The 68,126-nt window shown below is 39.3% G+C and overlaps 2 protein-coding genes across 2 annotated transcripts; both read left to right on the top strand.

Annotated features, from left to right (window-relative positions):
* Positions 1 to 11,957: 11,957 nt before the first annotated feature.
* On the top strand, positions 11,958 to 48,962 carry LOC137265885 (uncharacterized). The gene is made up of 23 exons (XM_067801345.1): positions 11,958 to 12,007; positions 16,004 to 16,244; positions 16,472 to 17,127; positions 17,846 to 17,960; positions 18,603 to 18,739; positions 19,210 to 19,368; positions 19,778 to 19,861; positions 20,280 to 20,441; positions 22,310 to 23,945; positions 24,704 to 24,845; positions 30,495 to 31,956; positions 36,001 to 36,142; positions 36,269 to 36,360; positions 38,890 to 39,095; positions 39,722 to 39,832; positions 40,079 to 40,223; positions 40,725 to 40,880; positions 41,923 to 41,949; positions 44,173 to 44,388; positions 44,811 to 44,914; positions 45,491 to 45,812; positions 46,088 to 46,245; positions 46,764 to 48,962. Exons 2-23 carry the CDS (start codon positions 16,025 to 16,027, stop codon positions 46,996 to 46,998), a joined length of 6,687 nt encoding a protein of 2,228 aa, XP_067657446.1. The 5' UTR covers positions 11,958 to 12,007; positions 16,004 to 16,024; the 3' UTR covers positions 46,999 to 48,962.
* Positions 48,963 to 55,629: 6,667 nt separating this feature from the next.
* Positions 55,630 to 58,138, top strand: LOC137266034 (uncharacterized). Its single transcript, XM_067801533.1, has one exon. The coding sequence runs from the start codon at positions 56,481 to 56,483 to the stop codon at positions 57,732 to 57,734; it is 1,254 nt and encodes a 417-aa protein (XP_067657634.1). The 5' UTR covers positions 55,630 to 56,480; the 3' UTR covers positions 57,735 to 58,138.
* The last annotated feature ends 9,988 nt before the right edge of the window (positions 58,139 to 68,126 follow it).

The raw sequence follows: 68,126 nt of genomic DNA, 5'->3' as shown, positions 1-68,126 counted from the left end.
TTTAATACAATATTTAAGCACTGGGGACTGGCCAAATTTAAGACATTGTTAATTTGCAAGCTGTATATCACATTTGGGAGCTGTTTTTTAGCTAGAGCTACAAAACCGTATATTGTTTGATTAAAATCATGAACTTAAATATTTTTGTAGCAATGTATTTATTGTGACAGATAGTTCTTTTCTTTTCTTTCAAAATTTTACTTTTAACTTGGATTGAGATATGTTGGGAATGGCCGATTCCCTACATGAACTAATCATCATCACAAATATTCCTTTATGAGTAGACAGATGAGTATAAAAACATTTGAAATAAAACAAAACAGAGCATCAGTTAAAAAACTGAAACAATGATAAATGTGTACATGCCAAAAAAGTATTTTGTTTAAAAAGTTTAAATGAGAATTTCATGTGAGAATAGGGCCCGATATACAGGTTCAACAGTGTTAACATTGTCAGACTGTGTCTGTCTGTGCCTCCCATCAGTAAAAGGCTATATAGGTCTATACTATAAGACTGCGGTGTATATTCCACTTGAGGTATCTGATTGATATGGCCCACACAAATGTACACAGTCTAACAGAGCAGAACTGTTTCTTTATCTTCGTGAAACTGTCCTTATTGTCCAACCATCACTCCAGGCAGTTCTGAGCCTTTGATCATTGGATCAATCGTGTGATCAAATTACCTGAATTCTTGTCATTATCCTGAAGGTTTTTCCAATAAAATGCTGATCAATATGTCCGGCATAGCCAGAGTTTAGCCAGATTCTCTTCTCTATTCAGTGCTTAGACTGGATGACAGCCTCAAACAAATAAATAACTTGTTATAAAATCTGGGTTGTAGAAAAGACCGTGGGAGCTGATCAGGCTTAGAGTGTTTCTTTATTGCATTTGTGCTTATTCTGGAAATCAGTGGAAGGAGTGAACCTAACTTAATGCTGTATCATGACATGCCACAACAATTTTAGAAGTAACAGGTTCTCTTTTATCTTTGATTTAATTTTTTTTCAAAAATTGATGCCTGCATGTCATTTGAGTCCCCTTTCTACCTGTGATGAGTTCTTGATACCATGTTTTACAAAGTCTTGAACATTCCTTGAGTGAGGGTCATATTTATCCCGCCCTCTGTTGACCTGTGTCACTCAGCATTCATTCCCATCCATGGTCCTGACAGACGAGGAGTGGTGATGTAGACTTGTGGTTAAATCAGTATCTCATCATTCCAAGCACCAGGCTCAAACACCTGCGTGGGTACAAAGCATCGAGCCTGTTTTTGGTGGAAGATTGTGAAGGGCAGTGTGAAATATTACTCCATCACTCCTTGTGTACTCATAAAGATGTGGCTTAGAATTGATCTTCAACAATTCACGCTTAGCGACTAAAAAGATTGGATCAAATGGTAACTTGTCATGTCTTCTAACTTGTCACATATCATCACATCCCCCTTGCATTGATCGATGCAAAGACCACCACTACACAGCTGGAATATTGCAGAGTTCAGCATGAAACAACAACCAACCTCTCCTTAGGTTGGGTAGCCTGGTGGTTAAAGTGTTCGCTTGTCATGCTTAAGACCCAGGTTCGATTCCCCAGATAGATACAATGTGTGAAGCCCATTTCTGGTGTCCCCCACCATAACATTTCATAAATATCACAAAAAGTGGTGTAAAACTAAACTCAGTCATTCACCTTAGCGAGGAACTCGTACTGGGAGATAACTCTGTGTTAATTAAAAATCTGTTACAAAATCATTAAAATAAATCCACTACAGATGGTTATTGTCACTCATGTGCTATGAAGGAAGGAAATTTACCACATTGATACAACTTAAATATCCATAAACATATTGACAGATCAATGTTGGGCACCTTCCATAGCAATATGGACAATGTGTTGGTAGGTATGGCATCTAACATACCCTGAAGTGCAGCCCCGTTCAACAATTGATCTCTTCAGTAGATATATTTGCATAGTCAGTGGCCTAGAACCTATGATGGTGATGTAGAACAACATGTTGGAACTGGCGCCATGAACGGAGGGAAAACCAGGCAATGAATTATACATTACCGTAAGTGTTAGTTCCTCAGGATAAGTTATTCATGAGGTGCTCGTTTTGTCAGCAGAATATTTATAGATAATTAGTTGTAAATGGATTGTTATGTACTATTTTTCAACCTTGACTTTGTGTTTGGTTTCAAACAATGGAGCACAGCTCAGGTGATCTCGGTGGTAGAGATGCCAGTCTATAGTATTTCCTGAGCACATCTGGGGCTAGTAGGAAGACACTTTAAGTTTGGATCAGCATGATGCTCTCAGCAACAATTGTGTAACATCGGTAAGTTGAGGCAAACAGGATCCAAGAAGAGGAACGGAAATATGAGAAGTTTATAGACATCAATTGTGGTTGGTTGGTTGGTTCACTCCAGATTCAGCCATATTCTAGTTAATATCAATTGTGAGTACCACTTTTTGCTCGTATGAAAAAAATAATTGCTTGAGCACTCATTTAATAATTATATTTTTATAATTTACCAAGTATGTTGTACTTTTATTTTCTTTGCTGATCAAAATTATTGCCTTTATAGCCAAATGGATCTGTGAAGATCTGGGTGAGAATTAGTCTTCAGCAACCGATGCTTGTCATAATTGGCAAATAGCTGAGGGGTCAACCTTGGCTGATGAATGTCATCATGTCCTAGTTACACAGATTATGGTCATGACATCAGTCACTGGATTGACTGACTCTGTTATATACGGGTCGTTATCATTTAGTTGGAATTACAGTGTAAATGTCTGATACCTGTCTTGATTACGGCCCATATCAGACTGATGGCTAGGCCATAACTCACTCACTCACTCATGAACTCACTCACTTATGAACTCACTCATGAACTCATGAACTCATGAAGATCTAGCCATGTAACCATTGTAGCATCACTTAAAGTGAGAAGACCTGATCATGTCATGTGCAATAACTGTTATATTTTGTTATAGTTCTTCTCCTCCGTTTTCTGTTTGCTCACAATAACCATTCACATGTTTGTTATCAATCATATAATCTCTGAATAATGGAGCTGTTCCTGTGAGAGCTTGCATGTGTCTGTGCCGGGCAAATATTTATGGTGCCAAGAGTACAATTTAATCTAAAACCCCACTGTCTTTAATCAGAAGAACAGAAGCACCATTCATGAACTAATTCATATATTAGTTTTCAATAGAGAAGACATTTTCTTGAAGTCACAACAAATTGTCAAAGGTGAGGGAGAACTGGAATCTAACAGTCATAATCGACGTGTAAAGACAGCCAAGGTGTCATGTTTGTTGGGAATGAGACCAGGATTGTTCAAACTGTTTGTCAAACCTTGGACAAACATTGGTGCAATTCTGAACATCAGTGTAAATAGCTGCTATACTGACAGTGATCTTGCCGGAATCAGATGACGACTGGAATATAATATCAAACAAAACAAAAGCACAGGAAAAAAATTGATTCTTGTTGGAGAGTCACATGACTTGGAATCTCAACCTACTTGGAATTTTTAAACCAGCTGTTTTGCTAATTAAATTTTTTATTGAACTTAGATTTGCGACTGTAGATCTGCTGTTTGTGTGTGCACTGATGAATGGATTTGTTCCGTCTACTGAACTAGTCATAACATGTGTATGCTCCCTATGGTGAAGAGCATGTTTGTTTGTTTGTTTGTTTGTTTGTTTGTTTGTTTGTTTGTTTGTTTGTCTGAATATATTCCAGCTGTATAATTGAAGCCAGTCAAATAATAATGGAGTTTGGACAAGACAACATGTAATTTAACAGATAATATGAAAAGTTTCCCTCGGCATCAGTTTTTCTTAATGTTGTCTGAGATTGACTAATACCTTCTTATCTCTTTAGAAACAGGTTTCTTAATTCTTTACAGGCAGTCTTGAAGTGATTTGCGAAAGGGGACAATGCAGGTCAACTTCTGAAATATGTGGAAACAATGTTTTGGAGTATTCTCTCTCCTTCATCCACTGATGTATTGTTGGAGACCAAATCTTCATCGACATGATGAAGAATGTCGATTTTGTAATTGCATCAGTCAGAAACAAAAGGAACAGTGCTGTTCACTATTTTACATCGGCTCATAGGTATCTAAGCCAAGTCTCTCACAATAAATACATATATGAAATACTATAACTTGATTTAAACTACATTGAGTCCATAGTTTTACATGGTATGTACATATTAATATAAAAAAGGGACATATAAAAGGACACAATTTTAAACTTTTAACTGACTGGACATCAGCATTTCTTAGTCATCACCAAAAAGGTAACTGACAGTGTGTAAAATCTGACCCCAAGGTGTAAAGTTCATCATTATTGTTGTGGCTAAATATCACTGTGCGAACTTTAAGTTGCCCGTTGTACAGCATAGTTCTGACATTGTCAGATATTACAGGACATTGGTTTGGATTTTGTTTTGGTCAGCCGGGTGCAAAGTGTGGGCAGTATGATCAAAAGACGAGAATGTTTGTAAATGTGTGAAATGATCACCCTTGAGTATTTACATTCAGAGGAGGAGCAAAGTTTGTGAAAGCTTCTACCAGTGTTAAGTTTGATGGTGTGGATTTGTTTAGGGTTGTCTGTTTAGACTGGAGTGTGTTCACGACTTGTGCTTCAAACACTGTCTCTAACAATACCCTCATGACAAAATTAGAGGAATTCTCAAAGGTCAAGTGCAATATAATCCTACAGGGAAGAAAGCAAGATGGTTTAGGTTGTAGAGTCATCTTTTGTTTGGATCTATTCTCATACGCATCATTGAGAGTTTTTTCTAAAGTGGGCGAGCTCCCAATTAAGACTACAGGAGAAAGAAGTGGGACTTGACAAGTCCTTTTGTACTTACCATTCACTTCAGGCCACAGCTTGTGTCACTGAGGCATATTTCTGTAAGTAGACATTCATCTTTTTTTTCAGTATAATTTATTTGTATATTTTTAGCATCTTATTTAATTATTTTCTGTAAAATATGTGGATATTATGTTGAAGTATTTATGCATATTCTACGTTGAACAGAATGTTTTCTTAACTGGTCTTACACATTGGTTTCTGAGACCAGTGAAGGAAGTGAAATGTGTATGTATATACATATTTAGGTCTTTAATTTGATGTGTTCCTTCACAATTGAAGTCAATTTATCCTTTTCATATATGTATCTGTAATATGTTATAACTATTTATAATACATTTATTCCGTTTACAGATATGTGAGTATTGTAAAACTAAATGATAAATCAAACCCACATTTCGCTTTAAATTATTTGAATTCCATGTCATCTAACAAGGCCCAATGCAAGAAATAAACATTTATTAACCAGTCTAAGAAAATTCACTGACCCATCATGTGATTGTTTCCTGACTGAAACATGAACTATATTTTCCTTCATCACAAAGTATCTGTATGTATTATTTAATGAGGCATTCCATACTTTTAATATACGACATAAATCCATTTTTCCATAACTTGCTGAACTTAATTGAGTAAACACCTGCAATAAAAAAGAGCAATTTGTGGTGACACATTTCAAAGTTGTAAGTGCCCTGTCTTCCAGCTGATTGAAGCAGCTACACTATTTTAATGTAATGTTACCCCAACTACAGATTAGTGGTGACAATAGCGGTCAACATAGCATGACTTAAAATCATTTTTAAAGTTTATTTCTAATCTTAAACTATTGTTGCTTCCTGGAGCAATCTGTATATTTGAATGTTATCTGAGTGCAATATGACTTGAGGTAAACTCCCACTGTATGTCATATCGAGGAGTTGACACAATGCTTTCTAGGTAGATATTTCTTGTAAAACACTGAGTTCAAGAAATCTTGTTCCAGTTCCAGAACATTAGTCTCCACGGAACGTGCCATTATGGCCAATATATCCTTGATGTAGTCATATCATACATGCAGTTATATATTCATAGCCAATATATCCTTGATGCAATTATATCAATCATGACACATACTTACATCCAGTATATCTTTAATGCGGTTTTATCATACATACCAACATATGGTTAAGGGCATTATAATCTTGATGTAGTTATATCTCACATCATATTTCATATTTAAAGCCAATAAATGCTTGATGCAGTTATATCTACATGATATTATATATTTAAAGCCAGTATATCCTTGATGCAGTTATATTAGTCATACCGCTATATATTTAAAGTCATTATATCCTTGATGCAGTTATATCAGTCATGACATGTATTTTAAGCATTATATCCTTGATAGAGTTACATCCATTGTGACATATCGTAGAACCAATTATAGCCTCTGTACCATTATAACCTTTATGTAGTTATGACTTTCCTGCCTTTGTATCATTTATGGGAATAAATATTTCTTTCATGAAGATATGATAAAACACAGTCGGTGTCACACTGGCCCAATGTACAGATTTGTTTCAAGTTTACACCTGTCAAAATGAAATATAACTGTGTATTGATCCTCAGAATTCTATATTGAATTTCACAATGTAGCACTTCACAATGTAGTAACCTGACCCCTTAATACACCCTAGGTTTACAATGATATAACATTATGATTGATATTGTTCTAATACGATCAGATCACCAAGCTTCAACTCAAGCTGGTTGATTGTAATGGGATCCTGTCAGCCATGCCACAAGAGCAATTCAAATCTACATTTCAAGACTTTAGTCATGTGATTATAGACCAAGTCAGAAATGTGTCCCTTGGTATGGAAAACCTCAAAATTATTCAAACTTAGAGCAGGATGATGCTGTAATTTTCCATATGCGACTGTCTTCCTAAAAACAAGTGAGAAATTTTATTGCACACCATTGCATTCATATGTTTCAATTTCTGTATTAACTCCCACTTAAGAAAAATTCAAAATATTTTAAAAAGCTTTCAAGTTTTGATCAATATCTGGAGGGATTCAACTTTGACATTGAAAGAAACATTCCATTTCCTTCATATTTTCTATGTTTTTCCCCCTTCATACCCATTTGAGTGGACATTCTTATCAAAATATGTCATATGCAATTTCGGTTTGTTTATATCTGGAATTTCATTGGAACAAAATTGTTTTTTATAAGACTTACATGTAACCCATCTCACACAGATATCATACAGTGGGTCAGTAACCTGTATCGGGGTAGGGTAGGGTACTTTGGGGTAGGGTAGAAAATTTGGACCCATCCCAGTCCTACACTCAAGACATTATGTTATTTAAAAGACTTCCATGCATTACAATAGATATCACACATTGGGACGATGTGTGTGACAGTGTTGAGACAGATATGGGATTAACAGTGACTTGTTTTCTGATCACAACGTAGTAATCCCAGCAGCTAGGGTTAGTCTGTCAGGATTTAGTGGAGATATGGACTGTTCTGGAGAGATTAAAGGTCTTATATTGGGATCTAGAGTCATTGTGTCAGCATGGTGTTGCCAGGGGTCACTGTCACTCTCAAGCTACGGTACAGGAGAACATTCAGGTCATTTGCTGGAACATGTGGAATTTATGCATTATGTTGATCGAAGGGCTCAAGCAACAGATAGATTTCTACATACAACTAATAGGGTCAGACCAGTTAGCATTCTGGTGTATTAACAATTCAGAGAATGAAATGGTTTTAATGTTGCTTTGAAATATCCAGTTAAGTGTAAACAGTAAATGAAACTTCCTGAAGACTGAAGTTCTGTGTCTGAAATAGCTTTCTGTAAACCCCACTTATTTACATGCATCATAAAACATTGCTGAACAGATTCTGATCAAATAAAATGCTAGAATTTGTGTGTTTTTGAATATTAACAGTGGCAGTATTACTAAAAGAGTATGTTCCCTTTCTTCCACCCCTCCTACCCCCCTCACCCAAATCCTGAACGCATCTATGTTTTCACTGAGAGGCCTGCATTTCTCTTACTAGCATCGAGAAAAAGGTGTGATTTAATATAAATTGCTGAAATTACAGAAAAAGGAAATAAATTATGTGAAAGAATTTTTACATGTGACTATGTAATGTTCTGGGGTGGGAGTTGGGGTTGGATGGTGTCATCTGACATGCATCATCACATGACCTGAATGCTATTCAGATGGATCTCTGAAAACTTCTATAATAATAATGGTTTGACAGCCTCAGGTTTCTTCAATGCAGAGCCAGTTTTGTGATTGACATGTCTGATCTGGGATCTAAGAAGTGACCCTGCCCGGTAGAACACTGTTTTGTGGTCAGAGATCGGTCATACATCATCAATCATATACACAACACAAACACACATACCTACTATCTGTCAGTACATAGGGACAAACCTTTCACCCAGTTTTCTGTATGTGTGACATTATCTCCTTTCTATGTGGATATACAAGCATTAAGTGGAATGTCCTACTGTCCACAATGAGAATATTATGATCTTGTATAGCTTATATAAATGTATTTATTTTCTGGATAATTCTTATACCCTAGAAATGTTTATTTTTACTATTGTTGTATTTTAGAGCTGCACATAATCAGGCAGGCTGATGTTTATATGTATGCCGGAGGTCATTTGGGGTCATGTTACTTCTGTCACTTCAAGTGAGTGAGTGAGCGATGAGTGTTTAACAAGACATTACCAAAGTTGCATGTGAAACATATTGACATTTTTGGCATTTTTCCATTTTCCAATTTTTAGATTACATGTCAGTTGATTTGAATCAACTCTTACTGCATTTAGTACTCAACTATTTATAGGGAAATTGAGATACTGTATGTCATTCTATTTACAGGCACATATTAGAAATCTTTTTAAAAAATAAAATCATCCAAATAGTCCTATCAAAAGCTAACTGTTTGAAAAGCTAGACTATTGCTCATGTGTGGACTGTTGTCAATATCTCTCACCATCGTCTTTCAAGAATAATGTTAATTCTGGAATTAGAAATTGTTGGATTTGAATTTGTCAGTCAGAGGAATCGTTAGAATAAACTCTTCCGTTTGAAACAGTCTGTTTGATGGCTTAGTCGCCACAGAAGCTAATGCCTAAAGAAAAATACTTTTCCAACATTTTTTCCAACATGTGTTAATTACATGCATGGATTGATAGCAATTCTGAAGGAGTCTTTTGTTTGTATTTTTTCACTTTTTAAGTCAGTTTATTGAGGAAGGTTTCCAAAGTCTGACCTTAATACACTTGGTTTGATTTACTCCCTGTTCGGAGTACAAAGCCATGAGTAAGATATTCAACTTAGTAAGGCACTAGTCCTTCTACGCCTCTCCGATACTGTTTGGCAATTGTCCAGCTTGAGACAAAGCACCTTACCATGAATAGACTTGTATCTGTGTAAACCGAGGAATGTAGAACTCAGAAAGCATGGAGAGATAGGACTGACGAACTATCTCCTTGTGATAGGCACCATTCACAACATTGTCCATTTGTCACCTGACTGTGGCTAATTACAGCTTATGACTTAGGTATGCCAGGTGATGGAACTGATCCCCATTGTACCTAACTATTTATACACATGACTTTGCAGCTTGCTGGAGATATATCTTTTTATTTGTTGTGGAATGTGAGTACCCTTTTCATATAGTGTGAGATTTGCATTTCAACGGTTGGTCTTTTGTGAGATTGTTTTTCACCTGGCTTTGGCAATAAATAGGTAAATAACTGGAGATTTCACGTTTATATGTTTGACTAATGTAAGTTTACTCAAATTACAAAGTTATGCCATGCAGCTAACTGCAAGTACAATGGTCACATATTTCCTACAGGTATATTGTACCTGTGTATGTTGATATTGCCAAATTACATATATAGACTTAAAATATTCATCTATTTGTCCTTCATTTTGTGTGGAAATAATTATTTTAGTGAACTTCAATTCTTAGAAATCATATTGTTAGGAACATGCTGATAAAACCCCTTATCTCACCTGCTGTGGGTTGTGATAGGTGGAGAGATACATTTTTTTCTAATCTCAAAACTGGAATTTGCATTTTCCTCACTTTTCAATATTTTTCCCAGTACTAAAAGAACATCTGTTTCATCTAAGTTTTTAAGATATGTTTAGGCTAAATAAAAAAAGTGAAATGTTTCTTGGCATTGGCACATCACTTTTATTTGTACGCATGACAATTTTTTATTGCCATTTGAAAAAAATAGTTTTGACTTTGGCCTCATCCCGATCAGCCATTTGTCCACTACAAGACTGAGTGTCTGTAAGATCGAGTGTCACTGAATCTACAACTGACTAGCACATGCTAAACTTCCCAAGCTGTATTTCTGAGAGGAAATAATAAAAATGTGTTTCTCTCGCGTCACTTTTTTTTCTATCAAAAATTTTTAAAAACCCTACTGCCCTCGTCACTTTTGAAAAAAATGTGCCTGAGAAATTTTTTTTTCTTTTTATGCAGCCTTATGCATATATTTTGATGTATGCCAGTGTATCTACAGCAAGATATTGTCATACATATAAATTGGGGCTTAATATATTATCTAGTGGATTGAACATCTGCCCAAAGAGTAGAAGGCCATAGACCTGTCCTCAGACACATTGTACTGAAATACATTACATGATAATAAATGTTGTAAAATGGAAAGCACTGGAGTTATTGAACTAAGGCTAGTCATCTTAGAGTGAGAATACCATGTGCAGTGGAAATAACCATGAGCAGAGCTGTCAAATAAATGTAACTGAAAACCTAAGTAACTAAATCTTTTGAAATTTACCTATGGCCCAAACAAGGAACCAAGGGTGACAGCTACTACAGATGAGAAAACTGGTTGATTTACAAGGAACTAAAAGTGATTCTCTTACAGTGAATAAAATTAACTGTGAAAAGAAACCGCTAAATACTACTAAGTGTCTAATGTCTCAACACTACAGCATTCTTATATAAATTCACCAATATGATGCTCAAAATCCACTGATCTAATACCACAACTGCAAGTCAAATACCTGAAAAACAAATCAGTCCTACAATTCTAATACCTAGGAGTGAATAGTATGAAAAATGGGCTGAATAAATGGACGAATAGGCTAGTATATCTGTTACCACCATCTTATATGTTCCAAACTACTTCGTATTTCACCTGCACTCAGACCCCATTTCTGGGTGTATTCATGCGATATGACCAGTATGCACTGGGTATATGTGGGCAAGCACCTTGAGTGAAAAAACAAAAATAGCTTCAGAACAACAAATCTGAAAGTCACAAAACCAGGGCCTGGATTTTAAAAGCTCTCATAACACTAAGATAGTCGTAAGTTATTGTTAATGAATGCACTTACAACTATCTTAGCACTGAGAGAGCTTTGAAAATCTAGGCCCAGCCACTAGGAATCACATAATCCATGATATTGATGATTACTATAGGTCTCTGATCCTAGGAAATGACAAACTTCTTACGTTCAACTTATCCTGATAATTTTGTAAATTTTATTTTTATGTTGACACAGATAATCTACTTTTATGTATGATAATTTAGCTTAATTATTTCCTGAGCTTTGTAAAGCTTCTAAAGTAGAGATATATGCACTGAGCACTTCTTTGTCCATGTTAAATGAAGCTTGATAACAAGGATACGGTTAAGTTGATACAGAAGAGGCACATATATACCGGTACCTTCACATTTAGAGCCACAGCATGACCATCATTGGTCAGATGATGGGGTCAGGGGTCATGACAGATGCTGAGAAAGAAGACCATGGACATGTTTAACAGCTTCTGTGCATTACCAGTGTGTGAAGTTCTGCCTCTGTATAGGTGGTGTGTGGAGTTCCTCATGCTGGGAGACCTTGTGATTGGTCCAGTGTGACAGCAGGGGTCATAGTTGACTTGTCAGGGCCGGTTTTGACCACATCAAAGATTAATAATGCTGTGATCATGAGGATTTAAGTTAGGATTTTTTTTATATATTTTATATATGTGTGTTCATATTAGTTTTATCTTTTTCAGAGCCAGATGCATTTTATGTTCCTCCGGAATATCAGCATGATGGACACACTTACAAGGTAGGGGTCAGCTGGAGTGAGTGAGTGAATGAGAGGAGAGGATGCGTTGGAAACAGTATTATTACATAGGAAGGTATGAAGTAATAGACATTCATGGTATATTCAATCTGAAGTTTTTCAGGGATATTTAGGGTACAAAAAGTGGCCAGTATAGAGTGAAATGACATGGAACCCTTGTGCTGACATTTGTGTGTTAGTATGGCTCTTATGACACTTTCTGCAGTATTTCTGCAGTGTCGTGGTTGGGGACGTAAAGAATGGGCTTCATACAATATAGCCATATGGGGATTCAAACTTAGGGGTATAGCATGTTGATGCTTTAACGATTAAACTACCAGACAACATCCAGTGTGAAGGATTCAAGTCAGGGGGTGTGAGGTAAAGGATCCAATGGGACTCCAGGCTATTTCGTACCTGTGTTCCCCAATGCACTAAAGACATGGGTCCATTGTCCATATGGGTATAATGTGTGAAGTCCATTTCCTATCTGATACTAAAGTTATATTGCTGGGATGGTGCTAAACAGGGCATTAACTCATCTATGCTCATCTATTTATTTAGGATGTAAATGTTGTCTACATCAGATGAAATGCCTGACAATGCTTACCTGTGACAGGTGTAATCCTATGTACACGTTAGGCTTTACCTTCATTGTCAGGACTTAAACACCTCTTTGATGTAATGTTAAGTACTCGTTACAGTAGTAGACATGCTGTGCAGGAGGATCTCAGAATGTACAAATAAGTTAGGACAACATTACCATCATTTACGTAGTGCAATATTTGTGTTTAGTTCCTGTCGTCATCCATGTCATGACTTCAGGGAACACTGGCATCTTAAGCCAGGGGATTGTTTCCCAAGACAAGCAGAATTATGCTTTGACAAACAACTAACAACACTGCATTCTCGTAACACGTGCACAGTCCTTTCATATTACTCATAACACACACATTGGCTTACATTTATCTCATTCTTACTCATGTTTTCATCTCAAGCAGCATGTAATTACATTTAACAACAGTTAAACCAGTTTTTACTCTGTGGAAGTGAATTTAATCTAAATATAACTAAATTTCTGTTGAGAGTAGTGATGCTACCTAGCTTTTTTAAATCTTTACGTTTACATTACATTACAGAGTGAATCATTGGAACAGACCAGCTTTTGTGTCTGTTACTATAGTATAAGTTATGATACATCCCTGCCCATGCTACCTGTGACGGTACGTGGTAGAATAGGCCTTCAGCAACCCATGTTTACCATAAAAGGCGACTGTGCTTGTCCATTCTAAGTAAACTTAGTCTCAGTACTTTTCGTTACACTCCACTACTGAGTCTAACAAAACCTTATGGGAGGTCACATCAGATAACCTTTAAAACTGACCAATCAGAACACAGCTTACCAAATCATGAAAGTGGACATTCACACATACATTTTGAACTTTTTATCTCAAAAAGGTTTGAACCTGAATGATTCCAAATGCTATGTAGCGTACAGTCTCTCCTGGGTGATGCACACAGCGCACGTTACCACCATTGCAACAGTGAGTAAACAGTCGCTGCAAATAGTGTTTTGGGCAGTATTCAAGGATGTCATCTTGTGGAAATATTACCTAATGGTAACCATGTCAACAAAAACCCAAAAGCATATGTGCTGCATGTCAAATAATTGTGTTATATGCAGATTTTTTTTGTGGAGAGATCTGTGTCAGTAACCTGAATATTTTGCAAGTCCCGCCGATCCCTATGTGTCTGATTGGTTAAATCTATTTAAAGGTCTCACTATTGATTGGACGGTCATGGGTCGCTCAAAGGTTACCTGACGCGACCTTTTACTAGGGTTTGTTAGACTCAGTGGTGGAGTGTAAGGAATAACACTGATACTAAGTTTACTTAGACTGGTGCTTGTCTTAAGAGGTGACTAACAGGATCACTTGGTCAGACTCACTGACTTGGTAGACACATGTCATCAGTTCCTAAGATCGATGCTCATGCTGTTGATCACTGGATTTTCTGGTCCAGGCTTAATTATTTACAAACTGACGCCATATAGCTTACTCACCCTGCCCATGCTTGTTGATTTTGGGCCTGTGGGATAGCCTACTAGTTAAAGCATTAGCTCATCATGTTGAAGATCTGGCCGCTGGATTCAATTCCCAACATGGGCCCATATGTGTAAGGCCCATTTCTAGTGTCCGCTATCATTATATTTCTTGAACATTGCTAAAATCTTTAAAAATTCAAACTCACTTACTCACTCACCCTATGCTTGTTGATTTCTCAATGTGGTGAACATGCTCAAAGTGCAACATCTCAGCTTTCATGTAATATAACTTAGACTTCATGAGCAGCTAAATGAACTGTTGATCCTTCAGTCAGCTGATACCAAACGTCAGTCCTAGACTGTCTTCAACACACACAGGGTGTAGCGGGTGGGCTTAAATACCTCTCCTTGCTCTTCAAAGTACATTGTTAATGACCCAAGTATTTAGTTGTTGTGTGGTATATGAATCATGTAAACAAGCACCTGCATCAGCCATGTTTGTCTTGTGAGATCAATGAGGGGAGAACCTCTTCAGTGATATCAGTGTATGGCCATCCATAACCCGTTTAGTGATTACAATCAGTTGCATGTCTTTTGAAGTATGGTCTATGTCCTCTCACTCTTCAGGAACATGTAGACAAATATGGATCACTAACAGCAAGTTGTTCAGTTTGGTTACGATTCCATAATTTTGATGTGTTAATGTATGGGATATTGTTTAGAAAAAAGACTAGCATGGGTGGCTTAACCTATTTCAGAAAATGGCAAACTTTGTAAATGATTAGGGGTTGCTCATATTCTTATATATCAATCAAAGGTTTCAAATTCCAATAACCACCCATGAAATCAGGTACTGTGATGATCAAATAGGAGCAAAATATCATATTGTAAGTGGTGTCAGGGCATATACAGTATCACACTTTGTTTAAAGGGTAATATCTGTGTTTCCACTCAAACATTATGTTCAACCCAGAGCACTGAATATAGTTCCTGACACTTATTAGTGATGCATTCAATTTTCAAGAATGATGTTTAGCATACCATTGTTATATAAATTTGCAATTGAAGTGAAATCCTTTAATTTAGAACTCATTTAGCTTCATGTTTCTATTTTTTTTTATCCATAAAAACAACACAGAAATACCCCTACTGTCATAAATAATCAAGTCTGGACCAGACAGTCACATATTTGCTATCATGAGCATTGATCTATTAATCTACCCTACTGGGATATGAAGATATGCATCAATTAAGTCACCAGCCTGACGATTCAGTCCTGCTTGTCACCGCTTGTGATAATCATAGGTAACTGTGGTCCAGTTTTAACCTGTATCGTTTGAGAGTGTATAACTTACTGGCTCGGTCAGAATCATGATTGACTCTTCTGTGTAATGTAGCTTGCATTAAACTGTCAATCTATCTTCTGTTGACTTCACGACAGTGGGTTAACCCGAAATTACATGTGTAAACACATACATGCAGGAATGTGACTAGCTCTCATGAATGGTTCCCATGAATAGTTTTCATGGCAGTATGAATTTTCTAATTGCCTGAGCAACTTTTAAGTTTCAGTGGTATATTGACAGTCTCTGAATCGCAGGATGCACTCCAGTGGACCAGAACATTTTGGTTGTTTAAGATATTTCAGTCGTTTTCATTGATTTGTAAATACAAGACTTGTACTGACTAGATTTCTTAGTGCTACTAAAGGACATATATGTTTGCCTTAACTTCTGTTTCATGGTATCAGGTCTTTGCATGATATTTAGAAATGGTACATTGTAATGGATGCCAGCTTCTTAAGTATGAAGAACACAGCGAATGAATGGCATGATTCAGAGAGCACATATGTGTGCATGAAAGAACAACAAAGTAGTTTACATAACAAAAAACTCTCCTCCCTATTTCATGGTAGTTTAGACAAGAAACAGAAAATACATTTTTCTCTTTTTCAGTCCCAGCTGTTTTCGCTGGGGATGACAATGCTATATGCCGTCGAACACCATGATGAACAGAAGCCAGAGTTGAGTCAGAAGTTGACCGATCTCCTCAGTCGACTAACAGCAGATGACCAGAATCAGAGACCCGAGCTGGACACTGTGATATCACACTGTGAAGAAGAGCTTGATGGACAGTCTTCCCAGGATATATGTCTCATCTTGTCCACAGTCACTCCCTCAAATAGTTCTCAAGAAGGTAGTATATCCATCTCTGTCTACTCATACCCTTATCCAGTTCTCAGGAAAATAGTTTGTCTGTTTCTGACTGGTAATGCACTCAACTAGTTCTCTGGAACTCACTGTTTTTCAGGAAGATACTATATCTCTGATTCTGCTCTCACCAACTTCTGTGGAAGATTGTATATATCAGTCAAAACTTCCAACAACACTAGTGGTTAGCTAACTGCTTTTGTTTCATTTCAGCCAATGGCAGCAGTATTCTTGATCTAACAAGTGGCCTTACTCAGTATCTCCAATCTCAGTCAACCTTTGTCACCCAGTCACCTCTTCCGTTTTCTCCACCAACTGAATCCAATAACTCACCACACCTAAACATGGATCATCAGCATATACTAAGGACTGAACAGCATTCTTCAGGGAAGCATCATCATCATAGGGAAACTCCATATTTAGATGATAATCAAAATGTGACTAGTGTTGGAAGTAAACACTTTGTGTCTGATGTACAAAAACGTAACAGTAACCAATCACATGAGCAGAGTAAACAGACTATAGAATACTCATCGTCTGTAGATGGAAAAGGATATTACGCTGAGGATCATGTGACTTCCAAGATGGCCAGTAGCGCACATAGTCCTGGCATCCAGGAATCTAGTGTGGATGGTGTCACCAGACACAGTGTGAGGACAGCTGGCTCCTTCCATACAAACCATCATAATCAAAGGACAGGTCCCAGAATGCCACAGCAGGTGGGTCCTGGTGGTGAATATTCCACTGAGAAGACGGAATATATTCACAATGGACAGCTTTCCTTGCCAGAGAACACCTCAACGCCAACATCCTCAGGTGTAGAGGACAATCAGTCTTCACCTTCACCTGCTAAGGAAAGGAGGAAACAGGCAAGAGTTGTCTTTTCTTGTATCACATTCAGAATCATTTGTTTTTGTGTCATTGTTCCTCAGTTAGGTCAAAAGTTTCACAGTTTATCAGTGCTGGATATGTAAGGCTATCCATATTTTTCTGTGTCTCCAATCTCCCACCAGCTTTTATTTCACTTTCCACCAGTTTTCGCTGGATGAGATAAAAAATATTCTTTTGTTTGCACATTCAAAAAGAAAGCAACAAGTCAGCTTGATCAATTCATTATGAACAATTATCAAAAAAATATTTCTGCAGGACAGCGACTTGATTTTGATGTAATAAAGTCTATTTCAAGTTTATTACCAAATGATCCGTGAAGATCCTTGTCGTCAGAGGCAGCAAATGGGATGGTCAGCCTTGCTGCCTTGGTTGACACATGTCATTGTATTCCAATGATCGATACTCATGCCGTTGATCACTGGATTGTCTAGTTCAGACTCACCTGTTTATAGACTGCTCCCATACAGCTGGAGTATTGCGGCATAAACTAAAACACTCACCATTACTAAGTGATCTAGCTGGTACAAAGATGGTTGTCTGCTGAAAGTTCTGTGCACAGATTGGTTATTGAATCATTAATAACTCAGAGACCAAAATGGCCCACAAAGTGTTATGTGTGTGCAGGCACATGTAAATTACACAGAGTCTGCTTAAAAGTGATGTCACAGTCTGATGTCTATCTCAAAATGTTGACAGGGAATGACAGTTGGGGATATTCTTGATTGGATCAACCGCTACCTAAATGAGCAAGAACTATGGGCCATGTGTCGAGAGGGAGTTCTTGCCCTTCAGAGGAAAAAGAAGCATCTGCGTAAGTACACAAATCATGTGACTCACAGGAAAAGGAATCCATAGCTAGTGTAGCATTTGATTGGCTTACCAAACAATTATTTCACACCTTCAAGTCGTATGCTGCTCCCTGATTGGCTCGTAATAGAGAGAGAGAGATAGGCCTGAGTATCGTTGAGTTGTTGAACGTGCTGAATGATGTTGCTGTTTTTATATTGTGTGATTATGAAGCTATAATTAATACGCTATTATCATTCACATATTTATCATAAGAATTGATTTCAATATCTTTTTTCATTTATTGAGGTATTAACTTTTGTCATGTGAGTAAACTGTTCAGAGAACAGCACTCTGTTTATTTTCATACACACAAAATTGAAGTCATTCATTCCAGAGTCAAACAGGTTTTAGATTTTATTCTACTTTTGATGTCAAATGCAGAATGAAAGTACAAGCACTTGTCGCTGCTGGCTTGTGCTAAGATTCTCCCTTGCAGGTAAAATAAAAGCATTAGATAGAAGCAAATAAAATAATTCATAATATTCATTATTTTCACATCAAGCTGTCTTCATTTTTAGTCACTGGCATGCCAAGAAGACAAAAACCCAGATAATTCCTGTTTGTAATTAGTATTTACAGTACATGTGCTGTGCTTATTTTACAGCAGCTTACATCTCCCCCGACACACTGGTAGTGCGTGGAGATGGCAGTGTGACCTTCAAGGCAATCCCAGAAGACAAACCTCTAGAGGTCATCTTTATGGCACCAGAACTTCAACAGAAAGGAGTCCTGTCTGAGAAGGTAACAGTGGCTCTGGCACAATACCACAGATACACATCAAAAGGAATCTCTTCAATTTGCATCTAATTCAGCTTATTACTTAATTATTGTAATAGATCAAGGAATATTAGTGTACAAGGAAAAACAGTTCCTACATATGTAGAAGGGTATTGATTGCCTAGTTATCTCAGGCACTGTGGATACTATTGCAGAATTGCTTCCCTTGGACTGCTTGAGACTTATGATCAGTTTTGAATCCTGATTTTCCACGATGATGTTTCTAGGTTTATTAGCACCATAAGGCTCAAGATCTTCAGCAAAGTGGTAAAAACCCGAGAATTTCAAAATTTAAGATTTTCCTCCCACTTTTAATTGATGTCACATGAATTAACTGGCACAGTGGTTGAAGTGTTGTTAAACCTACCTCACTCACTCACTGATGCTAAACTGATCATTGGCAGAAAGGGTAAGTCATCTGTTTCCAATTGCAGACTTGCCTCTATGGTTTGGGCATCACCCTGCGCTGTGTCGCTGGCCAGAAGTACTCCACCTCCCTGTCTCTCAGGGTCAGCCAGAACTTTGAACAGCTTCTGCTGGGCCTGCTCCAGCCAACCCCCGAAAGCAGACCCTCCCTACAGACCTGTCTCCAGGTAACATACACTATCTGTGCAGACTTAGTTAATGCAGACCCTCCCTACAGACCTCTCCTCAGTTAATATAGATCTTCCCTACAGACCTGTCTTCAGGCAATATAGACCCCTACAGACCTGTCTCCAGGTAATACAGATCCTCCCTACTGACCTGTCTCCAGGTAAGACAGACCCTCCTTACTAACCTGTCTCCAGGTTTTACAGATCCTCCCTACTGACCTGTCTCCAGGTAATACAGAGCCTCCCTACTGACCCATCTTCAGGTAATACAGATCCTCCCTACTGACCTGTCTCCAGGTAATACAGACCCTCCCTACAGAACTTTTTCCAGGAAATACAGTACCTCCATACAGACCTGTCTCTAGGTAATATAGATTCTCCCTTGTCACCCTGAACTTGTTTGTTCTAGATGTGTGACAACCATGAAGCAGAGGGCAACCCACCCTCCAAGCTGTCTTGCCAGGAACTGTATGACACAGCTGTCAACACCTCTGTGAGTGGCTGGATATCATACACCGATATCGTTTATTGACCCCAGTTATAAAAATATAATGAAGTCACAAACTGAAACCATTGATGAAAATTGACATCAAATACTGATACCTCTCACTGATAAATATTTATATCACACACTGAAACAATTATTTGATAAATATTGATATCACACAGTGAAAACGTTGTTAAATATTGTTAAAACACCAAAGCCATTTGCTGAAACCATTCATTTTCATGCATTGATCTTATGTATTGAAACCGTTCAATAATATGTTTGATATATATTGAATTCATATGTTAATAATGGTATATGTTTCCATTTATAGTTTGTATTTGCTTTAGAAAGTCAACATAATGATATTAAGATTATTTTCTTCAACAAGCAGGAGGTAACATGTCTTGATGTATTCCACCAGAAACAACCACGCCCACCCCAGCAGCCCCAGGAGCCCCAACAGACACTGCCACCACCCATCCCACCTCCCCCACAGGATGACGATGTGGTTTCTGAGGAAGAGCTGAACCTAGAATATGTTGTGGAGGAGGAACAGGATCTGGGCTATGATCACATCCAGGGGGTCAGTACTTGTGTCAGAGATCACATCCAGGTGGTCAGTACCTGACTGGGATCACATCCAGGGGTCTGTACTTGTGAGGGAGATCACATCCAGGGGGTCAGTACTTGTGTCAGAGATCACATCCAGGGGTCAGTACTTGTGTCAGAGATCACATCCAGGGGGGGAGTACTTGTGTCAGAGATCACATCCAGGCGGTCAGTACTTGTTTGGGTGATCACAGCCAGTGGGTCAGTATCTGTGTGGGTGATCACATCCAGGGGGTCAGTGCCTGATTGGGATCACATCCAGGGGTCTGTACTTGTGAGGGAGATCACATCCACGGGGTCAGTACTTGTGAGGGAGATCACATCCACGGGGTCAGTACTTGTGTAGGTGATCATATACAGGGAGTCAGTTCTTGTGTGGATGATAACCTCCACGGGGTGAGTACTTGCGTTGGAGATCACTTCCAGGGTGGTCAGTACTTGTGTGGATGATGACCTCCAGGGGCCAGTACTTGTGAGGGAGATCACATCCAGGGGCAATACTTGTGTGGGAGATCACATCCAGGGGCCAGTACTTGGGTGGGAGATCACATCCAGGGGCAAGTACTTGTGTGGGAGATCACATCCAGGGTGGCCAGTACTTGTGTGGGAGATCACATCCAGGGGCAATACTTTTGTGGGAGATCACATCCAGGGGCCAGTACTTGTGTGGGAGATCACATCCAGGGGCAATACTTGTGTGGGAGATCACATCCAGAGGCCAGTACTTGGGTGGGAGATCACATCCAGGGGTCAGTACTTGTGTCAGAGATCACATCCAGGGGGGGAGTACTTGTGTCAGAGATCACATCCAGGCGGTCAGTACTTGTTTGGGTGATCACAGCCAGTGGGTCAGTGTCTGTGTGGGTGATCACATCCAGGGGGTCAGTGCCTGATTGGGATCACATCCAGGGGTCTGTACTTGTGAGGGAGATCACATCCACGGGGTCAGTACTTGTGAGGGAGATCACATCCACGGGGTCAGTACTTGTGTAGGTGATCATATACAGGGAGTCAGTTCTTGTGTGGATGATAACCTCCACGGGGTGAGTACTTGCGTTGGAGATCACTTCCAGGGTGGTCAGTACTTGTGTGGATGATGACCTCCAGGGACCAGTACTTGTGAGGGAGATCACATCCAGGGGCAATACTTGTGTGGGAGATCACATCCAGGGGCCAGTACTTGGGTGGGAGATCACATCCAGGGGCAATACTTGTGTGGGAGATCACATCCAGGGTGGCCAGTACTTGTGAGGGAGATCACATCCAGGGGCAATACTTTTGTGGGAGATCACATCCAGGGGCCAGTACTTGTGTGGGAGATCACATCCAGGGGCAATACTTGTGTGGGAGATCACATCCAGGGGCCAGTACTTGGGTGGGAGATCACATCCAGGGGCAATACTTGTGTGGGAGATCACATCCAGGGTGGCCAGTACTAGTGTGGGAGATCACATCCAGGGGCAATACTTTTGTGGGAGATCACATCCAGGGGCCAGTACTTGTGTGGGAGATCACATCCAGGGGCAATACTTGTGTGGGAGATCACATCCAGAGGCCAGTACTTGGGTGGGAGATCACATCCAGGGGCAATACTTGTGTGGGAGATCACATCCAGGGTGGCCAGTACTTGGGTGGGAGATCACATCCAGGGGCAGTACTTGTGTGGGAGATCACATCCAGGGGCCAGTACTTGGGTGGGAGATCACATCCAGGGTGGCCAGTACTTGTGTACCTTACAGTACACACCTATACAGCTGAAACACAGCTGTCTCATGGAAAACAACACACCTACACAGAACTATTTGGTTTACAAAGAATCATAATTATTTTATCTTTATGCAGCACTCTTCAACGGATGGGAATGCTTTGGATGATGGAGAAGAGTTCTGTGTGGATGAGCCAGCTGAGTTTGAGGTACCTTCCCCTCCCCCAGGTTTCAAGTCAGTCAAGGAGAGCCTGCCTGAGCAGTCAATCGGGGGATCTGCTTTCAAGCCAGTAGCACTGAAGTCTGTCCCAGCTGTAAATGGAGAACAGCGTGTGCCTAGTGCCTTCTCTTCCCCTGCCACTCATTTCAAACCAATAGTGCTTCATGATGCTTCCGCTGATGCCACTGTGCAGGAGGATACTAAAACTACAGACTTTGATTTCAAGGAAAAGGAAACTGAAGTTATGAAAAAACTTCGAGAGTTAAAAAGTGATTTATCTAAACCAAGAAAGCTTTTTGCGAAAGAGTTTGAAAGTAGTGACGAAAGTCGAACCAACAGTAGCAATAGTGGAAAGGAACCTTCTCAAGCCAGCTCCCTGGAGTCTCTTCTAAAGCAGCTCCAAGTTCAAGGCCAGATGCCCAACACCCAGAGTCTTGCATCAGCCATTGCCCAGCACCTAAAAGGTCAAGTTGCAACCGAGAACTCCCATCATGCAGCTGAAATGATTAACCCACAACAGGTTCCTCACAGGATGACAAGCGGACCTCCTCTTTCACCAGGCATGACCTCCAGTGTTGTGCAGCAACAAATGCTATCTCCAGCACACTACCCAACCATGATAAGCCAAGGGGCATCTTATCCTCTTCCAGTTCCTACTCAGATGGACAGAGCTGTTACATTCCCGATGCAGTACAGCGGGTACCCAGGGTTACCTCCCCTTCAGATGCAGTTACAGCAGGACCCAAGGACAGGGATGGTGAGCTGGGTTCCTGTCATGCCCTTCTCCCAACCAGCCCTTGGTTCCTCCCTCCCAATGAGCCAGTCCCCAGAGTTCTACAGGAACACCTCCAGCATTGCCAGTCAGCCATTGTCTGGATACTCCAGCGATGCTCAGTCCAATCACCACAAGTCAGAGATGAATAACTCCATCCAAGATGAGGAGCTGAATTCATCTCCACATCGGAGCCGGGGTCCGTCTTCTGCTTCCAGTACAAAGAGTGGAAGGGAATATGTATCGCCACAAAGAGGAACTGTATCCCAAACATCCCCAGATGGCTACACATCTGAAGCTAATGTCCTCAGCAGACAACAGTCAGAGCAGTTTCACAATTCAAGTCCAGTTTCAAGTCAGGGAAAACAAAATGTGCATAATCCACCCCAGCATGACTTTCATGGCCGGCTGATGAAGGAATCCAGGTCTAGTCCTCATTATAAGCATTTCCAAAGTTCTATGAAATCTATGTCAGTGCCAGATCACCAACCAGAATCTCCAGGTGCTACAAGTCCTCAAAGATTAGCCAGTCAAAATGTGGCCAATCATCATCCCAATGACTCCCAAACCTCCTCTCCATCCCCCTCAAAAGACAGTGGTGTGAGTGGAGTCCAAGTTGCCACTAAGGCCTACAACAGTACAGATGCCAGTCTCATTGATAGGCTTCTCAGTCCAGAAAGCCTTCACAGACAACAAGTTCAAGGTCGTGTTCTTCAGCTTGTAAGAGAAGGGCAGGGATTTGATATGCTTTTTGAGCAGAATTCAGAAGACTGTGCAATGGGTAAGAACATGTCAGGACATTTTGTGATCAGAATATTATATTAGTATTTCAGCAGTATAACATGGCACTCGAAGTCACAAAACTGCTTCACATATTTTGTGCCATGTGGGTAATTGAACCCAGGTTATCTGTCTAAAATACATACGCAAAAAAACAATCATACCTTATGTTACTAACAAGTGATATTTCTTTGTATTCATTCCAGAATACTTTAAGGGTATGTGATGCTCTCTTGTGTTATTGTTCATAGCAGACAGTAAACTATTTGATGTATTGTTATATATTGGATGATTCTGCAAAATGGGCGGATCTTTTGTGTACTCAAAAGTTTATGTGACTTTTTGTTAAAAACTAAATGTTTTTGTTATCATTAATCATTGAAGTGTTCATACAGGGATGAGGAAGTGAGTGGTCGTTGGAGAGCCGGAGATGTTGGTAGTGTTGTTATTTTCTGACACTCCAGCCCACACAACCTCAACCCATCTCAGTATCACGAGACACTAATAAATTCATTAATGCCCTAGTCCTTGTATCATCTTAACAATTAAAACTCTTTTCTTATTTGAAAAATAGTATCTGTCATTTAGGAACCTACTTACATAGTATTGAGGTAACAGGTGTTCTGGATGTTTAATCTTTAGATCTTTAACATAAGAATATGTTCACATGTGATGTCTTGAGGTCACATGACCTCCATTTGACAATGCAATCATCTTAGAAAATATTTCATCTTCAAATATCATTTTTTTTGGTTTCAGCTGAATACATAACATCACTAGCTAATTTGAAGTGGGAGACTTTTGCAAGTGCCATCACCGAGAAGTACAGTCAGCTGTACTGGGGGCAGGAGCTGCTTTCTAAACTGTATGACATCATCAATGCGCGTCCAGTCCAAACTAGGTACTGTCCATATTGTCTATCAGTGGACAAACATTGTATAACACTATGACGTCATCAATGCCCACCCAGTTCAATAACAACAGAGTACTGTCTGTATTGTGGACAAACACTCATCGGCACTAGTTTTATTTGTCAGGAGTGGTTTCAGTAGACAATTTAATGGATGAATATTGACAGATTTTACTTTATCGATTGTAAATTAGTAACAGAGTGAGACACTACTAAACATTTGTGACACTAAAGCATTTTAGAGTTTGGGATAGAAGTAGAGTCTGAAAATACTAAAGGCAGCTTAATATCCAAATCAAATTTACCATATACTTTCAGAAATTAATGGAAATATTCACTAAGACTATGTATCCAAATAACCTAATGAATACAAAGGGATTCATGTCAGTTGAGCACTGGCATATACATACTTCCCAGTGTTCTATATAGTATGTATACCACATCACAGAGCTCTTTGTGTGTGTCACAGTACCCATTGTTAAACACTCCTTTCCTGTGTGCAACAGTGTGGTAACAATAGCTTGTCTGTAGCTATATATGCTTACATATAACACCTATCTGTCCGCATGCTAGATTCTAATATGTTCAAAACTTTTGATATATATTTCTTTGTCTCCTTCATCTTCTCAGCCCTCTTCCCCTTCTTCCTTGACATCTGTCTTCATATTTCTCTTCTCATCATAATTTATCATCGTTTATCTCCTTGCCTTCATCTTCTTTTTCTTCTTGTCCCCTTCATCATTTCCTTCTCTTCCTCGCCATCTATTCTCCTCCTAATAGTTTTTCTCCTCTCAGTCTTTTCTCCTCCTGTGTCCTCTGTTGTCTTTTAGATTTCTCCTCCCATCCTTTTTTTCATCCCCATCATTCTCCTCCTCCTGTCTTTTTCATCCCCATCATTCTTCTCCTCCCCAATCTCCTCTTCTGCCCATTTTGTCTCCTTTTTTCTCCTTATTCCATCTTTCCTCCTTCCATCCTTTTCATCTTTCCTCATCCTCCCATCATTTCTCCTCCTCTCATCTTTCCTCCTCCTCTCATCTTTCCTCCTTCAGATCCTTCTCCCATCCTATCTCCATCAGTTTTTTCATCTCCTCCTGCCTTATATTTTCTCCTCCCATCTTTTCTCCTTCTCTCAATATTTTCTCTTTTCCTATGTTTCTACTTCCCACCTAGTCCTCCTTCCTTTCATTAAGAAAACAAGACATTTTGCAGCCAATACTATCTTTTTTAGAAATAAATGTAAACATGTACAGTTGTAATTTAGACATGTAAATATAACATGATGTAGGTGAGCTTGCATGAAAACAGTTTCTTGATTCATATACACGTGTGTTATGGTAACACATACAGGAGACAAAAAAATGGAAAAGAGCCTGTTTTCCTCTCCGTATCAAAATATCAAAACTGATAACATTTTTATGAAAGCTACCCTCCATATTCCGTGTTAGGACAAAAATGACTTCTGTCAGTTGGTGTTTGTTGGTGTTATTTAGTTCTGGGAAAGTCTTCCTCAATGTTAATTTTTATACGTGTCACAGTACATGGTAACATAAGTCAGCCGGATGCAAGCCAACAAGGAAGTACAAAATACTGCTGGTTAACAAATTATCTTGGCAGTTTTATTAACATTTTATGCAGCACAGTATTCAGTTGTGGTTTCTGAAAGGTAGGTAAGTTATGGTTCATTGCTTGTAAACTAGACATTACTACAAATGTCCTATAACAAAAACAAAACGTCATGATCAGCAATGGTAAAGTCAAATGTTTCGTACTCTAGCATAGGAAGTAACATGTACAATAAGGAATCTGAATCACAGACCACAGTTCATAGCAGGACTAAATTTATGATTCCCACACTATAAATTAACAGATGAGTTGAAATGTTGATTCATGTCTCTTAGGATCTTAGACCTGGGTGGCGCTGTACAAAGCAATCTTAGCAACGAGGTGATCGTAACTTCCATCGTACAGCTGTACAAAGCAGTCGTAGCTCTGATGTGATCATAACTTCCATGGTGCCATTGTACAAAGTGATTCTAACACCGAGGTAATCGTTGCTCCCATGGTACAGTAGTACAAAGTGATCTTAGCACTGAGGTGATCGTAACTTCCATGGTGCCATTGTACAAAGTGATTCTAACACCGAGGTAATCGTAACTCCCATGGTACAGTAGTACAAAGTGATCTTAGCACTGAGGTGATCGTAACTCCCATGGTGCCATTGTACAAAGTGATTCTAACACCGAGGTAATCGTAACTCCCATGGTACAGCTGTACAAAGTGATCTTAGCACTGAGGTGATCGTAACTCCCATGGTGCCATTGTACAAAGTAATTCTAACACTGAGGTAATCATAACTCCCATGGTTCAGTTGTACAAAGTGATCCTAGCACTGAGGTGATCGTAACTCCCATGGTGCCATTGTACAAAGTGATTCTAACACCGAGGTAATCGTAACTCCCATGGTACAGTAGTACAAAGTGATCTTAGCACTGAGGTGATCGTAACTTCCATGGTGCCATTGTACAAAGTGATTCTAACACCGAGGTAATCGTACCTCCCATGGTACAGTTGTACAAAGTGATCTTAGCACTGAGGTGATCGTAACTCCCATGGTGCCATTGTACAAAGTAATTCTAACACCGAGGTAATCGTAACTCCCATGGTTCAGTTGTACAAAGTGATCCTAGCACTGAGGTGATCGTAACTCCCATGGTGCCATTGTACAAAGTAATTCTAACACCGAGGTAATCGTAACTCCCATGGTTCAGTTGTACAAAGTGATCCTAGCACTGAGGTGATCGTAACTCCCATGGTGCCATTGTACAAAGTGATTCTAACACCGAGGTAATCGTAACTCCCATGGTACAGTAGTACAAAGTGATCTTAGCACTGAGGTGATCGTAACTCCCATGGTGCCATTGTACAAAGTAATTCTAACACCGAGGTAATCGTAACTCCCATGGTTCAGTTGTACAAAGTGATCCTAGCACTGAGGTGATCGTAACTCCCATGGTGCCATTGTACAAAGTGATTCTAACACCGAGGTAATCGTAACTCCCATGGTACAGTAGTACAAAGTGATCCTAGCACTGAGGTGATCGTAACTTCCATGGTGCCATTGTACAAAGTAATTCTAACACTGAGGTAATCGTAACTCCCATGGTACAGCTGTACAAAGCAATCTTAGTACTAAGGTGATCCCTTTCCTCAAATGAAGGCTTACGACTGTTGTAGTGCTGTCAGGTGATTAATTAAACATCAATCAACGGATGTGTTTGATGGTACAAGTATTGTGTATGACCAACTGTGTTTGCAGCATCTCACAGATATCCTGAACCATCAATATTATTCCCTCATCACTTAAACCTGCCATGTGTTTTCGATCAGCACCAAATATGAAATAGATATTTTTACTGTTAGGAGTGTTATAAAATAATTAATTTATTACAACCAATCAAACATAAAAAATAATTGGTTAGCATCATGTATCAAATTTTCATGGTTATGTTTGTTAAAGCCTAAAAATATACAACAAACACATAGCTCTTTCAAATCTTTAGCAGAATTGCATAAAATGTTTTTGCAAATTTTACATCTTTAAAGGATGGCTAGTGTCTTGGGAGCATAAAGTTCCCACAGTCTTTAAGATAAATTTAATCCTGACTTGAAAAGCGCTGGTAGTGTTTATGAAATTTAACAAAACCAACCTTGTGAAAAATATTGTTATTAAAAGCAATATTAACTGTTCCAACGCTGTTTGATTAAGAGCAAGATTGATTGCTTGGCTGTTAAGTCGTTTCAACCGATATTTATCTTGTTCAATCAACCGGACCACCATTAGGTTCTTTCCACACTGATTTACATGTTCTTTAGATCACACCATGACTATAAGTTTGTGAGAATTTATATAGTCAACTTAAGTTATTCTATTCTAATTTTTTCAGAAATATAATTTGTTTTACCATTATCCTGAAAACACATAAAATACTCTCTTTTCTTTCAAAACATAAAGATGCCAACAGAACCAGAACTACAGATAACTTTTTGGGTCAGTGAGTTCTGTACTTGCGTTTGTGCATCTCAACTAGGTATCCTAATTTACCTTTAATTAACCAAATAAACCCTACCCACCTCACTCAAACGCAATTGGATGTTTTGCCATTTTCCATTAACTGTGAAAGTATAACAAAGTTTAAATGTTGATGTATGAGTTTGTCATTATATTTAATCTGTGATATGATAAACAATGAAGTTAAACCTGAATAATTGTGTAATTTAGGCAGATAAGCAGCTTAACTGTACCTCTGTCCTACGAATGTGTCTTTAAAACAGGAAAATATCCAATGGCCTGAAACAAGCACTTGTTGAGAGTATGGGTGTAACAGCATGCCAAGGGTTTGGTTCCTCTTGCCATGTAGGAATGTAATGGTGTATAAGAATATAGATATAATGTCAGACTAACCACAGCATGTCAAAAGGTAGTGAGCCTAACTGTATTCTCAATGTCCAATGTTTATAGAATTATCATTTTATTGCGAAGGGATCATTAGCAATGCCGTATCCAACGTTTCACATATGTGGGTAATGTGGTTCACAAGATATGTGTCTAGATATTCAAGCTTTCACTGTTGACAATATCTTGGGAGCTGACACTATTGTGACCGTGCAGCATTTAGCTTGAACTCATCATGTATGAATAGTGAAAACATTAGAATCAGTTATGTCCTTATGATGAAATCATCTGGAAGATGGTGGGTAGTACAGTGGAAGCTGTCTAAACCAGCACTTATCAGGACTGACGAAACATCCTCTTTAGACAACATGCTGGATTGTAGAGCTGAAGATAAATGTACAAGCCAGGACTGAAATTTTACGCCAGTGTTGATAACTTGCTGGATTGGACAGATGCCAGTTTTGACAGCTTCCACTGTATCTCCAAAACAAGCTCTTTCAGTAAACATGAAGGAGGAGTCACTTTAACAAGCAACTGAAGTTTCAAATTGCTTTTTTATGCACTTTTATATATAAGTTTGATTTTAGCAGACTTCGACCTACCTCAAACACTCAAAATGTATCTTGCATATTTTGTTTCCTGAAGTTTAATGCAGATTTTGCATTTTTGGGGAGGTAACAATACAAAGAGTCAAACAAAATGGATTGTGATGCTGGTACATAGTAAACTAATTTGAGTGAAGTTGACAAATTATGTAGAAAAACAGACATAAAAACAGCTGCATTTATGTCATTGTTGTGGTGAGGCTGACTACCCTTGACATCACCTTGTATTATGATAGAAATGAGTGATCCTTAACATGAACATGGCATGTCAAGTACTCTGTTTGAGTTCTTAAGTCATTTTCACATTAATTATTTCAATCAGCAATAAAAAAATTACTAGCTAAAAAAGCATGGGCTTATACACGATTGTTTCTAGAAAGGTTGGTCAAGCCCTCAACAGTATCAAATTTGGAACATAAAGTTTGCAACCTACGGGCTTACAAGAAAAAATTGGCTTGCTATGTGCCTGATGAACCAAAGATCAATATTGAACTAAAATTTGTATAAGAAGAATCTGATTCAGGAAGTTTGTCTTTATTTGAATAATAAGTGCATTCCTGAAATTTCCTTGTAATGTTTCAGTGCATCAACTCGATCACCGCCCCCTCCTCCACCAACAAGATACTCATCCTACAAGGCAATAGACGGCACACGTGACCATCCTGAGACCAGAACTCAGGAATGGAAGAATCGCTTTCATCATAATCAGTTATCTGAACCAAGCAACACCTCCAGCGCACAGCTGGAAAATAAAAGCGTTGTGAAAGATTCTGTTTTTGAACAAAGGGAGAGAGGTTTTAGTGAAAAAAGCAACAGATGTGATCGATTATTGCCACATAAGTCAGAACCACTGCCAAATAAACCACAAATTGTGACTAAGAGCAACTTCAGTCCACGTGATACTCAAGAAACAAAAATTGCTATTATGAGATCGCAGTCTGCTTGTCAAGGAGCAGTGGCCTCAGGCACCATCAGTGAAACATCAGATTCCACAGACACGGAAAAGAGGGAAAAGAAGAGACGATTCAAGAAACGTTATGAGCTTGACCGAACCAAGAGTTCCTCAATGCATAATTTATCCAGTGGTGCAATGGTGTCAATGTCTGAACACAGGCGATCAGATTCCTATGTGGTGGATATACCTGTTGATGCTGGAGTTCCTAATCATGGGGAGATAACTCCCCAGAACCGAGGCACACCACAGTATCAGGACTCTCACTTAGAGTTCCATAATGACCATTTTAAAGACACTCAGTTTCGACATAGAGATTATATTGTGGACAGAACCAGTAGCCATTCTCCTGCTAAAAGTGAGATGAGATCAGGGGTCAATTTGAGGTACTCAGACATAGGTCACCGAGGGTCAATACAGGAAACTTTCATTGACCACTCCAACAGACCACCAAGCAGAAATGCTAGCTCCTTATCTGCAACACCAGTCTTCAATCTAGAGTCCTCCTCAAGAAATCCAAGTGTTAAATTCGAGAATTACAAATACAACTCTCTACCTCGTGACGCCTTTAAAAGGACGACGTCTATGCCGTCACAAAGAGCCTCTTATACTACACAGCAATACCACAAATCTCATCAGCCTGTTCTTGATAGGCAACAGGAAATATCTCAACGAGTGGGTCGAGATCCAGATCGCATAAATAATTCATTATCGAATGTTTCCGGAGGGGATATGGTTTCAAAGTCATCCTATGAATCGGATAGTGAGACCAATTTCCGTGATAATGTACGAAGAACATCGGCAAAGATCATGCAGCAAAATCTGAATGACCGCCGAATCTCGCAAGGCAGCTGGAATTCTTACCGTGGGAATGGAAGTGTAAAGGAAAAGGTTTCTCAAGCTAAGCTTAACAAATCTAGTCAGAAAAGCTCCTCAGCTTCAACATTACATAACCGACTGTCAGACTCTAACATCAAGTCTTCAGGACAACAGTTTCTACAGGTCTACTTGAAAAAGGGCCAGGTCGTATACCACTGGGCTATCATTCAACTCAGTATGTCGTCAGAGGTGGAAACATTTATGCATGAAATTGTAAGTTGGTTTATTTAGTATTTTTCCTTTATTCTTTATAACAATACAATCTGAATTGTGTAATTTACCCAGACAGTGTTTTCACACTTGTTTATCACTCTTATACGTTTCCTCATTGTTGTATCTCACTTAGACAGCATTCCTTATTGTTTTATATAACCGACACAACATTCATCATTGTTGTTTATCACCAAGACAACATACATCATTGTTGTTTATCACCAAGACAACATACATCATTGTTGTTTATCACCAAGACAACATTCATCATTGTTGTATATCACCAAGACAACATTCATCATTGTTGTATATCACCAAGACAACATTCATCATTGTTGTTTATCACCAAGACAACATTCATCATTGTTGTATATCACCAAGACAACATTCATCATTGTTGTTTATCACCAAGACAACATACATCATTGTTGTTTATCACCAAGACAACATTCATCATTGTTGTATATCACCAAGACAACATTCATCATTGTTGTTTATCACCAAGACAACATACATCATTGTTGTTTATCACCAAGACAACATACATCATTGTTGTTTATCACCAAGACAACATTCATCATTGTTGTTTATCACCAAGACAACATTCATCATTGTTGTTTATCACCAAGACAACATACATCATTGTTGTATATCACCAAGACAACATTCATCATTGTTGTTTATCACCAAGACAACATTCATCATTGTTGTTTATCACCAAGACAACATTCATCATTGTTGTTTATCACCAAGACAACATTCATCATTGTTGTTTATCACCAAGACAACATTCATCATTGTTGTTTATCACCAAGACAACATTCATCATTGTTGTTTATCACCAAGACAACATTCATCATTGTTGTTTATCACCAAGACAACATTCATCATTGTTGTATATCACCAAGACAACATTCATCATTGTTGTTTATCACCAAGACAACATACATCATTGTTGTTTATCACCAAGACAACATACATCATTGTTGTTTATCACCAAGACAACATACATCATTGTTGTATATCACCAAGACAACATTCATCATTGTTGTTTATCACCAAGACAACATACATCATTGTTGTTTATCACCAAGACAACATACATCATTGTTGTTTATCACCAAGACAACATACATCATTGTTGTTTATCACCAAGACAACATACATCATTGTTGTTTATCACCAAGACAACATTCATCATTGTTGTTTATCACCAAGACAACATTCATCATTGTTGTTTATCACCAAGACAACATACATCATTGTTGTTTATCACCAAGACAACATACATCATTGTTGTTTATCACCAAGACAACATTCATCATTGTTGTATATCACCAAGACAACATTCATCATTGTTGTTTATCACCAAGACAACATTCATCATTGTTGTATATCACCAAGACAACATTCATCATTGTTGTTTATCACCAAGACAACATACATCATTGTTGTTTATCACCAAGACAACATACATCATTGTTGTTTATCACCAAGACAACATACATCATTGTTGTTTATCACCAAGACAACATTCATCATTGTTGTTTATCACCAAGACAACATACATCATTGTTGTTTATCACCAAGACAACATACATCATTGTTGTTTATCACCAAGACAACATACATCATTGTTGTTTATCACCAAGACAACATTCATCATTGTTGTTTATCACCAAGACAACATTCATCATTGTTGTTTATCACCAAGACAACATTCATCATTGTTGTATATCACCAAGACAACATTCATCATTGTTGTTTATCACCAAGACAACATACATCATTGTTGTTTATCACCAAGACAACATACATCATTGTTGTATATCACCAAGACAACATTCATCATTGTTGTTTATCACCAAGACAACATACATCATTGTTGTTTATCACCAAGACAACATACATCATTGTTGTTTATCACCAAGACAACATACATCATTGTTGTTTATCACCAAGACAACATACATCATTGTTGTTTATCACCAAGACAACATTCATCATTGTTGTTTATCACCAAGACAACATTCATCATTGTTGTTTATCACCAAGACAACATACATCATTGTTGTTTATCACCAAGACAACATTCATCATTGTTGTATATCACCAAGACAACATTCATCATTGTTGTTTATCACCAAGACAACATACATCATTGTTGTTTATCACCAAGACAACATACATCATTGTTGTTTATCACCAAGACAACATACATCATTGTTGTTTATCACCAAGACAACATTCATCATTGTTGTATATCACCAAGACAACATTCATCATTGTTGTTTATCACCAAGACAACATACATCATTGTTGTTTATCACCAAGACAACATTCATCATTGTTGTATATCACCAAGACAACATTCATCATTGTTGTTTATCACCAAGACAACATACATCATTGTTGTTTATCACCAAGACAACATTCATCATTGTTGTATATCACCCAGACAACATTCATCATTGTTGTATATCACCCAGACAACATTCATCATTGTTGTATATCACCCAGACAACATTCATCATTGTTGTTTATCACCAAGACAACATACATCATTGTTGTTTATCACCAAGACAACATTCATCATTGTTGTTTATCACCAAGACAACATTCATCATTGTTGTTTATCACCAAGACAACATACATCATTGTTGTTTATCACCAAGACAACATTCATCATTGTTGTATATCACCCAGACAACATTCATCATTGTTGTATATCACCAAGACAACATTCATCATTGTTGTTTATCACCAAGACAACATACATCATTGTTGTTTATCACCAAGACAACATTCATCATTGTTGTTTATCACCAAGACAACATTCATCATTGTTGTTTATCACCAAGACAACATACATCATTGTTGTTTATCACCAAGACAACATTCATCATTGTTGTTTATCACCAAGACAACATACATCATTGTTGTTTATCACCAAGACAACATACATCATTGTTGTTTATCACCAAGACAACATTCATCATTGTTGTATATCACCAAGACAACATTCATCATTGTTTGTATCATGTTATTAATGATGTAGATCACAAGGAACATTTCATTGTCTCATCGTGTACATAACATTATACGTTACTCTATATCACCCAGGTAGTTATTGTTTAGTTTTTCAGTCAGATCATGTCATCCTAGGATAATTAGCTTAAATTTTCTATCACCTACACAAGAGGATATCATTTATGCATGTCGAAACACTAAAAACTGTTGTCCTTGTTATTATACAAATAATGTGTTATCACTATGCACACTATAACAACTACACACTATAACAACAAATAAACATCAAGATAACATCTTTGTTAGCTATCACTCATATGACATATTATTATTTCTTATATCATCCAAATTTGTTATATCAAAATACCAAAATTGTTATTTCTTATATCACTATGGTTGCAAGTAATTCTATATCACTGATCAAACTATAACACCAATAGAATCTTGTCATTCACCAGGGGTTTATAGGCAAGATAATATGTTATCATTGTTATATCAGCTAGGCAATTTATTATTTCATATTTCTGAACAAGAAGCTTTCAGAGATGCATTACATCTCACAAACACTGTTATCATTATCATGTATCATATTGAACGCATGTTATCATCTTCCTATATCCAGATTACATCAGTGTTGTTGATCACTAAGATGATATGTTATCATTGACCTATATCACCCAGATATGTGTTTTTTTAAATTTCTTATATCACTTTAATAACATATTATCGTTATTGTTTATCACCCAGATAACTTGTCATAATTGCCATATCTCAACTATATAGCATGTTTCCACTGCCATATATCACCCAGATAGCATGTTCTTTGGACGCATAACCGAGACGTCTTTCACTGCAGCATATGATTTAGATAACATGTTATCAAATATGATCTGGATAACATGTTATTGTCATATATCACCGAGATTGCATGTATATTTCCCATATATAACCTAGATGGTTATCGCGACAGTGCTTCACACAGACAACGTGTTATCCTATGTTGTATATCACCAGGAGCAGGAGGAAGATAACCAGGACCTCCTGCAGGAGAGGTTACTGGCCATCAACCAGCAGCTATCAGTACAGAGGAAGGAGAGGAAGACTTCACAGAAGTTCTATAAGAAGCTCACCGAGCCTGCCTTCAAGGCAGAGAAAGGTAATTCCTCAGAGGTAGCCTCTCTCACTCTAGCAGTACAAACTCATTCAGTTTTCATTCATTTGGTCATTTACTGAAATACAGGCATAAATGTCACCATTATTTTTGTGTCCTTGGTTCTTCCAGGTGTGGATCAAAAGACCAGTCAGGTGCTGAAGAATTTGTCTGAGATGACCAAGAAGATACGGTTCCTGGAACTCTGCAAGACACATTTACAAGTGAGTGCCAGATGTATTTTCATTATCAGTGTGCACGCCACTCTTTGTTCATGTCATTGCTAATTGAATAGTCTGACTTTATGGATAACAACTCAATGCTTATTGCACCATGATGTTTATATGTTGATTCTTGCACCATTATCAAGCTGACTACAACCATGTCATAATCAGTATAGACACATAGTATATCTTGACAAAAAAGTTGTTATCTTTAAAGCTGCAATCTTTATTATTTGTATATATAGGCATTAGGTATGTGGCAAGGTTACACATTTGAATAACAAAATTTAACAGGATTTGAAATAAATACATAACCATGATTCTATATATCTTTACTCCAACATATAAACACGATAAGGAATACATTCCGAGTCACAGGGAAATGGGAGCATTTACAACTTGTGACCTAACCAGTGGTTTGTTATTATTGTCATTAAGCAACACAATAACCACGGTCCAGGTAGTCCTTTAGGTACCTGGTTAAAATCCAACCCAAGTACCCAAGGGCCCAAGTACACAAGCCCTGAGACAGTGTACTGGGTAATGATATCTTGTTATACCCCCAACTCCAATCTCCGGTCTAGTAGTTAAAGTGTCGCATGATAGATCCTGGTTGATTGCTCACATTGATACGTGCTTAGCTTCCATGACTGTCCTCTGTTCCTGTCCTGTTACATACACATCGGTGAGCAATATCATGAATCACAGAGTATTCATATAAACCTACATGACTTGACATTTCTGCTATATTGCAACCATAGGCTCCTCTTAATCACACATCAGTGAACACAACGGAAATGATGAGGCTGTGTGTGAGATGTGATTGTGCACCAGTCTGGTATGTCATGAGTGATAATACACTCTGAGTCTCATGGGGATGAATGAGTATAGCAGTATACCAGCAATATCATCCCGGGGACCACCAGAAATGGGCTTCACACATTTTACCCATGTGGGGAATCAAACCCAGGTCTTCAGTGTGATGTGCAAACACTGTTACCTCTAGACTACCTCACCGTCCTTCTCACTGTAATATGGGTTCACATATGTTCTCAGGTGTGGAATCAAACCCAGGTCTTCAGAGTGATGTGCAAACACTGTTACCTCTAGACTACCTCACCGTCCTTCTCACTGTAATATGGGTTCACATATGTTCTCAGGTGTGGAATCAAACCCAGGTCTTCAGAGTGATGTGCAAACACTGTTACCTCTGGGCTACCTTACTGTCCTTCTCACTGTAATATGGGTTCACAGGTCTCAGGTGTCTCTTGTTGTGATATTGCCGTAACAATGCAGTAATAACGCGATAAGCAGCCTTAAACTAAACTTACTCATTTACATATGTTCTTGACCGTCCTGACGGGAACAGTGATTTATTTTCAAACAACACTCTTACTCAAGATTTGCTATTCCAGAAAATATGAAAAAGAATTGGCTGTGTTTCTTTAAAGACACATTTGTTTTAGAAAAAACACATTTTGGACCTTAATACTCTCATTACTTCCTTTAAGAGTGTGATAACATCTTTCTTTTTGCACACACAAAAAAATAAATTATTCTTTTTAACTCCAAAGAGAATTTCAATGATTCCGTTTCTCTAAGAGGTCCTCCTTTAAGCATTACCAAGCCCTTCCTGCATGGCTACTAGAAGTTTTGGCTGTATACTGGCTCTGACATCATGTGTATCTATATGCCAGAGTGTGTGTCGTGTCTGACACAGGAAGTGACATTCCCTGGGGACTGTCATGTTCATTTCCACCTCAAGAACCACACAGGTCAACAAGGTCATATGGACAAATATCTGTAATACCAGTCCGATATCATCAGTCGTCTTAATGGCCTCATGAAGTAGTATTTCCGGTTCAGTTAATTAGTTGAGGTATTAGCTTGAAATGGGAGAATTCTCCCCAAAACTAATTGCAGCTTATCAACTAGCATCTGCTTCTACTTTTCTAATATTCTCTATTGTTGCTGAAGTAAATGGTTAACTGTTTTCACTCAGTGTCCAGTGTGTTTGTTCAAGGCAGTGTTTGTTGTTGTAGCTGTAATTCACTAGTATCATTGTAACATTAGTATAAAGTCTGAAGAGTGAGTGAGTTAGTTTAGGTTTTATGCAGCTTTTAGCAATAATCCAGTAATATCAAGGCAGGGAACACCAGAAATGGGTTTCACACATTTTGCCCATGTGGGGAATTAAACCTGGTTCATCGTCATGACAAGTGAATGCCTTAACCACCAGCTTACTTCACTACCTCTGAAGAAATTCATTAACTTAGATATGAGAAGTTAAGTGTGAAGTGGTCCTGACAAACCAATGTCAGAATTCATTTTCACTTCATACATATATTGACATTCAATGATTTACTGTTCAGTAAGTGTTAGACTCACACACGCGTACATGCTCGCTTACTCACTCACTCACTCACTCAGCTATAATCCAGCAATATTGTGGTACCTGGCACAACCTCGAGTAAGGATGCAGTCGTTGTAAGCATTGTTGTAGTTGTTGATGTAAGCGTCGTGTTGCAGATGTTGCTGACAGAGCTGTATGGACTGGACCGATCGTACCTGTACAGTCTGCTTGTATCCCCTGACAACAAGCCGCTGGTGCTCCAGCCCTACACCGAGAACCCTTCCCTGCAGTTCCAGCCCTTGCGTGAACCCCAGAGCGGGTGTGAGGTGCAGGTCTTACATGCAGGGGACCCAAAGGGTCTCTTGGCCTATCTCTTCACTTCGTGAGTAACTTCAATTTAGTGGCAGCAAGAGTTGTATGATCCCAAGGGAGTTGAGATTGATAATATGATCTGACTGACATCCAATGATCAAGAGAACCATATACCAGCACCTTGAGCAAGCACTAGATGCAGGGATATGTGCGCTATGTAAATATCCTGTAATAATAGTAATAATAATAATTATTCAATATAGATTACTACAATGCCTTGACAATCATTTTTATTTTTTTATTACTGTGAAAATGATCATAACAGGATACCAGTAAGTGATAGGACATCACATGCTTAATGTTTTCTTTATCCATCATATCCTGTGAAGCATTTTCATTATGAAAGAAGAAGAGATGCACACTATTTCTTTCTTTGGATATTGGAGGATGGATGTTGACTCTTGCTTCTGTACCTGAAAATATTGCATTCTGAATCACAGAGGATGACACAGCCTTTTTGCAAACACCTAGAGTCATCTCTTATTTTCAGTTATCGATTTATATCATTTTTATAGCTATTCTTCCCTCTACAGCAAACATAATGTGTTTCCTGGGATTGTCAAGCTTGGGTATTCTTTTACTCTGACATTCTATGTCTAAGTGGTGCAGTACCTGAGTTGGTGTGTTGTGTTGCAGGTCTGCCCTGAGTGACGGCTATATCCACCAGTTTCTCTACACTTTCCGCTACTTCCTGGCTCCAGAGCAGCTGTTCGACTTCATCCGCACACGTTACATTGCCGCCTGCAGGTATACCTTACACTTTCTAGCCATTCCAATACATGAATCTTATGTCATCAACATGTTGTCTTTAAGGAGGGGCTCTAATGACTGAGTCTTGGGTCTCGTGGAGGGAGTGTCTGCCTAGTGTAGAAGTTGAGGCTCAAAATACGGCCTCCTCATGCAAGGAGTGGGTTCAGATAAAGATTGTTATTGTGCCAAGCCAATAAAGTCTGAGATGTCAACATTTTACTGTGAATGCAAATGATATTTCAGATCGAACCAATCAGACCGCAATGTTGTGAGAGTGATGCATCGTGCTGTTGACCTACTCCACTTCTGGCTGGAAGGATTCTACTCCATTGACTTTGAGAAAAACAATGCTCTCTGGCAGAGGCTGGAAGCATTTGTCAGGGAACATGTACGTACACACCATTATTAGTACCAAGTGACAGTACGTGTGTACCTTTAGAAAAACAATACTCTCAAACAAAGGCTAACCAGGAAATTGTCAGGGAACAAACCAAGGGAAGGTGACACTAGTCCAGACTTGTCATAATTCTTGCTAATCAACATGTGGTGACTTTGAATGTCAGGTATGAAAACTGTTTTGCTGACTTTTAGATGATAATAAACATAAAACTACAGATTAGTGTAGGAATTACCAATTTTTGTGCATGCTATCAGCTTCACAATTTGTGTTTTTAAAGTCCATTCAGTTTAATACAGTTAAAGGGCAAACAATTGCCATCTGTCTATGTTATAGTTATCATTACATTCCTATATATTTGTGTATAAACAATGCCCCATACAGAGCCTGTAGTTGTCAGGGAATATGTACATGAATATGATACTAGCAAGGTACAACTGTTAACATATCAAGACAAAGACAGGTGGACCAAATAGTTCATGTTTTATGCAGGTGAACTCCTCCGACCCAGACAGCGGGAGTAGTTTACGGAAGTTGATGCAGGCATGTCAGCATGGCCCCTTCTCAGAGCTACTCGGGGAAACCATCGGAGAGATAGAGGACAACGACAAAACTACCTGCTTCGTCCGTCTGGAGACGTCCAAGAAGGTAAGATCACATGCCATACGTCACATAACACTTTAACAAATAGCTTCATATGTGGTTGGCACCTTTATTCATTTGTCAGAATATAATTCGCTACTGATGTATGTTGTGAAAAGATTTATATCAGTCTGTGATGTTTGTTATTGTTACACTAGTTTGAAATTCTTACTCTTCCTCTCTCAGCACCAGATTTGTTTTGCATTATTGCCACAAAAGTGGTAACATTTTTGTGTGTTTTGAAGTTTTGTGTTACATCTATAAGTGTCTTATTCAAATAAATGTGAAGCACTTTCATATTAATAGTAATTAACCAGTAATTCTGGCACACACTGTTGGTTGTGTCTTCTATGAATGGAACACATGTATCTGTACTATATCACAGATCTGCATATCAGCACCTGTTACAACCTTATACTACTTGCCATGTTCTCTTGAATATTTATTCAATATTTCAGCATTTGCCACAACATGAATATCATCCTCACATGTTTTTTGTCCACATTTATATATCCATTTCACTGTTTCTGACAGAAAGCTGTAATATGGTGAAATTTATGTTAACACAAACATAAGTTTCATTTATCTCTAAGGCCATCCGGACCCTTGCAGACTCTGCAGTGTCTGTGCAGACTTTCATCGGAATGTTTGTCTCTAACCAGTGACCCACATACATTGATCCTGGTGAATGGTTAGAGTTAAAATTTTGCAACCCAGAGATAACTAACTGAATCAGGTGGTCACCTTCTCCCAGTTCTGTAGATCAGTTCTGCTAAAGTCAGTCACAAGATTGTCTGGTCCAGACTTAGTAGTTTACAGGAAGCTGCCTTATAGTTGAAAAATTGCAGAGTGCCGTATCAAACAGCAAACAAATCGTGACTTTATGATGTTTTCCTACGTTTAAATGCTTAACGACTCCTGGAAACAGTATTGGGCAAATATGGGCAAAATGACATGACCTGTCCAGTAATCAGTACGAGGATCATACTCATGTGGAACATGTATGTGTTGTGTTTCTCAAGTGTAAACTTCCTCCTTGAATCTGTAGCGAAGCCGAGCGGAGATGCTAGAGGAGGTAAACAGTGAAGCTTGTGCTGTAGTCAGTCTGACTTACCTCCTGGTCTGTGCATGCTGTCTGCATGTCGTACTTTTGTAGCTTGATGCTGCTGCTGCAACAACTAACTTCTTAAATCATCTGCTTGGAAATTGTAATCTCTGAAGTCTTTATATATCTGTTGTCTGTGAATGTGTGTTCAAGCAGGTTTATTAGCTCCATAGGGTTTCATCAAAGTAGTAAATGTCTGAGACCAGCTTCACTGTAGGCTTAGCTTGCACATCATGTTGATCAATTATCATATAACTGGCAAACTGTTAAGATGGGTGTTAAAACTCACCCACTCACTCACTCACTTGATACTGAGTATGAATATATTGCCTTTTTAATTGGGTTTTTAATGTACTGATATTACAATACTCATTTTTTTCATACTTTACATTTGAAGTTTTATAAATATTAATACATGTGATATTGTTTGGGTTCAGATGTGGGTACAATCCTGCATAGCCTTGACTCCTTATGCATGTCTCCCTCCCAGTAATTCACTCATAGCATGTAGTGAAAGTATGTATATTGTTGTTTATGGGGCAAACTGTCATGGGTGGGTGCTTCACAGAATAGCCTGCTGTTACTTAAAGTTTGAATATCATGTGTTCCCCTTGTGTCAGTGTGTTCAGGGAGTGGTTGGATAGCCTAGTGGGTGTGCTGAATTCCTGGGTTTGATTCCCAGATACAGTATGACAGCCATTCTATCCACGCTGTAGGGACTTGTACCTTTTGTTTCCATGTACCCTCTGTGCAGAGTACCAAGTGATACTGTATTTGGCAGTGCCATAACCCACAGGCAAACTGTAGCGTAAATGTTGTTGCGCAGCGCAGAGAAAATGACCAGTCTTCATGTATGCGATATATGAAGACTGGTCATATTCTCTAAGCTGCGCAACCACACTTGTGCTACAGTTTGCCTGTGCATAACCCTATGCTCATAATATCAGTCACTGGATTGTCTGATAATGATTCATCAATATATAGACAGAATGGTGCCAAGACAACTTGAATAAAAATCAGCATCAGTAACATACAGTATTAATAACATTCAGTATCAATAACATACAATATGTGGCGCCATACTGATACACTTATGTTCTACTACTTTACTCAACAGTTCTGCTAAAAACACTAGCCATCAATAACATCACTGCAGTTTTCTCTATCATATTCAACATTTCAGCTGAATCACACTTTCATCATGATTATTTTCTCATAATTACCAAATCATCCGACATTCACATCAGCTTCTTCCTTTAACTGGGCAGCATGGTAGCCTAGTGGTTAATGCTTGTGCAGCTCATACTTAAGGCAGTGGGTTTGATTCCTTGTATGGTTACAACATGGGAAGTCCAGCTCTGTTATGCCATGCTTGGTCATATTGCTAGAATACTGCTATTTGCTCACTTCATAACTCACTTATTCAGTATATACTTGGTCATGAAAGTTTATTCATTTCCTCACTACAAGTATTGACAAGTATTAGCTGAGCCAGCGCAATGAACGTGTTTGTGACAGGCAGGTTGGGCAAGTAATCTGGATGAATACACTTGGTTGCTACAGGTAGTTTGGCGATTAAGCACATGCAATACATGCTGATCAAGATGTGAAATCCATACCACTACTGTTTAACACATGTATCGTAGAGCATTTTAGTTCAGCAAACCACCACCACAACACGATTCACACAAGGAAATTGAACTTTTCAGTATTTAGACGAAAACGTGTTTTCCTCTTGTTTCAAATGGAATGTTCTGGAGGGCGTTCCCACATGTGCAAATTGGGGTCATTTGTTAGGTCATGGCTCATCTAATTCTTGTCAAGCAGTAAAACATGATTTTGACTGTAGCAAAACTGATTTTATTTTCAACACCAAAGTGAGTATTTAAATGATGCTAATTGTCATTTTCCTGACATAGACATTATGAAACAATGTGCAGTCAGATCAAATCAATTACCTAAATATTGATACCTTTAAGACTTCATTAACATATTAATGCAGTACTTTCCTGAAAATAACTGATTTGAATGATAGATGAAAACCACTTATATTTACGGCACCTCCAGATATTTTATGAAACCATTGTAAATAAGAGGGTCATTATCATCCTGTACATGTTTGTCTATAAACTTAATTAATCTAGTCATAAGACATGTTTGCCCATTACATAAAATACCTTTTTTATATTTCAGTGGGACTCTTTTCGATCAGGGACAAAGGTGAAGGTCACTCCCAAACCCCGCCCGAGTCTACCTGACCTCAGCATGGATATGGAAAAGTTCCGAAAGGCGCAGAGTATGATGGACATCAGTGCTGCTCCAACCACATTTACACGACGGGCAGACGCATTCTCCATGATGGATTTCTCACCCAGCACCCTTGCTGAACAACTTACTCTGATGGAACAGGTAGGCTTCTTCAGGATTGAAGGGTCATATCTGCTGTGTTGGGTGTCCTCTAGAACAACCACTGTGTGTTGGTTACCTTTGCCTCAATGATGCTGCAGGCTTGCATGTGTGACCTGTATGTGACCTACAAGGATCTATCCACAGAACTCTCTTTGTTGTTCATCAAGCTAGCCTCTAAACACCTTTCAAAGAAGTCATATGAGACCAGTTTGATATGTGTGAAATATGTGTGACCTGTGTGATATGTGTGACCTATATGTGACCTGTGTGATATGTGTGACCTGTTTGATATGTGCGACCTATATGTATGTGACCTGTTTGATATGTGTGACCTATATGTGACCTATTTGATATGTGTGACCTGTTTGATATATGTGACATGTTTGATATGTGTGACCTATATGTGACTCATGGTGTTTCAGGACCTATTCATGCTGACCCACCCTGTCCATTACCTCAACTCCAAGGCCCAGGGTGTGGGGGTATCACTGTCCATGCCGGGGATGAGAACGCCGTCCATGCAGAGGTGAGCAATTTCTTCAGCACAATACACACACAGGTCCATGCACCTGAAAATCCATATCAATGCTGTCACTCGTGAAACATTGAAATGAATACAACTGGTAGATTGTTGATAGGAGAGTATAAATGTTTGAGTTAAGTAATCCCTTTTGTGATACTGAGCACATATAGCTATGATCATATAATCTGTGTTAAAACCTTTGAGTCCATTGGCCCAAAACTGGATTGTAATTTCATGTTTATTTCATTCCAAAATCATGATATCTAAACTAATTTGTTGAGCATGCTAAATTGAACATAATTTTGCCTGACTCTGGTTTTGATTTTGTTGCTAAAATTCCAGATTAGATATGCTGATTCAATGTTTATGTTCATAGTGGAACTTAACTCAGGTCTCAGGTTTTCCTTCATCATGTGATGTGTGATGACAGTGACATAAGATACAGGGGGTTTAGTGACACCTTGAACAGAATTTGAATAAGTCATCAGTGTGTTGCCAGAGAGTCTGCATTCTTGGACTATTAAACTTTGTGCCCTTTTGGAACATTTCTGTTGGTAACGAATGTCTGTTATTTTACAGGAAGAACCGGGAACCTGAAGTGACAAGTCTGTTTGTTTCCGACACAAAGTTTGACTCTGTTATTCAGCGCATTATTTCCTACAACCAAGAACTTGCCCACTGGGTCGCAGCTGAGATTGTCACGTGCACATCGACCAAGAGTCAGAGTGTCATCTTGAACAAGTTCATCCAGGTGGCGCAGCTGTGTGCCGAGATTCGCAACTTCTCTACATGTCTGGCCATCTTGGATGGCCTAGAGAACCTCATCGTGCGTCAGCTGCCTGCGTGGAAGAGTCTGCCATCAAAATGTGGCGGCATCATGGACGACCTGGAGAAAATCAAAGTAAGTGTCCTTGTGAGAATGTTATTCCCCTGTCAGCAGTGTGTTACATCTGACCAAGCATTGTCCATTCTTAGTTTTTAGTCACTGGAGGTATTTCCAGTTTACACTTATCAGTAGGTGCACAGAGTATGTGAGGCTTGTCGGATTTGAAAACTTGATGGCTGAGGAGGCGAGGTTGATGACATGTTGCCTATCTCTGAGAGTATGGGTTTAAATCTCAAAAAGGAGGTATAAAAATTAATTAAGTCTGAACTGTTTCTTTCCTCCATCTTTAGGTTCAAGTCAAAGGAGAACAGAGCTGCCTGATGAAGGAGAAAGACAGCCATCTTTGTCCCACAATTCCCTCTGTTCTGTACTTCCTGTTACATGTACAGCAGCTGGAGATTGGGAGTTTTCAGCTGGCCAATGGCATGTACAAGTGGAATAAGATGAGGTTGGTACACGCTTTACATTCACTTTAATTCATGTTATTTCTCTCTTGTTCTTAAATGGAATGGGATCAGGCTTGCCAACTTGGTTGACACATGCCATATACTGATAGCATAGATTGAAAACTGTGCTATTGATCAAAGGATTGTCAGATCCAGATTTTATTATTTACAGACCATCGCCATGTAGCTGTAATATGGCTGAGTATGGCACTAAACAACAAACAAACTAATGGTGAATGTTAAAGTTCTTAAAGTAAGCAATAGTGAGGGTGTCTCCGTGTCCTCCTTCTGAACACCGAATATCAAACATGAGTCTCATCTGAGAGTTAATATCAGATTAATTATCAATAATCAAATCTCACTCTGCAAGGGCACTATGTCAGTCACAGACAAAAACCAATAGAAGGTCATGAAAGGGTTCATTGGCAGTTAAGTGAAACACATAAACTGCATGTATGAAATGTACACAGTCATTTGTTTAATGTTGAGTCTACAGATGAAATGCTTGCATTTGTATCAGATCCATCTGTCAGATGATAGACCAGATCCGGGTGTTCCGTGAGAATGAGTTCTTGTTTGAGCCAGACGAGACACTCCAGGACACCATTCACCAGAGGATCGTGGACTTCAGTGAACAAGATCTACACACTGTTGCATCCAATAATGATGCCAACTTCAGGAAAATAACAGCTGGCGGACTTTCTGGTGTCTTTAAGAAGGTCAAGGACAAACTGCAGTCAAAGGGAGAGAAGTGAGAGAGTAGCAGTTGTGTGTTTCAAGGCTGATGTGACCTTGAGGACTGAGATGCTTAAGATGAGTAGTAGTACAGCAATAGAAGTGCTCTGTGTCTTCAGGAAGCAGCTAGTGTGGAACCGATCACATTCATGACTGATATGTCCTTGTGTGAAGCATACAAGGACATTCAGATAATGATGTCACCAGGGAAGTTGTAAGACAACTCCGACACTGACAGTAACGTGACTGAATCGAGCATGTACCAGTATGTTACTTCTTAATACCACATGTGTTGATATGTTCCAAATGTTGACACTGGTGACAAATGTCAAGATTCCACCAATATTCCATTCCAGTGTCAATATTCCAATCCATACAGATATTCTTACATTTGTCAATGTTGACAAATCTGAACAAGCACTGACATTCCTGTATGCCCACATTTCTGCATGTGTCAACATTTCTGTTCAAGTTAATGTTCCTATGTCTGTCAACAACTTAACAAATAGTGTTGAAGTTCCTACAGGAGTCAATGTTCCTGTTCCTCTTCATGTCCTGGGAACAACTTATAAGCAAGTGTTGAAGTTCCAGCGTTGTAGGACACTTCACATATCTACATGTGTCAATGTTCCCTGACAAATCAACATTCCTTCATGTGATGACGTTCATACATAAGTATATGTGTATTGACGTATGTGTTGTTCCTATACATTAATATTGTGTTGGACAACTGAAGAAACTTGGAGAACCTACAATACAAACTCGGTTTAGACTCGAGCCAGTAATAAACAACACCCATGTGCCACAATGATCCTAGAACTGTATACAGTAGGACTAGAACATCCAACATACAGTAGGACTAGAACATCCAACATACAGTAGGACTAGAACATCCAACATACAGTAGGACTAGAACATCCAACATACAGTAGGACTAGAACATCCAACATACAGTAGGACTAGAACATCCATACGATGTGTTTAGTCAGTTGATGTTCATACATGGTAGACAGAATCAGCAAGAGAATCACAGATATGTCCCATTCTTGCAAGAGAATCACAGATATGTCCCATTCTTGCAAGAGAATCACAGATATGTCCCATTCTTATAAGAGAATCATAGATATGCCCCAAAGGAGAATCACAGATGTATCACATACTCTACTCAAGTGTGAAAAGATACCTCAAGTGTTAATACAAAAAAATCATATTCTCACAAAAATTCATTCACTATTATACAGACAAATATCTGACAGTATTATATTCTTTAAAACATTATGACTTTATGCAATGTTTGCATTATGAAAAGTATGACCTTTTTATTCTTGGAGAAACTGTGCTTTCTTATAAATGTACTTAATTCCTTATATTCAGCCATATCTTATCAAGCATTCGTTGGAATCATTTAAAACTGTGTAAAGCTGAACATGAAAACCTCCTCCGTGTCATTGTTTCCATGAACTTCAAATCTTTGATGGTCTAGACATTAGACATTACTTTTATTACATTGATTCAGAAATTATCCTATTAGTTTACAAACCAATGCTGCAGACTTGGAACTCTTTATGGAGCTCTGAGCAGGGCTAAATAATTCACCATATTTCTTGCCCTTTTTATACAGAAATGTGAAATATTATAAAATATTTAATGTGAGTTCTGCTGCATTATGGGCAGAGCTTTACTTACTGACTTCCACAGTGACCTCTAGTGTAATTAGAATGTTGTTGTAGCATACAGAGTTGATGTAGGTAGATCAAAGGATGTACAAGAGAGATACAGCTGAAGCAACTTCCTAGTGAACTGTATTCAATCAAAGGATCATAGTCAGAATTACAGCTGTTAGTCTTTCATAAGTGTAAAAATGTATTTCTATTTATTTTATTCTTAACTCAATGTAAATAACTTAAAAGGCCAGAAAAAATTCTATACTTTTGTTCTAAGGATGATAGACGTGTAATTGATTAAAAATAAGTGTTTTACTGTATTTTTGTTTGTTTTCATTTTAAGCATTTGATTTATGAAGGTGACAATTTCCAGGGATCCCTGACATGTTGTTTCTTACAGTTGTTGATGACAATTGTAAACAATAAACTGGACTTGGTTCTGTCTAATCGAATGATTATTTATCTTGGGATGGGAGAGGTCATTATAGGATAGTTTGGTATTTGCTAACTGTCCCTTGATTCTTTATGCAACTTTTTTTTAAATGCTCCCAGTCACTGTTAGATATGTTTAGAGATGTTAAAGTCTGTTGTATTAGTTGTTGATAGTATGTTGTTTATATTTTGATTATCAAATCATAATTACTTTATTTATTTTTGCAATACGCAATTTGTATATATTTTTACTTAAGTTATATTGGAATCAATTCAAATCTGTTTAGACTTTTATTCACTGGTTTATAATGCTGATGTTTCATCCAGTATGAATCACAAGTGGACTTCTGTTATCTGAACATTCCAGAGGGTTGGAAAGAATTGAGGTTTGGGTTAGGGTTTACAGTTATTGAATAAAGTACCATGATAAAAGTGGAATACTTACATGAAATTAATACTTGTCATTAAGGTGCAGGGTTTTTAATCATTTTTGGAACTTGTCTTTATAATCTTCTTTATAATCATTTCCTTACCAAAATATTTTCTGTCATCATCAGACCTTCATGGGTAAGCATGTACAAATGTACAATATCCATAAATGCATACATTTCCTTTCTAGTTGTATGGTTTGCCAAAACATTGAGAATAAACTGAAAACGAGCAAATTCTAGTCTAGAATTATTGGACAAGTCTAGATTTCCTCAGCTCTGATGCTAAGACTGGTTGCTGGATCCTGTTTGATTTTATTAAGAAGTTAAAAGCTCTGGGTCCAAATGACAGTCTACAGGATGAAAGTTTTGTCTACAAACCAATGGCTAGCTTGGTTTCAGAAAGAAGGAGTAATGAGAACATTCTTCTTTGCATAACAGTATTTATAAGTATCATCACTGCATCACGTGCCAAAGCCTGTGTGATGTACACCAGCTTCCATGTCTGACCATCTACACAGGTAGTGCTTATTGCATACACAGACTATTTATTGTATTCATTGGTTGACTGAAAATTGTTTCCATACACCGTACCATTATACCATATCCGAGGTTGCATTTACAAGCAATGGAGAAATGTGGTGTTGATATGCCAGTTGAATAATTAAATTTGTGTTTGAATTAAACTGTATGACCAACAATGGACGAGATATGTTCAGCTTATAGCTAGCTGCTGTAGTTTGATATAAGTGGAGGATACTAACAATCACTTGTGTATTGATATTATGGGTGAAACAGTATGCCGTTACCATGGTATGGCATGTATTTCAGTACAAGGCCTTACTTCATTTTGGTTCAGTGATTTGATCGTAATGCATAAAATTGACAAGAGCCAAACATTACATTGTTAAATAACATGGAAAAATAAATAACCATAATCTTTATTTATTAATTGTTTTATGAACTATACTCTTGTTTTATGAATGGGTGTATAAGTGTATAAAGGACAGTGTAGGAATGAAAAAAATCTGTTTTGGGATTGCATTTTGGTATACTAAACCTATATAATAAATAATAAATGACTGGTCCCCTAATTATCACCTGTACTTGTATGTTGAGACTATTTCATGTAGGAAATTAAATGATGTGTTATGAATGCATGGAATTATTGTATTGGGATATATATATATAAATTAATTCCTTTGTTTCTGCATCTGCTAGGCTGTTGGTGCAGCTGTTTGTGTAACAAGACCCCCAACCACCGTGTGTAACAAGACCCCCAACTACAGTGTGTAACAAGACCCCCAACTACAGTGTGTAACAAGACCCCCCAACTACAGTGTGTAACAAGACCCCTAACTACAGTGTGTAACAAGACCCCCAGTTACAGTGTGTAACAAGACCCCCCAACTACAGTGTGTAACAAGACCCCCAACTACAGTGTGTAACAAGACCCCCAGTTACAGTGTGTAACAAGACCCCCAACTACAGTGTGTAACAAGACCCCCAACTACAGTGTGTAACAAGACCCCCCAACTACAGTGTGTAACAAGACCCTCCAACTACAGTGTGTAACAAGACCCCCCAACTACAGTGTGTAACAAGACCCCCAACTACAGTGTGTAACAAGACCCCCCAACTACAGTGTGTAACAAGACCCCCCAACTACAGTGTGTAACAAGACCCCCCAAGTACAGTGTGTAACAAGACCCCCCGACTACAGTGTGTAACAAGACCCCCAACTACAGTGTGTAACAAGACCCCCCAACTACAGTGTGTAACAAGACCCCCCAACTATAGTGTGTAACAAGACCCCCAACTACAGTGTGTAACAAGATGCCCCAACTACAGTGTGTAACAAGACCCCCCAACTACAGTGTGTAACAAGACCCCCCAACTACAGTGTGTAACAAGACCTCCCCCAACTACAGTGTGAAACAAGACCCCCCAACTACAGTGTGTAACAAGACTCCCCAACTACAGTGTGTAACAAGATGCCCCAACTACAGTGTGTAACAAGACTCCCCAACGACAGTGTGTAACAAAACCCCCCAACTACAGTGTGTAACAAGACCCCCCAACTACAGTGTGTAACAAGACCCCCCAACTACAGTGTGAAACAAGACCCCCCAACTACAGTGTGTAACAAGACCTCCCCCAACTACAGTGTGTAACAAGACCCCCAACTACAGTGTGTAACAAGACCCCCCAACTACAGTGTGTAACAAGACCCCCAACTACAGTGTGTAACAAGACCCCCAACTACAGTGTGTAACAAGACCCCCCAACTACAGTGTGTAACAAGACCCCCCAAGTACAGTGTGTAACAAGACCCCCAACTACAGTGTGTAACAAGACCCCCAACTACAGTGTGTAACAAGACCCCCAACTACAGTGTGTAACAAGACCTCCCCCAACTACAGTGTGTAACAAGACCTCCCCCAACTACAGTGTGTAACAAGACCCCCAAGTACAGTGTGTAACAAGACCTCCCCCAACTACAGTGTGTAACAAGACCCCCAAGTACAGTGTGTAACAAGACCTCCCCCAACTACAGACTACTATATGATTATCATGCAAACTATTTATATATGTTAAATGAAGTTGTTGTTTGATTATTTATACATATGTAATATGACAAAATATTTGTATCATTTAGTATATTGTGTTTATAGAACTCCATTTATTTATGAAAAATATATAGGTACTTTGATTAAATATTACAAATTGTATTTTACTTTAGGAATCTTCACAACATTGAAGCCATTACCAACAGACTTATAATGATTCAAGTCTATCAAACAAATATTTGTCATTGCTGTTTTTATTATTTATTGTTTTATGATGTGCTAGAAATTATTGCCATTTGATCTGGATATGAAATTGTATTCATTTAATGACATATATTGAAATATTTGTTCATTATTTACATTGAAGAATGTCAAAAATGATATAACTCAGCAATCACTAATTTGACTCGTATCACTTTTGTGGGTTTTTATTCTACCATCTGTAAAGAATGTTGAAAAAGCAAATTCTGTTAAAAAAATATATATATTTGCTTGAATGGCTTTCTAGAACTTATTGAGTAAATAAGAAAAAGTGCAGTCTTGTTGATATCATCTTCTGGGTTATTGCTTTTAGCAACATGTTTTTTTTTTTTCATCTGGATTTCCAGCAAGTGTAAGTCTACTAATACAGCTTGATAAGAATCTACATCAAAATGTTGCTGTACACAGTAAACTAGAGGTTGTTCAGATTGTATATTTAGTTATGAAAATGTCTTTCACAGCATCTATATTTAGTCTTTTATCAAACACTGAGGCTGAGAATATATCTAAAAAGGTCTAAAGGCGAAAGTTTTGGCAGCTGTTTGCATATTGCTTGAGAGGTAGGGATGGTGATAGATGAATTATTGGTTTATATAGTGGACAAAAATAGTTAGGGAGATTTGTAAATTTTGAAATTATAAATAATAATTATTTATTCATTCTGATAAAATATCATAAAAATACCAATATCCCTAACTTATGTTGTCCAGTATATCATTACTGTCACTACAATATTCTTAGCTTTAAACCCGATCTGTGATACATACAATTAAATCTGTCTACATCTGCATCTTTTCTGAAGATATTAGCTGTGATATGGCCAAAATAACAACTAGAGGTAGAAAATATAGCTGCCTATTTATTTAAACTGATTGACTAATATATGACAGAACTCAGCAGAACTAAATAATCAATCCTAGTACACAAAAGTGATTCAACTCTGAATTTAATGTGGTGAATTGCATGGATTTTACATCTGTTTTGTTTGAAAGGTAATTTTCTTCTGGTGGCAACATTGAAAGCACCTGTACAATTAAACAAAATCAAATATAATCACTTTTAAATATAAACAGGAGAATGAACAATAGTCTACTTTTTTTTTCTTATGCTATGTTGTTTGGAAAATACGATGTCAGGTATTCCCACAAAAACACTGGCATTGAGAGTTCATTGCAACATTACTTTCATTTCTCTTTATCATGATAATACATTTTATGGGTATATAACATTCTGGACATATAATACTTTCATGCTAAATAATACTGAAACATGTGCTCTCCGTCACTGCTGAAAACAATGCTGTATATTTATTGTTTCTTTGTCACTGCATTTAGTGCCCCACTCTGTTATCCCTTTGTATCTATGTTTCATGGAACATGCTGTTGATAGTCAAAAGCACATTCAAGTTTATTCAATCGTTACAACTCCTTACCTACACTCTGGTGAACATATTTTTCACTGTTCCTGCTGATGTAACCATGGCAACAGTTGCTATGTAACTACATGTGGAAGTCGTGTGATATTCAGTTTTGTAACTTCAATATATTTATAATTCATGCAATGTTTGGAAATAAATATTTTTCAATGTTATGCTTATTTGTGTTTTACTGGATGAGAGTGTCACACCAGCATTTATTTCTAACTGAAGTACTGTTTCCCTTATTCACAGATCATTCCTCAGAAACCTAGGATTGTCTCCTCTTTGAACATCAGCCCCACTGAGGAAAACCAACAAATTTTGGAATATGTGCACTGTTTATAAACAGAAATAGCCACACAGGTCATTTATGTTTGCCCATGCTGATCTTTAGAATCTTCAGCAACCTTAGGGTTGGACTCTCAAAGAAGATTCAGTAAGAAATGGCCTTCAGCATTGTGTCACAGACGAATATCCCATTAGAATCATGCTTGTCTGGAACCAAATGTCTCTTTAGAACCAGTAATCAGACACCAATGCTTGTCTCCCCTTGTTGATCCCTCTAGAATCATTCAGCAATGTATGTTTGTGTCTTCTTGAGGATCCTGTCACAGTATGAACTGGTCTCCAAGAACTTATGCCTATTGAAGATCGCTTAAGAACTGGTTTTATAATTAAACAGATTATGCTTGGCTTCCGTGAAAAAAAAACTTCAGAAGTTATGCTTGTATCACGTGAAGACTACTACTGGATATTTGTATAGCGCCGACATCCAGTTGGTTCAACTGCTCAATGTCGCTTTGTTTTTCCCTGGATCATTGGATGTCCATCACAACGGCACATAGTATTTTCAATCTCAGTTCCCTGGGGAGCCTACAACTCTTGCAGCCTCCCAAGTACACAGAGTTAATGTGGCTTTCCAATCCTTATGAGGTACTCATTCACAGCTGGGTGAACTGGGACAGACAGCCACAGTACATGTTTACTGCATGTTACAGTACCCGCAACTAGGTGTTTGCAGGTATTCGTGTGGCCAGATTCTGGTCATCTACCAACGGATTTGTGGGTTCTTTTAAGTGCACAGGGTTATGTACTGCACACTAGGGGTTGTGACAGCACTGAAAGTGTCTGCACACAAAGTTAACTCCAAGGATTTTTCCACCTGGTCACAGGTGGGCTCGATCCCGGCACCTCCAAGCTTGCTGGATTAGTGGTCTGGCGCCTTAGACAGCCCGCCCACTGTGCCACCTCTCAGAAAGTCTTCAGAAAGCTACTCTAGATGTTGTCTTTAGGCATTAATTCTGTACAGTAGTCAGACCACAACGTTTGACAAGTGTCCTTTGACCCAGTTTGAAAGAACGACAGTCCCCATAAAGATAACATCGTAATGCTAAGATCCTGGCAATTTTCACTGGAACCTGATACAGTAAATCAGACGTGTAATTAATTTCCAAATTTCTCCCATAAATCATGGGTCCTTCAATATACCATGAACTCGGATGCAGCGCAGTTCCACTCTTTGCGTCTGAAAAATCATCGGGATTTTCTGTAAAGAACGTGATTTGCACTTACTAAATAAAGCAATGAGATCCTATTTCATGTGGCCATCAGGATGTGACTCCGGAAATGCTCTGTAAATACATCAGTGCCTGAGGAAACGAACTAGTCCAGTGGTTCGCTACATGTGCTTCAATAAAGTAAAAAAAAATTAAAAACAACAAACATTCAGTGAGTGAGTGAGTTTAGTCATTTCATGACCCCTTTATTCCAGCATTATTAGGACAGGGAACACCAGTAATGGGCTTCAAACAATCCACCCATATGGGGAGCTGGGGTCTTCGGCCTAACGGGCTATCTCACCTCCCTGTTATAAGGTGAAAATTGCAATCGTATACAAGAAACGATTTATACATCTATCATTGAGATTTGCGGTTAGTTCGACATAGCACCAATGCTATTACTATTGGGTAATATATTAAGGGATGGAAAAAGGGAATAAATGTCAAACAACACAACAGAATAGATTCGTCAAGTAGCAATTAAAGCTGAGTCACTGATTAGAATTAAGGGAGATTTCCAATCACGAGGTACGACATGAGACCAGGGAATGATGTAACTTCTAACGAATCAGAGAGATGGTAGATGGTCATGTGACAAGGGTGGAGCAGGCTCGAACACCTTAAAAAGATACCGTCAGCACAAAAATGTGCGAGGTGCGGTGCGGGTTGAAGAGACAGTAGAACGCTCACATCCCGAGAGCTTGCCCTACCCTGTCCAGGCCAAGACCAATTGTTATGAAGAGAGGGATCGAGTAAACCGATGTGAGTATAGAAACTTGTGTTGAGTTATTCATTGTATGCCTCAGTGCCAGTACACGAATGATATGCGCTAGTTAGGAATCCCGGTCGTCAGACCAGTTATTCCTAGATGTAGCCCCGGACAGACCAAGCGAGTATGCCACCAGAGCTGGCAGCACCCCCAATAAGGCAGAACGGTCGTCGTAACGGGTAACTGGTAAGAGGGTTTACTAACACCCAAATCCCAGTTACGACATGGTGGAGATTGCGGGTTTTGTCTTGAACAAAATGTTTAAGACGTTCTCCTGCATTTGTTTACACAAGACCGTTCATACCTTTTCATTCGCTCGTACTGACGTTTGACGGCTGTAAATTTTTTTTTCGCCGTTTGAATATGGTATCTGCAGTATTTTTCCACCCCTCTTGACTTGTAATGTCTCAACCAAATGATTCTGACTTATCAACGTCCTATGACAGTACGATCTTTCATCCCATCACTTCCAATATCTTTACTAATCCGGCCCGCCTAGGTTTAATACAGCCACCGTTACGATCTTCCACCCCCCAGGATCCCCAGAATTTGCCTCCATCTGACGCTTCGGGCTCAGTTCCACCTGTTCTTCGAAACTTTCCTCATTCTGTTTCTCAGGACTCCCTCTCATCCCTTTCTCAGGAGGATTTAGAATCTTCAAGTTCCTCTACACATTTGGCAGATGTAGATATACTTGTAAGTTCCAATTCTGAATTCACGATGGGCGATTCCACTTTAATGCCAGAACATTTTACAGGTAAAGATAGTTCTCATGCTGAGGAATGGCTTGATCGTTTTCTCCATTTTGCTAATTTCAAACAATGGAATCACGCTCAGAAAATACAGGTTTTCCCACTCTTTTTAAAGGATTCGGCATACTTGTGGTATAAAGACGTGCTGCAGACATCAGACAATGAATTCATTCTGTTTGACGAAGTCCAAAAGTTGTTTAAGGACAAATATGTCCACCCAACCGATCGATGGTCTCTGCTCGAAAAGTTTGGATCACGTAAATTATTACCAACTGAAACCATAGATGTGTATTTGGCAGAATTAACAGAGACAGCTAGTCTGTTAGGTAAGACAGAAACGGACATACTGGACGCATTTGTTAGGGGATTGGATGATAGTACACGGCAACACGTGCTAATGAAACAGCCTAAAACTCTCAATGACGCTGTTTCATTTGCGCGGCTTGCTCGATCGATATTACCTCAGGTAAAACAGGACCAGGGAGTGAGCACGGCAATCGATACTCTGAGAGAACAGATTGCTGCTCTATCGGCGAAATTGACCCCGTCGCCACGGGTCAATACTTTTCAGTACCAACAGGACAGGCGCTCCAAATCTGCCAGCCCACCCAACAGGTATCCATCAGGACCGCCCCAGCCACCACACTTTCAGTTTTGGCAACAGTCATCTCCAGAGCCATACTATCAACGAAGACAACAGCCCCTTCCCCAACGAAACAACTTCAGACAGGGACGCAACATGGCCCGGAACCAGCAATGCTATCGATGCGGAGGTGAGTATGTTTTTTCTCATGCTGATAAGTGTCCGGCGCGAAATGCGAAATGTCATTTTTGTCAGAAAGTGGGACATTTTCATCAGGTATGCAGGGCTAGGAGTCGATCAAACACTATCCAACGTCAATAGCAATTACAGTCTCGATCACGTAGGCAGTTTCCCCGTTCGGAAAGGCAAAGTTTCTCAACTTCGAAATTGAAGTCGCCACATCCTTCTGCCCCATCTTTCAATGAACGCCCATCTCCTTTTTTCCAAGTAACATCAAAGGTTGATAACAGGCATAGGATACATGTTATATTAGGAGACCAACTGATTTCTTCTATAGTGGATTCTGGTGCTGCTATTAGTGTCATAACCTTAGATGCATTCAATGCGTCAGGTTTAACAAACAAAATTTCTGTTCAACAGTCAGATGTTATATCACTTCAAGGAATAGGTTCTACTGTAGTCCCGGTCATAGGACAAGTTCTACTTCCCATCACAATTGGTAGTTTTCAAACAGAACACTGTTTTCAGGTTGTTACAACGTTAGCGTCGCCTATGTTCCTAGGTTTAGACTTTTTGACCCAACAAGCTGCAATTCTGAATTATCAATCTTTCACATTGACACTTCAAAATGGGTTAACAGTAGTTCCGGTTTGGTCACATAATAGTGAGCCCCTTCCTATTCTGGACCATCCCAAAGAATCTGAACAGATACCGGTTCGTTCATTGACGGCTGTCACCATCCCCCCTCAATCTGAAATTATTTTTCCAGTTTATGTGAGTGGATTCCCGTCTGATCATGTAGGCATATGTGAACCTAACCCTCTCTTAGCAGAAACACATCAGGTCTTAGGAGCTCGTTGCGTTGTTTCCGCAACTCCTGGAAAATCTGTGTACCAAATAATCAATACTAATGCTTATGCTGTAGAGATCCCCAAAGGTCATGAAGTAGCTCATTTTACCATTGTCCCGTCAGAGGAAATTGCGCCTATGCAGTCATCTGCCTCACACAAGGAGGAACCGCCCCTTTCGCAATCTGAAATTGATGCAAGGTTACGTGATTTGAATATTGATTTTTCGGCATCCCCTCTGTCCCAGGAACAACAGGTTAGGCTTGGTCAACTGTTAGCCAAGTATCGGGATTGCTTTGCTATTAATCTCTCGGAGATAGGTTTGAATGATTCTGTACAACATAACATTGATACAGCAGATGCCCCACCGGTGAGACAACGGTTTTACCGTACTAATCCTGCAATGCGTGCAGAGATAGATCGTCAGGTTAAGGAATTAGTAGACTTAGGCATTTGTGAACCAGACCATACTAGCCCCTGGGCCTCTCCTGTTGTTATGGTACCTAAAAAACAGCCCAAAGGTTCCCCTCCATCTTGGCGACTAGCGGTAGACTACAGAGTTGTAAATTCACTCTGTCGGCCAGTAGTGTTTCCAATGCCCAGACTAGAAGATGTTCTTGATGTCCTAGGTACATCCCATGCCCAGTTTTACACAACTATTGATTTGGCATCAGGGTATTGGCAGATAGCTTTAAATGAGGACAGTAAGCCTAAAAGTGCCTTTGTTACAGCTAGTGGCACCTACCATTTCAATCGTATGGCCTTTGGCCTGGCCTCTGCACCAGCCACTTTTCAAAGATTGATCAATGACGTTTTCCGCAATCTCAATTGGCGTAAAACAATGTGTTATTTGGATGATGTATTGTGCTTTTCCCGAGATTTTGACACCCATTTGAAAGATCTAGAGGAGGTTTTCTTGTGCCTGCGCAAAGCAAATTTAAAAGCGAAGCCATCCAAGTGCCAGTTTGCGAAATCATCTGTTGCATATTTAGGCCATATTTTTTCACAAAATGGCGTACAAGTTGACCCAGAGAAAACTAGCGTGATAGCAAATTTCAAGACCCCCAAAACACCCAAGGAAGTCAAAAGTTTCCTCGGTATAGTAGGATTTTATCGCCGTTTTATTCAGGGCTTTTCAAAAATAGCTGCTCCTCTGCACACCCTGTTACAAAAGGACAAACCATTTGTATGGACCGACGCCCAGGAAAACGCCTTTCAAACCCTTAAGTCGGCTTTACTCAAACCACCAATCCTAGCGTTTCCGGATTTTGACAAACCATTCATTCTGTATACTGATGCTAGTGATGAGGCTTTAGGCTATTTATTAGGTCAGAAAGAGGGAAATGGCAAGGATGTAGTCATTGCTTACAGTGGTCGTGCTTTATCTAAAGCGGAGAAAAACTATGGAATAACAGAAAAAGAATGTTTGGCAGTCGTGTCGGGAATTAAACATTTCCAGGTATATCTGACACACGCTCCATTTACGGTTGTGACAGATCACAGGGCTTTACAATATTTGAACGACAATAAGGACCGCTCAGCTAGGTTGAGCCGCTGGTCACTTTTGTTGAGTGATTTCACTTTCACCGTTCAGCATCGACCCGGCAAGAAGTTAGGTAATGCGGATTTTTTATCCCGTTTGCCGCATCCAGAATGCCCACCTGACTCAGATGACCCACTTTCTGATATTCCCTATCTATTTGCCACCGACGTGAATCGTGTAGGCAACGCTGCCTCTCCCTCGCCGGACAGCGATAGCGATCATTCAGTTATCACTACACATGAGGATTCATCAGACTTGTATGACAAAGACATTAGCAATAATCCTCTTAGTGTAATTCCAGAGTTTCAGGGAGATTATTCAATAGCACAAAGACAATATGATGACCCTGAGCTCAAACCATTGATTGACTGCATTAAGTCTCATGCATTTACCAAGGATGACAAGACTACTCGTGCACTGTTGTTACAAAGTCAGGATTATGTCATTGATGATGATATACTATATCATTTGTATGCGCCGCCTGGACCCGGCCATAGAAAAGACAGAATTATTCGTCAGCTAGTGATTCCTAAATCTTTGATAAACAGTGTTCTCCAATCATATCATGATAGTTTGTTAGCAGGACATGTTGGTATTGATAGGACATTCAATGCTATTAGACAGAAATACTACTGGTCCCACATGTTGGATGACATAAAGCAATACATTATGTCATGTACGGCCTGTCAAGTCAATAAACGTGATTTTCACAAGAAACCTGCTCCATTACAACCCCTACCTGTCCCAGGTAAATTATTTGATCGGGTACAAGCTGATTTCTTGGGACCATTATCGACTACGAAAGCATCACACCGGTACATCTTTTTGTTGACTTGTGCATTTTCGCGATGGAGTGTAGCCATCCCTCTTTCAACACTGGAAGCGGCAGAGGTGGCTCAGACATTCTACTCCAAGTATATTTGTGTTTATGGAATCCCAAGAGTGCTATTAACTGATAATGGTACTTCCTTCACCAGTAAGCTGTTTACTGCAGTGTGTTCAATATTAGGGATCGAAGCTTTGAAAACCAGTAGTTACCATCAGCAGACTAATGGAGCTTGTGAGAGACTGAACTCATTCATTATGCAAACGCTCCGTATGTTTATCAATGATAATCAAGACAATTGGGATGATCTCCTCCCTAGTGTTATGTTTGCGTATAACACTAGCCCAGCAACACAGAGTACTGGATTTTCCCCATATTTCCTCCTGTTTGGTCAAGAATGTTCAGTGCCCATTGATGTTGAATTACAGTCAAGTGAACCTCTTCCACAAACAATTAAACAAAGACTTGATGCTATTTTACATCATGTGGAGGTTACTAGACAATTGGCACGCACCAATTTACAACAAGCACATGAGAAAGCTAAGTGTTATTATGACAGGAATACTTCAAACCCTATTTTTCAGCTGGGAGACAAAGTGTGGCTCCACGCAACCGCGCGTGTTGTGGGTAAATGTCGAAAGTTAGGACAGATTTTTCATGGACCTTTTTACATTGCTGATGAATTGCCCCACTTTACGTACAAACTGCGTCGTTGTGATGACCATAGATTACTTAAAGTGCCTGTCCACGCGAACCGCTTGAGAAAATTTGTCAATCCTAAGGAGAGATTAACTAACGTCATTCCTCGTACGCAAACTGACATGCCCCTTAATCAGTCTCAGCTTGATGCGTCTGAGTCGGACACAGACGTGACGAACACCGCGTCACAGCAACAGTCAGCAAAACAGACAAAAGATTCTACTTTTGATTTACACGATGATGATGTCCTCATTGTTAAACGAATCTTGGCTCACAAACTGGTTAATGGAGAGAAATACTACAAAATCCACTGGGAAAATTTCTCGGTGCAAGAAGCAACATGGGAACCTGAATCCAATATCCCACAAAGCTTAATTCGCGACTACATGATTCATAAATCATTGCGGAAAAAGAAGAAGCGCAAGCATTAGCGTGTGCAATACAGTTTCGCAGCGCCTACAGTTTGTTTGATTTATCAATATATTTTGTTCCTTTTTCAGTTTGCCACAGCAATATCAAGTTGGAGAGGGCCCCTCTAATATTGATTTTTGCATGTGTTTTATTGCAGGAAAATACCTAGTTGATGCTATATGCATGGAGCACAGCTCATATCGATACATGCTATAGATCATTCATTCATTATAATGTTACATATGTCATTGTCCCAAGGTAACAAGACAACAGAAATGTTTCCATATATTGATGTATGTATTGTCTTGTCAAATGTCTTGTTGTGCACATTCAGAGTACTTGGACTACATACAGTCACATGTTGGTTGATGATGAAAAATATATTCCTGTAAACGGATTATGATTAATGACCAAACGTTGTTAAGGTTTGGGTCACGTCGCATACTACTACTTGATGAATACATTCCCGAGTTACTGACCACAAACGTGTAGGTCAAGTTACATATAGTCCTACTATTGGTCCGCGAACGATTATAAATCGTGTTGTCCAGAAGAGACGTTGTACATATTCGCGGACTATTACAAAGCAATTCGCTATGTGCGTATACAGGTGCAAAAAGAAATGAACTACGCTATACAGAGCTCTGACGATAGTGCGTTGCGCGACGATTCAGTATACTGACAAATCCGATGATATTCCGTGCGAACTACGGTGAAATCGATGTTTTCAATGAAAAACGGTGCAGTACGTTGATATGCACTGAAATTACGAGAAACGCGTTGATATTCAATGAAATACGATGAAATACTATGTCGCTCAATGAAAGACGGTGATGAACACAGAGTTACAGTTACACGACTCGAGAGAAGTCAAGAAAAATCTGTGTTCAATGATTCTATTATGCTTACATACATATATTCTGTGATGAAGAAATATTTGCATGAAACAAAATGTTGTTGAATGTTGTTTGTTCGCATGCATCTTGGTGGGACACTACTGTTACTTCTGTGTGACGATTATTAACATTTTAAATACTGTAACATTAGATTTACTATCCCTGGCAACAGCTATAAGGTGAACGTACTTTCACTGTGACTACTTTTCCAGTCCATGGAATTTACTAATAATACTATTAATAACATATATCATTTTCTTTTACATTTCTGTTTATGATTCATGGTTGACTTTCTTTGATTTTTTAGCAACAAGAACTCTTCGACAACCAGTTTGGGTCTTGTTTACTCTCATGGCGCTTGTCAGCATCCAACTCCAAGTTGCTTCTGTTCATACAGAACTTCGAGTGCCATGAGGAGTCGTATTCGTTCATACGTCGCGTATTGACATTGCCCAAAATAAATGGGTTCATGTATGTAAATACCAAATACCAGATTTGGTGGGTATGGGCAATAGACCCAACTACCAAAATCTATGTGGTGAATATTCATTACTGGCTCTTTTGGATTTTCTAGAACGGGAATTTGCTTTCCCTACCTGCCATTTTATTCGTCATATCGATACCACATTCCCGCTAAACCACACTTTTATCGGCCATCTGGTTGACAACACTCGCCGTGGGTACCAAAGATGGTCGCATCAGTCCTCTTGCGTTTTCTGCAGAAAGTCTATTCCTTTCGTAGCAGGCCCAACTTTTAACATTTTACCGCTCCCCTGTTGCTATGCAACCATTCATAGGGGCTGCGCTGACCGTTTTCGGGCCTTATCCTCGGTGCCGGGAGATATCCCATACATATATTGTCCTGACTGTGGTACTCCGTACCTTAATGGGCGTGTGGTCCTCACCCACATTGTCAGGTCAATGCCACCTTTGCGTCTTCGTTGTTTAACACAACATCAGGTGGCTCCCCGCCCAGCCAGTGCACCGCCTCTAATTTCTTCTCCTTCAGAGCCCACTATCCCTCCACTTTCTCCTTCCAACCTTTCACTCATACAACCACCGCGGTCCCCACGTCACCACGAGGATTCCTCGGACGGTGGGTGGTTATCGAGCGGGTCAGATGAGCCTGCCCGTCGTTCAAATCCACCTGCTCAACCGAATTCACCAGTAGTATCCTCTGAATCAGAATCATCTTTCGATTATCCACACGTATCCAGAGCAGCCTAAAATAATGTCGTACATCATTTCTATATATATATATATATATATATATATATATATATATATATATGTATTGCAAACGTATTCCATTTTAACCTTTAGTATATGTCTGTATTTACAATTACTCGATCATATAACGTCCTATATCTTGTAAATTTATATTTTACCTATTTAACCTTGTATACTGTCAGATGGCTATAATTTTATTGTTCATACAATATGTTACACGCACAGTCTGGAGAATTGGTAATTCTTTCACTTTCCTGTACCTGTACTTGTCTATATGTAGTGTTGATGATGTTTATCTGTCAATACAGATAACACTCGATTCGCATCTCTCTTTAACGTATTCCTATAATCCCTCTCTCGAATTTCTATGTTGTTTGTTAAAGTATGTTGCACCACAAAGTATGTGTCTTAAGTGTTTATAATAATATCTTGTCGATGATTACAACCACATCAACGTATTCTGGTGTGGGTCGCTCGTAAGCTTAAGCCCAGTACACACGGGTTAATGCGTCGTTTGTACCTTGTCTCGTACTTTGTCTTCACAAGTTCCTTACTTGGCTACATACCTCCATGGAGCATAATATCCAATTCAGGTCGTTGTCATCCATATTACCATGTCTCTAGAACTTCACTACTGTTTACATTATGTCACAGAGGTTGGTTGTGGTTTAACACTTTTTCTCAAGTGTTGCAGCTCCATAACCGATCAACGTTCAGTTGGGACAGAAGTTACACACGTCCCCTACTGTCATCGGACCCCCGCCAACATCGATCATCTGACTCCACACTTCAGTGCGCTCACGTCACAGCCAATGCACACGCCAGACGACTTAACACACTACGTTGTCCATCATCGCCTAGCATCGCAGATGACATTGTTCTGCCACCCATCCATGGCACGATCGTTCAACTTGATCTGCTGCTCGTCGGGTAAACAACATGTTTGTCCAAGCCACTCTACTGATGTGCGGACATTTTTCAACTTCTCACGAGGTTGTCTAGCAAGATCATCCTGTTGGATCTTACCACGCTGTGTGTTGCATAACTAACTCTTCGCTGTGTGTACAATCTGACATTCGTTGTGGAGTTCGGTAACAGTACCGGGCAGTTTATGCTGAACTTTTCCTGCCCAAACTAGTGACAGTAAATTCGTTTGGGGACCGATGACCAGTGAGCTTTGTGACATTTGAGCTTGATCAGACCATGTCTGCTCATACACACTGACATTTCATCATCGTTATTATTTTGTAAACTTTATCGGAAAAAATTGTGCTGATGTGTACATGCTTTTGGTGCTCGTTCGAAGTAACACTGGAGCCATTCTCTTTCGCTCGTCAGTTAGGTACCTTTGGCATACTGATCGCTTTTGCGTTTCGTATTAAATTTCGTCAGAAAGATTCCACATTTACTCTTCGATTTACGTGCTCCTGTATTGCTTCGTCTCTATGTTATGTTATGTCTCCTTACATCCCTTCCATGTTCTCATGTTCACTTATTCCGAGCTGTGGGCAGCTCTTGTCCACAGGCGGAGGATGTTATAAGGTGAAAATTGCAATCGTATACAAGAAACGATTTATACATCTATCATTGAGATTTGCGGTTAGTTCGACATAGCACCAATGCTATTACTATTGGGTAATATATTAAGGGATGGAAAAAGGGAATAAATGTCAAACAACACAACAGAATAGATTCGTCAAGTAGCAATTAAAGCTGAGTCACTGATTAGAATTAAGGGAGATTTCCAATCACGAGGTACGACATGAGACCAGGGAATGATGTAACTTCTAACGAATCAGAGAGATGGTAGATGGTCATGTGACAAGGGTGGAGCAGGCTCGAACACCTTAAAAAGATACCGTCAGCACAAAAATGTGCGAGGTGCGGTGCGGGTTGAAGAGACAGTAGAACGCTCACATCCCGAGAGCTTGCCCTACCCTGTCCAGGCCAAGACCAATTGTTATGAAGAGAGGGATCGAGTAAACCGATGTGAGTATAGAAACTTGTGTTGAGTTATTCATTGTATGCCTCAGTGCCAGTACACGAATGATATGCGCTAGTTAGGAATCCCGGTCGTCAGACCAGTTATTCCTAGATGTAGCCCCGGACAGACCAAGCGAGTATGCCACCAGAGCTGGCAGCACCCCCAATAAGGCAGAACGGTCGTCGTAACGGGTAACTGGTAAGAGGGTTTACTAACACCCAAATCCCAGTTACGACATCCCCAACAACGCTTCACAAAAACAAACTGACATTTACACTTGGGAAATTATTAACCTGATCAAATCACTGGATAACAAAAACATGTTGCCAAAAAATATATACACTTTTTTAGATAAAAAGAAATCATGTCATTACTACAGAGGTATCGAACATACACACCAAATATTATATACTGCTCACAAAAAGTAGGGGATATTGAAGTTGAAACCAGTGATTACACCATAAGAATGCATACTCCTCTGATTACCTTAGACATGTTTGAGAACAATCACTGGGCCACCCTCCCATGATGCACTGTGATCTCAGGGTGTTCTGGGGTTAGGTAACGATGGGCCCAAACGTACCAGGGGTGGGGCTTTAAAAAATCACACCATGTTTCAAACGTACATCTGGCATGTGCCTCATGTGCAATGATGCCTATAAATGCTGTTCTACCACCACGTCCTAGTATCTTTCCACCAATTTGCACAATGCGCAGACTTCGAGAAAACAAACGACTGAGAGGCATAGGGATGCTCCAAGCCGGAAGAACACAAGCCTACACAGCAGTACAGCTTGTAGCTTTACAGTCTGTCGTCAGCCGGCTGTGGGCACGTTGCCAAGCAACTGGACGAGTAGCCGAGAGACCGCGAAGTGGGAGCCCCAAATGTAAAACCAGACGTGATGACCAATGGATCATCACCGGAGCCCTTCTCGATCATCGGCAAAATGCGACAAAGCTGCAGCAAGTACACTGACAGGCCACCGGGAATCGATTCTTGACACAGACAATACGTAACCGTTTCCATATTGCCCATCTCCGATCACGGCGACCTAACATTCCTTGCCCCTAACAGACCGACACAGACAGACCCGGAGAGAGTGTTGTCAAGGTCATCAGAGATGGACCAATGGCCGGTGGTCCCACGTTATGTTTAGCGACGAGTCAAGGTTCACGTTGGACTTCAAAGACGGTCGCCATCGGGTCTGGTGTCGCCGTGGGGAACGTCAACAACCAGCTGCCATGATTCCACACGATGTGGACGGGGATCTGTAATGGTGTGGGGTGGGATCACGATGACTGATAGGACCGATCTGCACGTTTGCCAAGGGAGAGTCACTGGGCTTTATTACATTGACAACATCATCACGCCACACGTCCTGCTGTTTGCACGTTGCCACTGTCAATGTTTTTGTGTTCCAGGATGATAACTCCAGGGCTCACCTTGCTCGTATTGTCCTTGATCATCTCCAGCAACACCAAATCCTTGGCAAGCAATGTCCCCAGACCTCCCCCATTGAGCATGTGTGGGATATGCTCGGACAACGACTGCAGGGGCGTCATCCCTCATGTCAAGATGGCGCAAATGGGCGTGGCACTCCAAGAGGAATGGCAGAGGATTCCCCAACCTGACATTGGTCGACTCATTAGGAGTATGAGACGTCGGTGTCAAGCTCCCTTGGCTGTTAATGGTGGGCCTACCCGCTATTAAGCGGACTGTGACATTTGGGTTACCACCCCTTATGAACTTGACAGTGTCCAAAAAGGTCATACGCATCATTACAAAAGATCATTTGTTGACAACCGTTCATGGACTTACTCGTCTGCACATGTACATAGTTTGCAGATTAAACATATATTTGATTTTATTTGTCTTTCCTTTTCATTATCCCCTACTTTTTGTAATCAGTACAGATACCTTGTGATAAAGGTGTATGAAACAGTAGCATCATAGTTGTGTTAAACCGCACTCGGGAGCATCCTGAAGGCATTCTAATAGTGTTTATCTAGTTTGAACCAGTGGAACAAGAGATTGACATCATGAGCATCATACGCTAATAAGATTTGTTGACATGCATCAACCAGGTCGGAGAACC

Source organism: Haliotis asinina, chromosome 15, assembly GCF_037392515.1.
Source record: "Haliotis asinina isolate JCU_RB_2024 chromosome 15, JCU_Hal_asi_v2, whole genome shotgun sequence".
Lineage (NCBI taxonomy): Eukaryota > Metazoa > Mollusca > Gastropoda > Lepetellida > Haliotidae > Haliotis > Haliotis asinina.
The sequence above is the reverse complement of the archived record's forward strand: the minus strand, read 5'-3'. Positions and strand labels throughout refer to the sequence as shown.

Excerpts from the sequence above, each read along its gene's own strand:
- LOC137265885 (XM_067801345.1), top strand. The coding sequence starts at position 16,025 with ATGACAATGCTATATGCCGTCGAACACCATGATGAACAGAAGCCAGAG. Across the intron at positions 16,245-16,471 it reads CTCAAATAGTTCTCAAGAAG|CCAATGGCAGCAGTATTCTT; the intron begins GTAGTATATCCA and ends GTTTCATTTCAG. Across the intron at positions 39,096-39,721 it reads TTGGCCTATCTCTTCACTTC|GTCTGCCCTGAGTGACGGCT; the intron begins GTGAGTAACTTC and ends GTTGTGTTGCAG.
- LOC137266034 (XM_067801533.1), top strand. The coding sequence starts at position 56,481 with ATGTCTCAACCAAATGATTCTGACTTATCAACGTCCTATGACAGTACG.